The sequence below is a fragment of the Balaenoptera musculus genome, chromosome 9 (assembly GCF_009873245.2).
Source record: "Balaenoptera musculus isolate JJ_BM4_2016_0621 chromosome 9, mBalMus1.pri.v3, whole genome shotgun sequence".
Lineage (NCBI taxonomy): Eukaryota > Metazoa > Chordata > Mammalia > Artiodactyla > Balaenopteridae > Balaenoptera > Balaenoptera musculus.
The window spans coordinates 61,613,836-61,685,924 of record NC_045793.1 but is presented as its reverse complement, the minus strand read 5'-3'; the positions used below and the strand labels follow the sequence as shown (position 1 = coordinate 61,685,924).

At 38.1% G+C, this 72,089-nt stretch overlaps 1 protein-coding gene across 1 annotated transcript; it reads right to left on the bottom strand.

Moving 5' to 3' along the window:
* Positions 1-28,361: 28,361 nt before the first annotated feature.
* Positions 28,362-68,118, bottom strand: LOC118900544 (liprin-alpha-2-like). The gene is given in 5 exon segments (XM_036862946.1): positions 28,362-28,691; positions 28,693-29,356; positions 29,358-30,801; positions 30,804-31,137; positions 67,981-68,118. Coding segments are annotated over 5 exon segments (2,910 nt in total).
* Between the last annotated feature and the right edge of the window lie 3,971 nt (positions 68,119-72,089).

Genomic DNA, 72,089 nt, shown 5'->3' with positions numbered 1-72,089 from the left:
AGTTTGTCACTAAATATTAAGTACTTTTATAAAAATTATAAAATTTATAAATGATGTAAGCAGGGAGCAAAAGCGTTAATAGATTGGAGCCCAAGCACCCAGTAAATATTTGGAAAACCAAGCTGGAAATCATAGGCTCTGAAATCTATATCTTTATTCGGACATTTAGAAATCTGCTCTAATGGGTTTAGGTTTATCATTGCCATTAAAATTTATTTTAGGGACCTTACTGATACATAGATATATATTTTTGACACATAGTTGATCTACAATACTGTGTTAGTTTCAGGTGTATAACAAAGTGATTCGGTTATATATAATTTTTTTCCTGATTCTTTTCCATTATAGTTTATTACAAGATATTGAATATAGTTCCCTGTGCTATACAGTAAATCCTTTTTATTTATCTGTTTTATATATAGTAGTGTGTATCTGTTAACCCCATACTCCTAATTTATCCCTCCCCTTTGGCAACCATAAGTTTGTTTTCTATGTCTGTGAGTCTGTTTCTGTTTTGTAAATAAATTCATTTGTACTATTTTTTAGATTCCACATATAAGTGATATCATGTGATATTTGTCTTTGTCTTACTTCACTTAGTACAATAATCTCTACATCCATCCATGTTGCTGCAAATAGCATTATTTCATTCTTTTCTATGACTGAGTAGTATTCCATTGTATACATATACCACAACTTCTTTATGCATTCATCTGTCAGTAGACATTTAGGTTGCTTCCATGTCTTGGCTACTGTAAATACTGCTGCCATGAACATTGGAGTGCATACATCATTTCTAATAAGAGTTTTCATCTTTTCCAAGTACATGCCCAGGAGTGGGATTGCTGGATCATATGGTAACTCTATTTTTAGTTTCTTAAGGAACTCCCATACTCTTTTCCACAGTGGCTGCATCAATTTACAGTCCCACCAACAGTGTAAGAGGGTTCCCTTTTCTCCACACCCTCTCAAGTATTTATTATTTGTAGACTTTTTGATGATGGCCATTCTGACTAGTGTGAGGTGGTACGTCACGGTAGTCTCGATTTACATTTCCCTAATAACTAGTGATGTTGAGCACCTTTTCATGTGTCTATTGGCCATCTGTATGTTTTCTTTGGAGAAATGTCTACTTAAGTCTTCTGCCCATTTTTCGATTGGGTTGTTTGTTTTTTTGATATTGAGTTGTATGAGCTATCTTTATATTTTGAAATTAAGCCCTCGTTGGTTGCATCATTTGCAAATATTTTCTCCCAGTCTGCAGGTTGTCTTTTCATTTTGCTTATGGTTTCCTTGGCTGTGCAGAAGCTTATAAGTTTGATAAGGTCCCATTTGTTTATTTTTGTTTTTATTTCTTTTGGGAGACTGACCTAAGAAAACATTGCTACCATTTATGTCAGAGAATATTTTGTGTATGTTCTTTTCTAGGAGTTTTATGGTGTCCTGTCTTGCATTTCAGTCTTTAGCCCTTTTGAGTTTACTTTTGTGTATGGTGTGCGTAAGTGTTCTATCTTCAATGATTTACATGCGGCTGTCCAGCTTTCCCAACACCACTTGCTGAAGTGACTGTCTTTTCTCCATTGTATTTTTTTTGCCTCCTTTGTCAAAGATTGACCATAGGTGTGTGGGTTTATTCCTGGGCTCCCTACTCTGTTCCATTGATCTATATGTGTTTTTGTGCCAATACCATGCTCTTTTGAATATTGTAGCTTTATAGTATTGTCTGAAGTCTTGGAAGGGTTATGCCTCCAACTTTGTTTTTTTTCCTCAGGATTGCTTTGGCAATTCTGGGTATTTTATGGTTCCATATAAATTTTAGGATTATTTGTTCTGGTTCTGTGAAAAATATCATGGGCATTTTGACAGGGATCACATTGAAACTATAGATTGCTTTGGGTAATATGGCCATTTTAACAATATTCTTCTAATTCAAGAGCATGGGATATCTTTCCATTTCTTGAATCATCTTCAGTTTTCTTTATTAATGTTTTATAGTTCCCAGCGTACAAGTCTTTCACCTCCTTGGTCAGTTTTATTCCTAAGTATTTTATTTTTTGATGCAATTTTTAAAGGATTTTTTTTTTCCTTCCCGTTTCTGATATTTCATTGTTAGTGTGAAGAAATCAACAGATTTCTGTATGTTAATCTTGTAACCTGGTATCTTGCTGAATTCATCTGTCAGTTCTAGGAGATTTTGTGTGGAGTCTTAAGAGTTTTCCATATATAGTATAATGTCATCTGCATATAATGACAACTTTACCTCTTCCAATTCAGGTAACTTTTCTTTCTTTTTCTTGTCTGATTGCTGTGGCTAGGACTTCCATTACTATGTTGAATAGAAGTGGTGAGAGTGGGCATCCTCATCTTGTTCTGGGATTTGGTGGGAAGGCTTTTGGCTTTTCACCATTGATTGTTATGTTGGCTGTCAGTTTGTCATAAATGGTTTTATTATGTTGAGATGTGTTCCCTTTATACCCACTTTGGCAAGAGTTTTATCACGAATGGACATTGAATTTTATCAAATGCTTTTTGTTCATCTATTGAGATGTTCATGGGGCTTTTGTCCTTTCTTTTGTTAATGTGGTATATCACATTGATTGATTTGCATGTGTTGAACCATCCTTGTGACTCTGGAATTAATTCAACTTGATTACGGTGTATGATTCTTTTTATGTGTTGTTGGATTCAGTTTGCTAATATTTTCTTGAGGGTTTTTGCATTTATATTCCAGATGTCCATACATATACTGCTAACTAGAGCTTTTGTCCCAAATCCCAGTAGGGTCAAAAGATATATTCTGAGAAATATCTGCTTTGGGGGAAAACTTGGAGAAACAGTGACTATATGGTAGTTACCTAAAATCCTTTAGGAAATAAGGCATGACTAGAAGTTAGAAGAGTGGGGATGGGAGAGGAAAAGACAGCAAGAGAGAGGCAAAAACTATTTGGCCTAAATAAGAAGAAGCTAAAAAGAGATTTTATTTGTCCTTATTCCTATGAAGGAATATTACAGGACTGACCATTAGATCACTAGTGGGGTTTTCTTTCCCCCCATTTTCTACTAAAAATAGGAGAAAATGAACCTGAATCAATTCAACCACTTACTAAATTGAAGTATAACACAGACATTATAGAAGTCATGTTAACCTCTCCAGATCTGTTTCCTCATCTGTACAAGGTTAAGAGTAGACTGATCCCCAAGATTACTTCCACGTCTAATTTGTAATTTGAGATTTTAGAGTAGGTGTCAGAGAATTTATGAAGGCCCTTTTACTGGAGATTTTTAAGCAATAATGATGACTATTTGTTTGAGATGCATGCATAGAGTGTTGCCTGAAGGTTTGAGGATAGAGTCCATGGCATCTAAATGTTCTCTCTAACATGTATGGAGTGCGTAGGAATAGGTGAAAGCCTGATGGCAATCTGGGAAGTCTTCCAAGAGGAGGTAAGCTCTGAGCTAATTTAGGAGACCTGCTGGAAAGGACTAGAGAAGGGAGCATGTTACCAAGAAAAAGTATGACTCAGCCAGACAAATACAGGATATGGTAAGGGGAGAGTGGAAAAGCCCAGAGGGAGATCAAATTACTTCTACAACATTCCCCTACCTTAGGAAGGACACCGTGTGTGTAAAAATCTAATTGTGCCATAGCTTTGGTATCATACATGTTCGAATTTGAGTGTCAGCTCTGTATCCTTGAGGAATTTCCCTGACAGGGCTACAGATTTCTTACCTGTAAAATATGGATAGTAAAACTTACCTCTATTAGCTTATTGAAAAATTAAACAATATAAGATATACAGTGTGTCTAGCATCATGCCTGTAATTGCAGTAGGAGAACAACAAATGTTAGTCACCACCCTTCCCTCCCCAGGACAAACCAAACATCCTGCTGAAAACTCCACACACAAGAGCACTGGGCTGGAAGTTAGAGACCAGATTTGGGATTGTAGATGTGGGTTCTAGCCAACTGTATGACCACAAGCATGTGATTCAATATTGTTAGATTCAGTTTTCTCGTTCTAATAATTTTGAGTTTGTAATAGATGATCCCTAAGTTCCCTTATAGCTCTGACATCCTACATTCAGTTCCTGCCCTTATGTTGTTACTAACATACAAAGAGAACAAGCATGTGAAAGAATTTAGTGCCAGTCCAGCCTGAGAAAAAAGCAACATGAAACAGTGGCACAGTGGCTGTAGCTTTCCAGCTTAGGAATGTATCTTTCTAACTGGGAAGAAGCAGAAGTCCAAAAATTTGTAATGTATTGCTCTGAACATATTAAGGACGTTAGTCTGCATGATTCACTCGACTGATATTCATTGAGCGTCTGATATGTTCCAAGCACTGTACCTGGCCTGGGGATGCAGAGTAAGTAACACAGCCTCCCTCCCTAGTCTATAGGGGACCTGGCTGTCATAGGGCAGTGTGTTAAGCCGAATGATGTGTATGTAGGGCATGCTATGGGAGCAACAAAAAGAGTAGACCCATCCCAGAGTAGAGGGAAGGAAGACTTTGAAGACTTCCCAGATGAAGTGACAGATCAACGGAGGTTTAAAGAGTGACTAGAAATCAGATACCTTGTGTTTTAAAGAGCAACAGAGCTTTACACCAGAAGTCCACGCAAGGAGGCAGAATATCCACAGCTGGGGCTGATGGCCCCAAAGGCAAACAGGTCTCAGGCAGCTACTCAGTTCCTCAAAGAGACTAGCTCTAGAGCTTCCTTTGCTTCTGGCACCAACCTTCCCTTTCAACAGAACTTTTAGACAAAAGATGATAACTCCAAATACTTTGTGACCACAGTCAAGGTTTTGGTTACCAAAATAAAAATCAACTTAGGCTAACTTCGAGGAAACAAATCTGCTTTAGAATATTGGGTAGTTCATAGCATTGATGAAGAAACATGAAATCCTAAAAAAAAAAAAAAAAAATAGGAACGAAAGGAAGCAAAGATGGCCAAGATCACCCAACAAGACTAGTCTACTTAGTACCATCCTCAGAGTTCATTTGTGGCCATGCCTGGACTCTGCTGCCCCTGGACACTTGCACTTACTGTTAGACTCTTAACTTCAGCCATGCCGATATGGGTAAGCTCTATCCATGCACCTTTGTTTCATTCCCATGCCTGCACCACAGTTTCTACAGCGCTTGTGGGGAAATGTGCGTGCACACACACACACACACACACACACACATACACATACAGCCACTAAACCTTGTCTCCTGCCTGGCTCAAAACACAGATATTTTGAGTATTTGTAATAATAAGCATTAAATATATGGAAGCAAAGTGTTATGTAAGTATAAAGTGTTATTAACATCAGTGATTAACTTTAGTCAGTGAAAATTATAAATCATCTCATTTATGCTCTTTGTAACAAGGGAACAGTTGTCATTTTCTCTGAAATGATCTAAATTAGCTACATTTTGAAGTGAGGCTAAATGTCATTACAACATAATATGCTAAACCTGTCCATCAAAAGGAACATTTGCACATTTAAATTTAAATGAAGTAGGGATAGACCTATTATCTCAATGTCCTAGATGATAACAGCATTATTATTATATAGCATGTCTTCTGTTTATAGACATTATGCTATTTTGAGTAATATATTTTAAAGATCATTTCAATTTTTTATAAAATATCTGGAAATAACCTTAAGGATAGAAAGTATTGTATGTGTTGATTTGTAGCATTTATATAAATTTGGTGTTCTATTATCTCAGTGCTTTTGATGTCAAGTTACTATGAAATCTGAGAGGTCCGTTTGTATTAAAGTAAGTTAGGTCAGCTCTTATAACCAACCAGGAAAATCCCAATGGCTTAAAATGTTGAGGGAAGATTCGTTGCTCACATCACAGTCTAACCTGGGCCAATAGGAGTATCTTCTTCATGCACATGTTCAGAGACAGACTCTCCCTATCTAGTAACTCAGCTTTACCCTAAGGCCTGGGAACCCTCCACTAGACACCTGCATCCAGCCAGATGACAGGGAAGCCAGAAGACAGGGAAGAGAGAATATAAGGAAATACAGGGCTGGTTTTAAATATCTGTATTTATTTATCCTGAAAGCAAACACAGGTTTCTGGATCAGAGAACACACTTTTATTGCCTACAGCAATAACTGAGCTGGTTTCCTCATGCCCCATTTCCCCCCATACAGAGTGGTACAGTGAGGGAAGTTGGACACTGCAGATGAAAAAGTGATTTTTTTTTTTTTTTTTTTGCCAATGAGTGGAGCTCCAAAATTATGAAACTGCCAGCTTATACAGGAGCTAGACATCTAACCTTCCTCCCCTCTAAGAGAGGGAGAGAAATTTATCTTTCTAATGTAAACAGATCTACTCCAGTTTCCATAGAAGAAGTGTGTACATTCAAAAAATAAGGTTTCTTTATCTTGAAGAAAGTTTTATTTAAAGATAAGTTTTCCTCATCCTGGCTTGGGAGTGGCACACATCATTCTAATCCACATCACCTTGGTCAGAAGTCAGTCACATGGCTATACCTAACTGCTACACAGCCTAGAAAATGTAAGCTTCCTGTGTTCCCAAGAAGAAAACTAAATGTTTCAGTAAATACATACGGAAATTTTCCTGTGCTTGTGGGTAGTTCAAAGTAGGAATCATGGTGCTTGCCACAATTCAGATACCATTAAGCTCCAGGGTGGTGTGCAGTTACCAGGTGCCATACTTAGTTGACAAAGAAATTGAATAGTGTGTGCTCCTGAGGAACAAAGGTAAGAGCAGTGGTCCAGGTCAGGTCTGGATCCCCAACTCTTAAGCAGGAAACCCATTAGCTTCCCCAATCTTGAATGTTTTCATGTAGGCATTCCTCAATACCTGGAAACACCATATGTTAAGGTTCTAATAACTGAGGGATTGCTCAGAGTGTCAGAAGCCCATCTTTTTCTTTCAAATGATACTCACCTACAGAGAAGAGTGAAAAAGATGATTTCAGTAAAATGAATGTCTTGAGTCACCAGAGGTACCAGGGCCTGTCTTACACAACCTGAATGTGGGGAGAGCAGTCCTGAGACTGCAGATGGCAGCAGCAGCAGCAGGTCTTCACCACGGATGGGTTCTGGCACAGCCTCCACAGGAAGCTGTGCAGTGTGTGCCGTACGTGACAGTGCCCAGATGGTGGGCAAGTGGGAACAAGAATCCAGCCTGCGTGTAGCTCATCAAGCCCCACACTCTGGCACACGAAAGCAACTGCTTGGGGGAAGGGGAGCCTTTTGAGTTGCCAGAAAGTTGGTCCATTTGTCAAGCTGTACACTCAAAGAATGCATACCCAAAGGGGTGCCCTTTTTTGGGGGCCACCCAGAGAAAAAGGCATGTTTTCCTAATATTCACAAAGGCATCATATAGGCTAGTGGGTAGCCCTGAACCCTAAGTTCAGTAAATGAGAAAATGAGAGCAGCCTGGAAATCAACAGTGGAAGCAACACCATAAAATATAGCCCGGGGAGCATCCGGCTGCAGAAGGCATACAATGCAAAGAAGAAAAGAGTTCAGCAAAACAAGAGTGCAGGAGAAAACAATTCATATAGGCTGAGTGGCAGTAACAAAGAGACCCCCAAAATTCAGTGGCTTATAAAACAAGTTCCTTTCTTTCACATAACAGTCCAAGATGTTATTCAGAAGCTTTCAGTAGATGAACCACTGGATTTTAAGGTCACCATGGTCATGCCCAACCCAGTCAGGACGGGGGAGACATCATGGAAGACCTCACAGAGGAGTTTTTTTTTTTTTTTTTTGAAGTATAGTTGAGTTACAATGTTGTGTTAGTTCCAGGTGTACAGCAAAACAGTTCTATAGATTGTTTTCAGAGTCTTTTCCCTTACAGGTCTTTACAAAATATTGAGTATAGTTCCCGGTGCTATACAGTAGGTCCTTGTCGGTTATCTATTTTATATATAGTAGTGTGTATATGTTAATCCCAAACTCCTAATTTATTCCTCCTCCCGCCTTTCCCCTTTGGTAACCAGAAGGGATTTTGACTCAGGAACTGGCTGACTTCCACTGGCTGGAACCCAGTCACATGACCACACTTAACTTCAAAAGAGGCTGCAAAATGTAGTCTGGGGATCAAGAAAGAAGATGACAGATTTTGGTTGACAGCTTACAGTCACTGTCACATGGACTCACAGAGACTCTTAGCAACAACATAGGAGAGAGTAAATGCAGAGGGAGCTCTCTGATACATTAATTAAAATGGGGAAAGAAGAGACAAGGACAGTTGGCTGACCTCTGTACTCTTAACCTTCTCTGTGGGGCAGGGCTGGCTGATACAGCTAAATTCTCATTTCATCAGTATGATACCTGTGAGTTTTGCTCTTCAGTGTGACTAGCTGATCAAAACCACTCTTGATTTCAAACACTATTGAGGAACTCTGGTAGGCAGAATAATGGTCCCAAAAGATGTTCACATCCTAATTTCCAGAATCTGTGAATATGTTACTTTACATGGCAAAGAGGTTAAGGTTACAGATGGAATTAAGGTTGCTAATCAGCTGCATTTAATATTGGGAGAGTATCCTGGATTATCCAGGTGAGCCCAATATAATCACAAGCTCTATGACAGTGGGAGAGGGGCAGGAGGTCAGAGTGATGCCAGGTGAGGAGGACTTGACCCACCATTGCTGGCACTGAAAATAGAAGAAAGGGGGCATGATAGAAGGAATGTGGGCAACCTCTAGAAGCTGGAAGAGGCAAGGAAATGGATTCACCCCTAGAGCCTCCAGACTGATAAACAACCCTGCTGACACCTTGATTTTTAATCCATTAAGATCCATGTCAGACTTCGGACCTAAAGGTGATGAATTTGTATTGGTTTAAGCCACTAAATTTGTAATAATTTGTTACAGCAGAAACTGTAACAGGTCTTCGCCCATATAAAACAGATGAGAATGAGAGGAGCCTACAGAAACACTGGTCACTAGAAGGGCTGCCCCGCAGAGGCGGCTGAGCCCATAAGCCATGCTCATACAGGAGAGTTGCCCACGAGGTGCTACCACTGTCAGAAATGTTTCCTAAACTTGCCGAGATAATCACTCCATCCTCTTGTACCTGAGATATGATTTTGACTACCTTTTTAAACACAGAGCTTCTCTAGTAGCTAAAGAAACAAAGTCCTCCAGGGTCCTGCTGAAAACTTATATTAGGTAACATCAAAACACAGCTCGGCTTACCCTTGAATCCTTTCGACCTGTTTATGTCAAATTAGGAGTTGAGAAAAGCCATCAAGGTATGAAACAGAGATTTATTGCAACTAAATCTCTTACCTTGTACAAAACATGAACTCCAAATGAGTAAGTGCATCTATGCCTCCAACTCTAAAATCTTCCATTTTACTGCCCCCAAAGAACTCCATGAATGAGTGTTCTTCTCTTGCTTTATATTTATGTAAATAAATATTTTATATGTATTTTATATTTACATATTCTCACTGTGGGCAGTCTTAGTATTTACATCAAAGTGTTGCGTTGTTTCTAGCTGGGAGAAAGTTGTTAGCTGGTTTAACAAATCCAGGATAATACCGTCTGGATGTTTCCCAGAGCGTTAGCAATAGGGTTTTAATCAGCATTGAACTTTCGGAAGAAACGTGTTAGATAAACAAAGACAGAGAACATATAAATATATTCCAGTCTGCTGGCCCAAATAATGATAAACCAGAAATATTTCAACAGAACGAAAAGCTAAAGAACTTCATTTAAACTTGTTATGCTCTTTTGGGAAAGTTAATAAAAAAGAAGGCAGAGAAGCAAATTAAAGAGTCTTTTGTGTTGCCATTCATCTCTCAAACTGACAGAATATCCTTGTGGTTCATAAAGGACCTTGATATGGCTAGAGTTTGACTTGATTCCATCAAAAAATAATAAAATGTGCAGTGACGAGAAAAAAATATTACAGGCAAAGTTGAGCCTGGTTTTTGTGTAAACAATTTTCACATCCAAAGAGCACACAATGAGACAATACTTTGATTTTCTTTCATGATTATAAAGTATTTAGTTCTCAGGAAACTTTGTCTTGAGGCAGTGCCACCACATTGGTGAAAAGTTCCAGCCAAGTTAATTTCTTTCTGGTATAAAGCAGAGCCAGAGTTGATTTTTTTCAAGGTCATCCATTTAAATTAAGAGCTATTCATTCCAAAGGTTAAGGTAAATAAGTAGTTTTAAAGTGAAGTGTTAAGGCCACACATATGAAAACAAAGTTCACATAAATAATAATTGCTGAAAACAATTTTGAAAATAATTAACTTTTCCATTTTTATGACATTCTCCTTTTGTATGAGAATTTAAAGTTCTTCAGAACATTAGAAAAAGGTTAGGATCCTTTCGTTAGATTTGCAAAGCAGCAAGACTGATGCAGTGCCGATACTTACAATGAAGGTCAATTTGCACTATTTTTGAAGCTTTGAATAGAAAATTAGAGGCTGCTTTCTTTATGTGCTCTGGAAATCTATATCACTCTTTTACATCCTTATTCCATACATATATGTGTAGTCTCCACCTACCCCCCACCATTTCCCTAGGCCACATCTGCCTGAGAGGTAGGGAAAATAAATCATGTCACAACCATGGTCATCTCATGTCTTGTTGACCTCGTTTGGGAAATCACTAAACCCTAGTCACACCAATATTTCCTTTCTTGTTCAAAAACCATAGGTCCTCATCCAAACTATTCCAGGCCATCATAGCCTTCCTTTGCTACTTGGGAGTAGTTGGTAGACCCTAGCTAATTAACATAACACAACCCTTTTGGTTGTCTGTATTATAGAAGATGAAGAAGCTAAACTCTAGAGTTCCTGGCCTGCCTTTGCATTGGTGTGGCTGTGCAACACATTCTGATCAATGATATGTAAGAGGATGTCTCCTGGTGCCACATTTTCCCTTTGTCCTTTCTGCCTGGGACATAGACAGGATGTCTTGAGATGCAGTAACCATCTTGTGCCCATGCTAGATGCGGCAGGCAGATTATAAGGTGGCTCCCAAGATCCTCACTTCCTGATGTGCATGCCCTCCCCTTGAGTATGGGAGGGACCATGCTTCTAACCGATAGAGTACAGCAAAGGTGATGGGATGTCGCTCCTGTGATTGTGTTACATATGAGGGTAACATCTTTCTGAGAGACTCTCCTGCTAGCTTTGATGAAGAAAGTGGCCATGATGGGGGACCTACATGTGGCAAGGAATTAGAGGGAGCCTCTGACCAGTGACCAGCTAAAAATTGTAGTGGCCTCCAGCCAACAGCTAGCAAAAAACTGAGGCCCTCAGTCTAACATTCCACACGGAACTGAATGCTGCCAAAGATGCAAGCTCAGAAGCCATCCTTTCCTTAGTCGAACTTTCAGATGAGAACCCAGCCCTGGCCAACATCTTGATTGCAGTCTTGCAGAGGACCCAGCTAAGCCATTCCCAGACTCCTGACCTACAGAAACTGTAAGATAATAGAGGTGGTCATTTTAAGTTGTCTGTGGTAACACTGTTGCACAGCAATAGACAGCTAGTACACCAAAGGTGAAGGAGAGGATAGAGAGTCCTAATTCCTTGAAGGCACTTACCACTAGTACCCCAGCTCTGGACTTCCTACTCTGGATTTTTATTGAATGAGATAAATAAACACCTCTGTACTTAAGCTCTTCTGTTTCTCACGTTTTCTGAGGCTTGGACTTAAAAGCAATCCTTATTGGTACAAGATGGCTTGTAGCCCAGATTGTGTTCTCAGCTCTGAGTACAGTCTTCCTCTTGTTCATGATAACTCAGTGGTTGTAGCAGCTATTTGCATAACTGTCTCAAGACATGCTCCCAAATGTTATGGTTCTAACTCTTCTTTTGCTCCAATAATTGTTAAGGTGAGTTAAGGGAAAGGCTCTCCTTCATTCAATATTAAAGGAGAAGAGAAGGAAAGAGAAAGGGAGAAGTGGAAAGAGGAAGGAAGGGTTAATATTTTTAACACCCAAACTATGCGTCCAGACCTTCTGAGTTTATTATGAACATGTATATGTGATTATAACGTGTTACAACTTTCATCAGACTTGATGTATTTATGACATCTTTCACTTCTGCCCCAACCTCCAAACATGACACAAGCCCCCACAGAATATTCCTTTTTACCCACTGACTTCCTACTGCAAGCCCTTATCACTCCTAACATAAGTCTCTTCTAACCTTTGGGAGATGAGGGCTCCACTTTCTCCCGTGACTTGAATAGTACTGCAAATTTCCCAGCAGCCCTCCAATCCCCTGAGCCTTATCCACTGTCATGCAAACTGAAGTCAGTGAGGTCTGGGGGTGTCCTCACTGCACACTTGGAACTCTGGCCACCCAGGTGAGCACTTTTGCATGAAGACTCTTAACATATACCTAGTTAGGTAGTATAGTGTTCACTCCATTATAGAGACAAGGAAACTGAGGTGCAGAATCAGAAAGTCTTAGCTTTAGAAGACACTTAAATGACTCCAATGCTCTTCTCACTGTACAAAAGAGGTGCTGGGGAGGAAAATGAATTGAGTATGACTTCACTTCTTGTAATGGCTCCAACATTTATAGTCCTGTGACCTTGATAATATCCTTTACCCTGAGGCCTTCTCTCTGATGAGTGATACTTCTTGTCTCCTCAATAGTGTTGTGGTACAGACTAAAAGGATTCAAGAATATGAACAGTTTTTGAAAGCTTTAAGCACTACAGACCACATAAACTGCAGGAACATTGAAACCCACACACTTTTTTTTTTTTTTTTGAAGTATAGTTGATTTACCATGTTGTGTTTCTGGTGTACAGCAAGGTGATTCAGATATATAGACACTTTTTAAGATTTTTTTCCATTATAGATTATTACAAGTTATTGAATATAGTTCCCTGTGCTATATAGTAGGTCCTTGTTATCTATTTTATATATAGTACTGTGTATCTGTTAATCCCCTACTTCTAATTTATCCCTCCCTCCCTCCCTGTCCCCTTTGGTAAACATAAGTTTGTTTTAGAGTTCTGTGAGTCTGTTTCTGTTTTGAAATAAGTTCACTTGTATCATTTTTTAGATTCCACATGTGATATCATAATATTTGTCTATCTCTGTCAGACTTACTTCACTTAGTATGATAATTTCTAGGTCCATCCATATTGCTGCAAATGGCATTATTTTATTCTTTTTTATGGCTAGGAATATTCCATTGTATCTTCTTTATCCATTCATCTTTTGATGGACATTTAGGTTTCTTCCATGTCTTGGCTATTGTAAATAGTGCTACTGTGAATATTGGGGTGCATGTATCTTTTAGAATTAGTTTCCTCTGGATATATGCCCAGGAGTGGGATTGCTGGATCATATGGTAGCTCTATTTTTAGTTTTTTAAGGAACCTCCACACTGTTCTCCATAGTGGCTGCACAAATTTACATTCCCACCAACAGTGTAGGAAGGTTCCCTTTTCTCCACACCCTCTCCAGCCTTTGTTATTTGTAGACTTTTTAACGATGGTCATTCTGACTGGTGTGAGGTGATACGTCATTGTCGTTTTGATTTGCATTTCTCTAATAATTAGCGATGTTGAGCATCTTTTCATGTGCTTGTTGACCATCTGTATGTCTTCTTTGGAGAAATGTCTGTTTAGGGCTTCTTCCCATTTTTGAAACCCACACATTCTTGAATACACATTGTACATTAAAGCTGTGCACTATCCCATGTTTAATGACACTTCAAAAAAACACAAAATGCCGAAGTCTATAATCTTCACACGGAAGCTGTACTAATAATATCTGCAAATGCATTTTCACAAACAAATACTTTGAACAAAGTTTTCCATTTTTCCATTTTGGATTTTTTTTTAAATGTCTTGATTTGGTAGATGTATTTGGTCTTTCAGAGATATTTTGTCTGAAAATCGCAATTTTTACTCCTGATTGGATGTCTGCTTTTTAAAGAAAGGGACTAGTCAGTATTGGTTCACAGCTGACTTCAGATACCATACCAGTTACTTAATTCTCAGGAACTCTAGGCATAAATTTTATTTACTAAGTCTCTTATTCAAAATACCTGTCATGAATATATGACTTTTAGTAGTGGGGTAATTGCCTACATATTGAATATTTTAAAATAAAACAGACAATAGTAAAAGAAGACAGTTTGAGCCTAGAATTTATGGATAATAGACAAACCGAGGACTTTTAATGTTGACTTGTCCTCCCTTTGGGTTTTAGGCTAATCAAGGAATGTCACTCAGCAACTGATATATGAGGATATTCAACATGGGTTCTGACTGTAATGAGTTACTTATTCTTGGTGAGTTTCTAGCAGCACAGGCACACATGAGGAAGACTAGTCTAAAATATCCATCAGGATTATTCCATGCCTCTATTATTGAAAAAAGAAGTTCATAATTAATGTAAGACTTTGCTTCATATCGCTTATTATGGGGTATACCAAAAGATGAGTTTAACGTTTTGTTGGGTTTTTTTTAAGAATAGGTAAATAGAGGAATTTTTGTTTGTCTTCCCTCAGGAGTTTAGCCTTAAACAGCAAAAACAAACTTGAAGCCACCTCAACTCTATCAGATTCTAAAACCAGCTTTCACTTCCTATTTTAGTGATTGCTACAGTCCCAACTTGGAATTTTCCTTTTTTCATTGCTTTAAAGTTGGAACTGTGTGTGTGTGTGTCTGTGTGTGTGTGTGTGTAGACGGTGGAGGAGTTGGTACAAACAGTCCCTGAAAATCTGGAATTGATGTCTCCTGGCTTCCCAACCTTCTCTGAGAATCAGTAAATTAACATCCCTATGCCTTCACAACGTTAACCAATTCATCATGAGATGTCATCATGCCTCAGAAAGGAAAAATGCCCAGAAGCCAGAAAAATGTTTGCACCTGCTTCTGTGATACTATTAGCTTTTGCTCTGAGAACCTAGACATGAGAGACACATCTTCTCCCCAGGTGACCGGGTGCTGTGAGAGAGAAAAGCTACATTAGGGCAGGCTACATCCTCCCTGCCTTTTCATGCCTGTTTAACCTGTTTCCACCTGCCATGAGATGCTGCTTGATAGAACACTGCATGAAAAGTGTTGAAAATTAGAAAAAGTCATCAGAGAGAGAAACAAGATAAAACATGTAAGGCAATGAGCACAGTGCCTAACACATTATTCACCTCGTGAATTTGGGCTGTTCTGTCATTTTCAGTGATGAAAGTAGCATTTTCCTTTAACCATTCTTGCTGTTTTACCTCCAGCTAATATTTGTTCAGTGTTCAGGCCATGAAACATTTATCTAAAATCCACAGATATAGACATTTCATCTACTTGTTCACTGTGGAGCCCAGCACAAGTTCCTACCATGTTTTTACATATGTTCATTTGCCCTGCCTCTAAAAATAAGATCAATAACTATTTGAATGCCTACATTTAAAGAAATGCAAACTATTAAAAGTAACATGTAAATGGTATTCTGAGTAGCAATTCTCTCTGGCATTTAATTATTGAGATTGTGACATAATTTGAGATGGTAGCAGTGGATTTCTGTCAAGCATAAAAAAGGCATTTACACCAAAAAATAGTGCAAAGAAAATGTGATTTGCCTATAAACCTAGTGCATTCTTTAGTAATTTTGTTTGCAAAAGAACCAGCAGCTCTACGTGCTTGTGAGTTATTTTATCATGTAACTGCTCAAAGATGCCAATAACATTGGCAATGAAAAGTGGAGATGTTTATGAGAACTAACCTGAAATCAATGGTGACAGTGAACTCTGTACTTCTTTGCTGATTTTCCATTACATTCAGAAAGCAAGGGAACCAAAATATTGGTCAGTAGCAGCTGAATTTAAGAAAGTCTGTCTGTTTTTAGACTTTGCTTGACTGCAATTTTGGAAAGTAGTTGCTGTTGGTTTTCAGTTATTCTTGATCTTTTTTCTTATGTGATTTTAGTACTTGGAATTACCATTGTTTTTCTAAGACTGATTCATACTCTCCCCTTCACCCTCTCTCCTTCTATTTTTAAATGTAATTCAAATGTCAATACTCTCATTTATCAATCACCTGTTTCAAGGAATGTTCTTGTTGGATTCTTTGAAGGGAAAAATTAAGAACTTACTATGACGTGTAAGTGGAAAATGAGTCAAAATAGCTGAAAGTGGAATTTTTAAAACCATTGTAGCTTTGTATAGAGAAGTCTGTTCATATATTTATTCATGATAGAAAAAAAAAAAAAAGTTGTTGGAGGAAACATTGTTCTTGTTTCAGGGCAGAAAATGGCCCTGGAGAAAAATGAGTTCCACTTCTCGTCAAGCCTTAAGCCTTGACTTCCTGTGTCCCCGGTGGGTCAAACCCTGGAAGTATCTAATTTATATCCCTGCCAAAGCCCCTATTCTAAATGTTGTTTAAACTATAAAATAATAAGATACAAGATAATAAGGAATAAGTTGTTTCAGAAGGAAAGTGGATTGTAAAAACTGTGCCTATGAAATAAAAATCATCAAGTTAGGTACTTACTCAAGGTGGGAGACAACTGCCAGGGATGAATAGCAGGGGGTCTAGAACAAAGGTCAACATATTTTTTTCTGAAAAGGGCCACTAGGAAATATTCTCAGCTTTGTGGGTTAAATGACCTCTATAGTCTTTGTAGCATGGATACTCAAAACTATAGTGGCACTCAATACTGCCTTTGTACTTTGTGGAACAAAAGCCGCCACAGGCAATAAATAAATGAATGAATGCAGCTGGGCTCTGATTACATTTTTAAATGATTGAAACATGTTGAAAAATTTCTTAGTTCATGGGTTGTAGAAAAATAAGTGGCAGGTCAGAGTTTGCCACTTCTCTGGTCTAGGGAGTTGGAAAGGGGCCTTTGTTCCATAGTCAGGTGCCGCTAGAATTACTGTTATGAAAGGGTGATGATCCTCTCCTTGAAGAGAGGGGAATAGTGTTTTCCCCCTTATAATATTTGAAAATTTGTCACAAAACTTTTGGGGGTCTCATTTGCGGGTATTTTCTATGATAGTTTTTCTTATTCAGGCACACAAGGAGATCAGATGTGGGAGAGTCAGAGGAAATGGCAGAGGATTCCAACTGAGGAAGAATCATAAAGGGCTCTGTCTTCAATTATTCTCCATAGACAGATAGTTTCCCAGTGTTCAAGATGGAGGAAATTAGGCAGTGGTCAGAATGCTGAGGCCAAACTGTTAGCAGGATTTATTTTTAACTCCAAGCCTAAGATTCTGGAGCTTAGGACAAGTCCTTAAAGGGTCTGACTTCAAGGTAAATATTTCAAAGTGTGTTAGAAAGAGATACGCTAATCAAATCCTATAATTAACTAGGGCTAAATTAAATAATCACAGTGACAGTCAAAAATTAGGGGAAAGGGGAACAATTTACTTTTTTACCTTAGGCCTGCTTAAAGGCTTGCTGTTAATGCAAATCCTTTAAGCCTAGTTCTGAAAATGGTATTAAATATAGATATATCAAAGAAGTATTCTATTTTGACTTAAAAAAGCAAAAGCTCTTTCATTTCCTCCTCCCCCCTCCTCCTCCTGTTCTTCCCTCTCCCTCTCTCCTTTCCTTCTTCCTCCTTTTATCCCCCATTTTTCCTCCTCTCCCCATCTGTGTGGGTCACTGAAAGCATGAGAATGTCTGTCGGTTTGGGTTTTGTTTTTCTGTTTTTGTTTTGTTTTGTTACAAGCTCTGCAAGTGATTCTTGGTGATAAACGCCAAGATTTAGGAAGAACTGCGTTAGAGCAGTGGCTCTAAAACTTGAATGAACATCAGAATGATCTAGAGAGCTTATTAAAACAGATTGCTGGGCTCTACTCCTGTGGGTCTGTAATGGGACTTAAGCATATGTATTTTTAAACAAATCCTCAGGTGCTGCTGGTCTGAAGATTACATGCTTTTTGAGAATTGCTTCAGGTTGTATGACCAACACTCCTGTCTCCAATTGACCACTTATCCTTAGCCCAGGCTCAAGCTTTGAACTACTTCTTAAAAGTTTCATCTGCAATTGTAAACATATAAAGCCTTATACCAACCATCAAGCCCACCAAATAGTTCCTAAAGATAAACACCAAAAGCTGGACTTTTGTTGCTTAAACATTCAGTTAACAGAATATGCACTTAGCAAAGCGCCATGACACCATGTAAATGACTCTCATAGCCAGTCTGATCAGAACACTCTGGAGGTGAAATGCGTCCATAGGCATTTGTTCTTGTTTGGGGCATTTGAATTCTATCACCTCCTAGAGAGGGCTTTGGGGTTTCTCAGAAGCAAAGGGTGGTAGCAAATTAGACTTGATTTAATTTCTGTGTAAATAGAAGACCAAAATGACAACTCTTTCCATAAAAAAAAAAAAGCCTTAATATAGGTCATTATTTTTATATCCTTTGAGGATTCATTGGGATCATTAAGATTTTCTCTCCTTCAGTGCATGGATTAAATGTTGAAAACAATTTCCAGAATTTGAAACATCATGATGGCTACTTCTCTGTACCTGCTCTTGTTTGTGTCTCAAACGTAGATTTGTTGCCTGCAGGAACTAGAGGATGAGTTGAGTGACATCTGAGTTACCTACTGTTTATCTCATTTAACACCCACAATAACTCTATGAGGAAAATGGTAAGAAAACTAAGGCTCAGAGATGAATTCTCCCAAGGAAACACAAGCAATAAGTTGTGGGTCAGGATTTATACACAGTTCGATCAGGTTCTACCATGCCTTGCTGATACATAGATTCAGAGTTCTCTGGCAGATACAGAATCTGTTGAAAATAATAACAAGCCAAAAGAGAACTAGAAAGTGACACAAAATCTTCTTAATTTCTTATCAGAACTTTCCTTGATTTTATTTGAATTACCTTGATTTTTAAGACCTGCACATATACATCAACAAACTTATTTTTGTGGGTATTTAAAAATTCTGATGTTCAATTTGTTGTTAGAACATGTAAAACTTCCTGTGCAGGCAGTGATGAAAATCATCAAGGTCTATAGAAATGTCTTAGAATATGCTGATTCTGAGCTATATTTACCATGGAGAGACATTTCTGTGAATGTCATGATCCTCTGCTAAAATGTCAACCTTCTCCTCTGCATCCAGAAGTTCATGAAAATGGGAGAGGCTCCAAAGACTCCAGGTACAGGGACTGCTGGGCGTAGGATAGAGGGAGTTAAAGGGAGCGTGCTCTAAGAAGGCTAATGGGGGGTACATAGGGGAAGTTGCCGCTAATGCCAATCATACAGCCTCAAAGGAGCCATGGTCAGAGTCTCTGTAGACTCCAGCAAACCCATAAAAGGCAGGAGCAAAGCAAGGATGTTTTCATCACATGCCTTATGTATATGGATACCTGGGTGGTTGGCAATATTAAAATAGCTTATTTGAAATTGACAGCTTCCAGAATTTGTAGCCAAGCTCCATTTGCTAGAAAGACAACTCTGGATACCAACAGGTTTGTCTTGCTTGGAATAGGAATTACACATTTGCCTATAAATATTTATCTCTGAAGAGATCTCTTTCTTAATGTTTAGTCTCCCCATAAGCTTTTGCTTTACAAAATTATTATGAATTTTAGCAAGTACTTATTTTGTTCCAGGGATACCGTGCAGAGTGCTTTATGTGGGTGATTTCATTTAATTCTCACAACAACCACCTAGATAAGTGCCATTATTATCTTCCCTATTTGACAGATGAGGATATGGGGGCTTAGTAGTAACCTATCCAAGGTCCAACGGGAAGTGGCAAAGCTGGGATTCAAACTCAGGCAGTGGGAATCCAGGGTCTGCATCCCTAATTACACCATTCTGCCTATCAATATTTACGCAAACCTAGAGCAGTAGTTCTCAACCCTGGATGCACATGGGAATCATCCGGGACATTGCATTTTGGAGAAAAAGAAATCTGATGATTGAATCCTGCCTTAAGAGTACTGATTTAATTGATGGAAGGTGGAGTTAGTCACAAGTGTTTTCAAAAGCTCCCCAAGGTGAGTCTAATACACAGCCAATACTTGAGCTTCAAATATACTGATGCCTGGGTCCCACCCTCCCACCCCCAAGGTTGTAATGTAATTGGTCTGGAATATGACTTGGGCTTTGTGATTTCTAAAAGATCTCTGCCCCCCCAACCCATGCTGCCCCAGGTGATTCTAATACACAGACAAGTTCAGGAAACTCTGCTCTAGTGACTCTCAAACTCTGGCCAGTATCAGAATCATCTGAAGAACTTTATTAAAGTACAAATGACAGGCCCTATCCTACTTAGTTGGGCCTTGGCCTCTGTGTATCTCAGACTTTATTGCACATCAAAATCATCTGGAGAGCTTGTTAAATGCCCATTTCCTGTGTACAACCCCAGAAATTATGCTTCAGCAGGTCAGGGTGGGCTTTAAATTTGCATTTTTAGTAAGCTCGCAGATGATGTCAGTGCTGCTGGTCTGGGGATCACAGGGAAATGGAATTTTCTCCCCAGGGACGTTAGTCAATGTGTGGAGGCATTTTCTGTTGTCCCCATGGAGGTTAGGGAAGAGTGCTATTGGCTTCTAGTGTGCAGAGGCCAGAAGTTCTGCTAAACATCCTACAATGCACAGGAGAGACCCCGTAAAACAATTATCCAGTCCAAATGTTAGTAGTGCCAAAGCTGAGAAACGCTGCTCTAGACTTTAGAGGAATGTTCAGGTCATTATAAACCAGAGAATTTGAACATAGTTTTGGAGAAAAAGATCTAGAACTCTTGAATCAGTATCGTCTTTAAAATTGAAATATAGAACCAACTGCATGGCTTAGATATACTTAGAAGTTGTAAAACATTGTGATTTCTATTTCAAAACAGAAGACTAACACATGGAAAGACATTACTTCTTTGGCAAACTTTTTGCTGTAGCATGAATTATTATTATAGCATTTGGATGCCTTCCAGAGGGTTCCAAATCCTCCATGCATTTGCCTTGAAACTTTGTACAAAAAAAATCTGAATTTACCAAGGAAACTATTAGAGGATAATTATCCTTTTTATAAAAGTACTGAACAGAGGACCTCATTAAGAAGTCAGTGTTCATAGTGCATTTTAAAGGAAATCTAAATTACCTTGAAAAATGTCTATTCTCTAAAGCAAAATCCATGAATATTTATCCCACATTGATTTTGTTGTTTTATGTTTAAGAAATCTACTAGGTGATAAGGATATAGGAACTTTAAGAAGCCAAAGACCTGTCTTCAGTGGGTTTAAAGCTAAGAAGTGTGTGTAGGTCTCTGATGTGAGGCAGTAAGTAAGAAGTGCCTTGGGGTTGACAAATATGTTCTGGAAATGCTTTTGAAGGCATCACTTAGGTAGAGAATGTTTTGCGGGAAAGGTGAATTCAGGACTGGACCCAAAACAGAGCAAAATCTAGAAACTAGATAACTAGTCTGGAGGTTATGGATGGTTGAGGCAAAACACTGGGTGTCCCCAACAGGGAGCAGATTATCCTAAGGGGAAGCATCTGTCCTGCCCAGTGGCTCAGGCACTAGACCAGGAGGCTGTCCTTGGATATGGCTCCACCCACTTCTCTAGCGGAAGTGGGTGTGACGATGAGTGACTACGTGCAGAATTCTGGGAGTGTGGGAAGTTTGACACCTTACTGTGAACTTTATTCCAAGTCTCAACGAAGACTCAGTGGCAGACCACTGAGTGGTGCAACCAGGGTAAAGTTTGGATCTGACAGCTCTACTGGGCAAACCCAATCATCTGCAATTTAGAAATAAAACACAAGCTCAGGAACTGGGCCAAAATTTCAGAACAAATTAAAATTAGGTGAAATGTTGGTAGCCCTCTCCCACCATCCACTTAATGCATTTTCCTCTCTGACAAGTGTGCCATTCAAGGTTGTGCTCCATTGTTTGAGTGTCATAATTATAGATCTATTTTAGTGATAGCAGACACCAGCAAAGACTGATATTTCCCCACAGACTCTTTTTTCCTTGCCATCTCTCTATTTAGCTCTTTTCTAGTTATTTGCCGTCTTTTAGATACTATGTGGGTGGAGAAATATTAGTTCTAATAACCCCTGGTTCCCATTGAAATGAAAAGATACAATTAGGTGAAATCTGTTGGCAAAATTGTGTATTTGTCCAAAGTGAGCAGGGAGGATATTTACCTCCTGCCTTTGGAAGCTGCTTGATTGTCAGCATTTGAATAACAGCTGGGCTCTTTCCCTTTGTTAGGATGCACCTTTTACATCTATTGATTATTTCAAGATGATTGTATGAGTAAATTCCTCCATACTTCCAATACTAAGGTGAGGCAGGTTAGAGAACTATTCTTCTTTGTTTTAAAACCAACAAAGGACTTAAGCCAGTCACCTGGAAATTAATAAATACCTCTCTGTATTTCTCTGTGACACTCTCTGAGAATTGGTCTTTTTTCACCCTCTTAGGGTAGACAAGTCCTTCTGCCTTGCTCTTTGGATTCAAGATGATGCCACAAATAGAGGTTTTCACTGTGTAGATGAGTGAAGTGCAAATTGCATTTTACCCATCAGCCCTCCGGCCAAGTGCTTCCTGACCAAGACTCAGCTCCAGGCAGATAGAAAAGTGAATTAGGTACTTCAAGGACTTGAGCGTTCACTGGAGGAAGTAGACACGCCTGCTTAAGGCATTTGCCAAATCCTGGTTTGAATTTGTTTCCTTTGAAAATAGTAAGGCACAGAGTTCTAGAAACTGAGAGACAAAGAGCAAAGGGCTTTTCCGCTGCCTTTTTATTCTCTGTTCAATATAACATTGACGAACTTTTTAGGAATCCCCATTTGGATTTAGCTCTCACTGGAAGGTTTTCTTTCTTTGAAATATATGAGCAGCTCTGGACTTGGAGGTTGGGGACAGGAGGAAGGAAGGGGCACCATAATAATCCCTAGGGTGGGAATGCAGGGCCATGAGAACAGTCCACCATAATATCCCATTCAGCTAGGTTCACTGGAAGTTATGCCGCTGTACACTGACAACATAATTCTTAGATAGAAGGAACTCTCCCAGGAATTTTACCAGCATTACATGCCCACTTGTTGCATCATGCAAGCATTTTCCTCTGAGAAAGATGCCAAATATTTTTGTGTGTGACTTTCCAAACAGAGAATAGCCACAATTGCTAAACCCACAATTGTTTTTCATGAGAGGGAAAAAAGAGGCCCTAATTGTTTAGTGAATGTTAGGAGGTATGTTTATGCCCTTTATAGGGCCATAAAGCAGTTGCCTAAAATAATGCCCCATATAGCTCCTTTGTTCAAAGGGCGTTGCGCCCCATCCTCTCCTTGCATGTCACAAATCAGTAGCTAGATGTTTAATATTTAGGAGAGACACACAGCCAAAACCATGGACAGCATACCTCAAAAAAAAGTTAAATTTTAGTGATTTTTGTTTTTAGTGTGTATACAATCCCAGTTGAGTGGGTTTATCCTAAAGCTTCCTGTTGATACCAGCAAAATGTAGGCAAAGTTTTAAAAGAAAGAATCCAAGTGAAAATACTTGGAGCACGTAAATTCAATACCATGGATAGTTTTTAGATGTCTTTCACGTGAATCTAGGGATTCACAGTGAACAGAAAACATGAGATACAAAGGTTTAAGTATGCGGAGCCATAAACAAAACCATTTTTATTTTTCAAAACTAAGGATTAATGCTATATATACATAGGTAGTTAAAATATCTAACTATTCAAATATTTTTTATGATAAACCTTGGCAAAATAACTCAGAAAAATCAGAGTTTAAAGTGACTAGAATTTCTATTAGTTTAGTACAAGGTGTTACTAAGCCATTGTTAGTTGAAGTGTCTGGAAATGTGCATTTTAGAAATTCAATGTTATTTTTTTGTTTGTTTTTAGGAAAAACATCTTTTAATGTAGTAAAAACATCTTTTAGGAAAAACATCTTTTAATATAGTAAAAACATCTTTTAGGAAAAACATCTTTTAATGTAGTAAAAACGTGCACTGGTGTCTTACAATATAATCATGGTAGGAAGGTTTATGCCTGGAGATTGTGAGTTGACATAAATCTGTCCTGCTTTCCCACAGACAGCTGTGTCCTTCCCCCTTCTGGTTATGCTGCATATGTCCTTGAAGCTTTATTTTTCTGTAGGTATAAAGTAAGATTTTCTTCCTTGTCCTCATACATCCTACTTATAAAATAAACTCCTTCATAATTAATTGGCTGCCTGGGTCAAGTATGAACTATGTGTCCAAAGGATGGAGGAGTTATTTCTCCTACTTCCTATTAGCCAAACAAAACATATTTGCAGATTTTGATATCCATGATGAAGCTACAAGCAGGGCTGTGATAGTGTGTGTGTGTTTGTGTGTGTGTGTCTAGGTATGTATCCCATTTTGAATTTTTAGAATCAGCTAAGTGTACTAGAATGATCACAAGACAAATACCATTGCTTTACGTTGTTTTCATATGACGGTCACCAAAAAGCATCATGTATGGCTAGAGTATTGGGAAAGTCAGGGTTTGTTATGTACCTTATCAGCTACCCAAGCTTCACTCACTTGCATGGAGTGTTTGTCATTAGGTAGGAAATGTTGAAGTTTTATCCTAGACTTGAAAAGTGAAGGAAATCCATGGTTATAAGGGGATGTGCATGAAGAAGTAAATCCCTAAGGAGTTGTGAAGAAAGCTTGTTCAGTCTCTTGTTGAGAGTGTGTCTACATTGGGGAGAAATGGGCACACATTCTGATTTTCAATTTTTTCCCTCAGACATAACCCTCGTCACAGCCCTCTCCCTAAGTGTATTAGTCAAATTCATTTTGTTTTGAAAAATTACGGGTGTATATAAAGCCTCTCTATCTTTAAAATAACTTTTCTTGACAAGTTCAAAAATGTAAGACATATGACAGAACAGAAATTTTCTTCACTTATATAGTTTTATTTTCCACAGTGCTGCAGCTGAAGTTTGCCCTGTTGTCAGTTCATACATGAGTCCTGTTGACACTTCTTTTCTCTTAAGTGCCAGGGGTTTAGCTTTGAAGCTTTTCCTAACTCAGTCTTTAGGAACCACTCTAATTACATTATTAAACAAGATGAAAATAATTCAGATAACAAAACCTTCTTTAGAGATACCCATCCAACGAATTAAGTATAAAAAACTTATTCAGTAGAGTATATTGCAAAACAAAAGGTTAAATGAGACTTAAAAATGGCAAATTATCTTAATATCCTTTATTAGGACATGTAAGAACTAATGCAAATGTGATGAGAAATAGCTGTCAGGTTTGTAAAAGCAATTTTTGACTCACTGTTATTCTCTCTCTTTCTGGATTTTCTTTAGAGAAATATTTGAACTTTCATGCTATAATATGAATTTATTCAAGCCTAAAATGTTATTTTGTTACATTAAACATTTATATTTATCAAACATAAAACACTGACCAGAATATTTTAACATTTCAAATGGTTCATATCATTTAAATGTTTTATGTCACAAATTCACACAGAAATCATACACTAATACTGTGTGTGTCTGTGTGTGAGAGAGAGAATTTTATAAACAACTAAAACATGCTTTCTAAACTAGAGGAAAAAAATTGATGAGGGAAAAGAAGTCATCCAGCATACACGGAGGCAAGGGAAAAAGAGAAACACAGAAGTGGAAAAAATACTGCAAAATAAGAAAATACAAATGAATACAAATATATCAGTCATCACAATCTATATAATTTGACTAGGGTTCCAGTTAAAAGCTGAGATCTTTAGATTATTTTCAAATTAACTATATATTATTTACCAGTATACATTAAAAAATTCATAATAAGGACACCGAAAGGTAGTGAGTGAAAAGATGGGAAAATATGCACTAGGCAAATACTAACCAAAGCAAAGTTGATAGAGCTAAAGTGATACCAAATAAAACAGGCTTTAAGACAAAAACAATGTTCAAAATAAAGAGGGTCACAGGTATATACAATTCCCAGTTCACCAAGAAGAGAGTATATATAATTCTGAAGTTATATATACCTAAAATGTAGCTTTTTAAATATAGAGAGTAAAATTAGGAAAAATTACAAGGATAGAAAAATCCAACAGCACAGTTAGATTATATCACACCAATTTCAGTAATTGATTTTAAAAGTAGGCAAAAAAAAAAAAAAAAAAAATCACTAAGGATGAGGAGGATTTGAACACAATTAAAAAGCTTGATCTGGGGTTTCCCTGGTGGCGCAGTGGTTGAGAATCTGCCTGCTAATGCAGGGGACACGGGTTCGAGCCCTGGTCTGGGAGGATCCCACATGCCGCGGAGCAACTGGGCCCGTGAGCCACAACTACTGAGCCTGCGCGTCTGGAGCCTGTGCTCCGCAACAAGAGAGGCCACGATGGTGAGAGGCCCGCGCACCGCGATGAAGAGTGGCCCCCGCTTGCCGCAACTAGAGAAAGCCCTAGCACAGAAACGAAGACCCAGCATAGCAATCAATCAATCAATCAATAAAAAAAAAAAAAACCTAAAAAAAAAAAAGCTTGATCTAATGTGCATATATAGAATTCTGAGCTCACTATTAGAATACATTTTCAAGTACATATGGAACATTTTTTTGAAATGCATTATGAACTGGACATAAAGCAACTCCTTAATTTCAAAAATCTATATCATACATATCCTAATCTCTGAACTCAAGGAAATTAAGGTAGATGTAATTACCAAAAGGGGAATTTTTAAAATTCATGCATTTGAAATTTAAACACATGCTTTAATTACCCATGGGTAAAAGAAACCACACAGAAATTTAAAACACTTAGAACCAAATGTGAATGAAAAACTATATATAAAAATTTCCAAGATGCAACTAGAGCATCTTCATATTAAAAGAATACTTTATAGCTTATTTTTTAGAAGTCTGAAAGTGAAAAGGATACTATATATAGGCTGCAGAAAACAAGCAGAAGTTATTTTGAAGCAGATGTAATGGTTCAAAATCTAAAATGATAGAACACACTAAAACTGACTCATGAAGAATTAGTTAATCCATATAGTCTATGACTATATCAGTCAGGGTTCATTCAGGGAAACAGAAAAAACTAATATAGGAACTGTGTAAAGAGGTTTTAGGACAACTGAGGCAACAGGGATAGTAACAGCAGGCAGTATCTCTTACTTCTAGAGCTGTGGGAAAAAAGGAAGAGGTTACTAATTTTGGAATCTAACAGCTTGGAAAAGAGACTCCTCAGAGCTGGGACCCAGATCTCTGATTAGAGGGTGCTGCCCAGCAGATGCTGATGTTCAGGAGTTCAGAGGAAGCCCCCCCATCCCTACAGATCTTCGAGTCAAACCACTGAGGAAGGAAGCACTGGCCATCTGGTGCTGGTGTCTCTAAGGACAGACAGTGATGCTGGTTATGGGACTATAGAAAAAACTGGAACAAAAAATGTCACTGCTAAAGTAAAGAAACATTGCTGGGGTGCCATTAACAGGAAGCAAACACAGAAGGAACAGGTTCCTTCTCCTTCCTCCAGCCTCCTAGTCTCCCTTTAGCAGCTGTTGGAAGAAACTAACAGGGAACCCAAAGGAAAGGAAAAATGTGGTTTGAAGAGTGTCAATTCCAGTATTGCAAAACAAAATAGAAAACAGGTTTTTTTTTTAAGTTTTATTGGAGTATAGTTGATTTACAAGGTTGTGTTAGTTTCAGGTATGTAGCATAGTGATTCAGTTATTCATATACATATATTCATTCTTTTTCAGATTCTTTTCCCATATAGGTTATTACAGAACATTGAGTAGAGTTCCCTGTGCTATACAGTAGGTCCTTGTTGGTTCTCTATTTTATATATAGTAGTGTGTGTATGTTAATCCCAAGCTCCTAATTTATCCCTCCTCCCCTCCCTATCCCCTTTGGTAACCGTAAGTTTGCTTTCGAGTTCTGTGAGTCTGTTTCTGTTTTGTAAATAAGTTCACTTGTATCATTTTTTAGATTCCACATATAGTGATATCATATGATACTTACCTTTCTCTGTCTGATTTACTTAGTATGATAATCTCTAGTTTCATCCATGTTGCTGCAAATGGAATTATTTCATTCTTTTTTTTTTTTTTGAAGGAAGGTAATCCACTTGGTATTTATAAAACATTAAATACTGAGGTACTTTCATAATTATGAAAACTGCTTAAGAAGTAGTGAGTTTAGCATTACAACGACAAAAAGTACTAATGCCTATAGCTCACCTCCTGAGATGTTAGATTAAATTAAAAAGAAAAATTCTGAAAAAGAGTAAACTCTTGGTCTTGTTGCTTGGGAGAAAAATCTAAACTTTAGAGGCTAGCTCAAAAGTCTATCTTGGTTGCAGGCTTCAAGTCTGGTAGGAATCACGGCTCCTCAGTTGAAAACCTAGTAAGAGTAGCAGCAAGGTTAATGAAGAGCAAGCTAAATCTCCTCAGAATAATTCATGCTGCCACAAATTTGCTCTGTGGACTTGGAGATGCTGCTATTGACCCAGCACTGGGAGAGGGAAGGAGCACAGATGGACTCACGGTTTTGGATGTCAGAGGAGCTGAAGGACTGGTTAGGGAAACCATCTCCTGGATTGCTAATTGGAGCTTTAAGCGATGCAGAGGATTGCTGATTCCAATTTCTCTTTGGATCTCAGTGTCTGATAAAGCAGACGTAATGGCACCGCTCTTCATATTGGCTCCGCAGGCTGCCATGTACCAAGCAGGCATTCCCAACCAGAGCTCTAACCACGCGACTACAGTGGGCCCATCCCACTGGGCAAAAAGGTAATCCCTTTCTCCAAGCTTCTTCTAGAAGTTCATGCTTTTTCTTCAGTCTTCTATCCTCAGTTTGAATTCCAAGTTTGCCTAACCCCGGGGACTCCTGAGCTGCAGCTTCAGTCTCTATAAAGCCTCGGAGCTGCCCAAGTCGAGGTTTTTCTTTTTTACCAAACAAACGTCTTATTGAAGACTTGATTCCTTTCTTCTTGGGGGCTTTGCGAAGAGAGTCTTGGCTGCTGTTGGCACTGCCAAGCCCAAGGCTTTCAGGCTTGAGGGAGACAGTTAAACTACTTCGGGCATCATTGCGGTAGGAAGAAGGGAGGATGTGAGTCATCCTGTTGGCTCTAGGGGGAGGGGGAGGAGAAGTTTCACATTTAATTGTTGATTTAGCCTCCCGACCATCTTCTTCTACCACTGCAATCTTTCTCTGATGTTTCCTTAGATCACTTGACAGTGTCATGACTCCCATCCGATCCATTTCCCTGGCAGGACTTCGAGGGGTGAGCTTTGGTGTTGAGTGTCCACTCGGGGGAGATGAACTGTTCAGTGAAGAAGCTGTAACCGAGGCAGTGATGGAGGTACCTGGAAGGACCCTCACTAAATTCAGGCCTTCCAGACTCACACTAGCCACTCTATTCTCAATTTCTTCAGCATGTAACTCTATATTGTTTTTCTTCCTGAATTAGTCTGATTTCTTTGTTGATAGCATCCAGTTGTTCCTGAAGCATCATGGCTAGAGTCTGGGCATCAGAATGACCACTTGGAGAGTGAAGATCCATTGAGCTAAAAATCGTTTCTCTTTCATCATCATCAATGTCAGACATTTCTATGTCACTTTCAAAAGGGTGACTGCTTAGCACTCCAATTTGTTGTGTTCTATTCCATTCATGATCCCCAAGAGATTTCACCTTTGGCTCATCTCTCCGCACACCCATGTGACCCCTCCTTGGTCTTCTTATTACTTTAGTTGTTCTGTAATAAGACTGGCTGTCCACTAGGGATCCAACAGAGTACGGCAGCTCAGCTGAGGTGTCTAGATGAGTTCTTGATATTGTGGGTTCAAATAAAGAGTCAGTTCTCATTTTCATCTGGTCAAGTTCAGATCTCAGCTTTTCAATTTCTTCTGCTAATCTTTCCTTATCATGTAAAGATTCTTGCAGATTCTTTCTGAAAGTTTCTGATTCTTGAATTAAAACATTCCTCTCTTCTAGAGCAGCCATTCGTTCCTTTAAGTGTAGCTGTAAGCGTTTGTTGGATTCAGTCAGAAGTCTATCCACAGTTTCGGATAATCTTTTGTTGTACTCCTCGTTCATTTTCTCTCTTTGCCTAGCTCTTTGAAGTTCTTGATTTTTCTCTTCAATTTGACCTTCTAGATGCCTCATACATTCTTCAATGTTTCCATGTCTTTCTTCAGCCTTTGTCAGGGCTGCAATTCTCTGAGCCAGTTCAGCCTCTACTTCAGGTAAGCTCTCAGCTTTTCCCATAGTTTGCTGTAACTTTTGCTCAGCCAGCTCAAGACGCTCTTGTAACTGTCTGTTCTTCTCTTCCATCTGCCATAGGATGGCCTCTTTATTTGCTAACTCATTTTCTAGTTTGTCATTCATGTCATGTATGGAGGTAGATTCTCTCTGAGCACTGGGGTAACGCTTCTCAAGGGTCGTGATTCTTTCTTCCATATCTTCCTTCTGTGCCATGGCCTCCCTAATGTCCCTTTGATACTTAGTGTTCATTTCTTCTGTTTTAATGAGATCCTTTCTTGCTGTCTCTGCTTCCTGTTCCACCTCTCCCCCTTGAGAAGAAAGGGCTGCTAAACGTTCTTTCATTTGGGCCATTTCATAGTTTTGTTTTTCAAGCAATTCTTGTAGTTCAACTATTGGACTTGTTTCATCAGTTGAGTCTATAGAGCCATTGGACAAACGCTTTTCATGGACTTTCTGGCCAGGTTCCATCCCTTCAAGATGTTCTGACTCTGTGGATCCCTCACTTGATGGCATTTTTCTTTGTATATGAACATTTTGTTCATGCAAGGCAACAGTCTCCTGATTAGGAGTAGCTAGTTCTTCCAGTGCAGAGACTCTTTCTAAAGAAACCCTCAGTCGCTCCCTTACCTTTCATCCAAGGCCTTGAGGTGCTCAAATAAAGATTGCAGCACCCTGAGAACCTCAACTTCGCTGGACACTCCAGAGGGGGACAGGGCTTCTTGCTTCACCACCGTCATTCTTAGTGACCTTTCATATCGTGACACAAGGCACTCCAAATGCTTCAGTAACAGTCTTGTATTGTTTCTTTCAGCTTTAAGTTCAGAAATTTCTTCTTCCTTTTCTAGAAGTTGTTCCCTGCAGGCATTTAATTCTTTTGTCAGTGCAGCAAATTCCGGTGGATCAACCCCCTTAGAACCAGTCAGCCCTCCTGTTAGGGATTCAATATCCTGCTGGTGTTGGAGGGTCTCCTGCAGAGGTGAGGAGTGGCTGTGGCTCACTGTGGGGACAAGGACACTGGCAGCAGAAGTTCTGGGAAGTACTCCTTGGCGTGAGCCTTTCCGGAGTCTGCCATTAGCCCCACCAAAGAGCCTCTAGGCTCCAGTCTATTCCATTCTTTTTTACGGCTGAGTAATATTCCATTGTATATATGTACCACATCTTCTTTATCCATTCATCTGTCGATGGATATTTAGGTTGCTTCCGTGTCTTGGCTATTATGCAAATAATAGCTATTTGCTATTATTGCAAATAATGTTGCAATGAACATTCTGTATCTTTTTTAATTATGGTTTTCTCCAGATATATGCCTGGAGTGGGGTTGCTGGATCATATGCTAGTTCTATTTTTAGCTTTTTAGGGAACCTCCATACTGTTTTCCATAGTGATTGTACCAATTTACATTCCCACCAACAGTGTAAGAGGATTCCCTTTTCTCCACACCCTCTCCAGCATTTATTGTTTGTAGACTTTTTGATAATGGCCATTCTGACTTGTGTGAGGTGATACCTCATTGTAGTTCTGATTTGCATTTCTCTAATATTATAATTAGTGATGTTGAGCATCTTTTCATGTGCGAGAACTGTTACTTTTGAGCACAGAGAAGATAGTTCCATAGTCCTGGGTACTTGTGGTAGAGAAGAAGAAATTCTGAAAATAAATGAGCTAAATATACAACTTTAAGAAGTTAGAATAACAGAATAACTCTAAAGAAATTAGACAGGTCTAATTAATAAAGATAAAAATAAGTGAAATAGAAAATAAAGATTCAATAGACAGAATGAGCAAAGCCAAAATATATTTCTTCAAAAAGAATAAGAAAATTGACAAAACAAAACTGAAAAAGAAAAAGACATAGGTAAATAATTTGGGAAAAGGAAAAGGAAGACATACATATATTGCAGAAATCAAGCAGAGGGTATTATGAACAACTGTATGCCAAAAACTTTTGAAATATGTGAAATGGTCAAATTATTAAAACAGTCTCAATAAGTAGAAACTCTAGTCTATGGCCATTGAAGAAATTAGACTTGTAGTCATTTTTCCCCCACAAATCAAACACCAGGCTCAGATGGTTTTATAGGACAATTCTACTTCTGTCAAGGAAAAGAAGAAGAATTTTTCACAAACTCTTTAGGGACTATAAAAAAAAACAGAGTGGAATATTTCTTCTAAGAGTTATAACTTAATACCAAAACCACAATTAGTAAAAGAAAAGGTATAGGCCAGTTCAAAGAACAAATTTGTCAGTGTATATAAAAAGATAAGATGTATTCAGTAGTGAAATGCTAAAAGTGTTCTCCTTAAGTAACAGTATAAACGTACTCACTATCATCATGGGTATTCAACATTGTACTGGAGGTCTTAAGATAATGTGACAAGAAGAAAATGGTAGAAAAGTAATGGAAGGGGGAAAATGTCATCTATAGATGATATGATCACCTATATAGACAACACAAAGGGGGATATACAAATTACTGAAATTATTATGGAAACCTGTCAAGGTGGCAATACATAAGATTAATACACAAAAAACAACTGCATTTCTATATACCAGCAGCAAACAGAAAATTCAGGATTTTTTGAAGTTACTATTTACACAGCAACTGAAAATAGATGGTACTTAGGAATACATATATCAAACAATAAACAAGCCTTCTATAGGGAAAATAATAAAACTGAATCAAAAGACATTTAAAAAGTTCTAAATAAAGAGAGATACATGTTGTGTTCATCTATTGAAGAGTTAATATTGTAAAGATATAAGTGCTTCCTCAAGTTATTCATATTTACTGGAATTACAGATTTTTTTAAAAGATTTAAAAATTTAGATGGAAGAGCAAAGAGCCAAGACAGTCCTAAAGAATCAAGTAGAGAGAATTTTCCTGCCAGAAAAATTCATAATAATTAAAACTGTAACTGGTGCAGAGATAGAGCAATGGAATAGAATGGAAAAATAAGAAAATGTTCTCTGCACATAGAAAACTTGACATAAGGCACAACTAAATTCAGGATTGGTGGGAAAGGGCAGATTATTCAATGAATGGTTCTAGAATAATTGCTCATCTATAAGGACAAAATTGTAAACTGATCCTTAACTCATACCTTACGCAAAAAAATCAGTTTCTAACGTATTAAGCTGTAAGTACAAAAGGCAAAACATTAGAAATTCTAGAAGAAAATAAAAGAGAAAAACCTCTATATCCTTAGGGATTTTTAAACAAAAATTATGTAAACTGTAACAAGTATTAAGAAATTCAGCTTCATCACAATTCAGAACCATGCATTAAAAGACCCTTGTAAAGACTTGTGGTTGCCAAGGGGGAGGGGATTGGGGGAGGAATGGATTGGGAGTTTGGGATTAGCAGATGCAAACTATTATATGTAGAATAGATAAACAACAAGGTTCTACTGTACAGCACAGGGAACTATATTCAATATCCTGTGATAACCCACAATGGAAAAGAATACAAAAAAGAATGTGTATATATGTATAACTGAATCACTTTGCTGTGCAGCAAATACTGACACAACATTGTAAATCAACCATACTTCAATTAAAAAAAAAGACCCTGTAAAGAGTGTAAAAGACAAACCACAAACTGAGAAAATATATTTGTGATACACATAACAAAAAATATAAAAAGGACTAGTGTCTACAATATATAAAAGCCTCATGTGTCAATAGAAAAATAGAAACAATCTATTTATTTATTTATTTATTGGGTGACACGAGTAGCCAATAAATATCAAAAGATTCTCTACCTTATTACAATCAGTGAACATTTAAATAATGATATACCATTTCACAGCTGCCAGACTAGAAAAAAATTAAAGTCTGACAAAACCAAGTGACGAGAGGAACATAGAACAGTAGGATTTCTCGGAGCAGGTAAGAACACAAATTGGGACAATAATCTTGGGGAATAATTTACCTACCATTCAACTTCCATGTGCATAAACCCCTTGTCCCAGGAATTCTAATCCAAATCTTCGCACATGTGCACCAAGAAAGATGATGAAAAATGTTCATAGTAGCATTGTTCATAATAGCAACAAACACTAGAAACAGCTCAATTGTCCATTGAAATTAGAATGGATAAATTGTAGTACAATCACATAATGAAATACTGTGCTGTAGTAAAACTGAGCTACAGCTATAGGCACCAACATAAATGAATTTCAGAAAAAAATTTGAGCTCCAAAAGCGAATTGCAGAATACAGAAGTACAGTTCCATTCATACGAAGTTCAAAAATAGGCATAGCTAAACAATATATTGTTCAGGGACACATACATGTGATTAAAATATGAAGAAAAGGTACAGGGAGATTATCACAAAATTTAGGATACTGATTGCATCTGGGAAGGAAAGAGTGGTGTTGCTATCATGGAGCGGTACACAGTAGCCTTCAAAAATATTAGTAATGTTCTGTTTTTTAAGCTGGCTGATAAGCAAAGTTTGTTCTTTTTATTTTTTTATTTTATACAGTTATACACTTTTACTCTGTATGATACACTCATAATGAAATATTTTATAAAATTTAAAAAATTTTACTTTCATATTAGATACTTGGTTTGGCTTTAAAAAGGAGCCAATGGATTTGTTTAATATTTTTCTTTATCCTAGTCTGATAAATTTCACTGCCTCCTTGGGTTACAACATTAAACATTTTAAACCACCGTCCTCAAAAAAAAAGTCTAAATAATTTTGAACTATTTAACTTTTGGTTTTTACAAACATGTATGTATACACATATATGAATTTTAAGATGACACCTATGAAAGAGTTTAAAGACATACATACCTATACAAATGCAAGCTAATATAGACATGGTGCATGTATTTTTTTTTGAATTTTTGAGTTTTCTTTTATATTTTTTTTATACAGCAGGTTCTTATTAGTTAACCATTTCATACATATTAGTGTATATATCTCAATCCCAATCTCCCAATTCATCACACCACCACCACCCCACCCAGCTTTCCCCCCTTGGTGTCCATACAATTGTTCTCTACATCTGTGTCTCAATTTCTGCCCTGCAAACTGGTTCATCTGTACCATTTTTCTAGGTTCCACATATATGCATTAATATACGATTTTTGTTTTTCTCTTTCTGACTTACTTCACTCTGTATGACAGTGTCTAGATCCGTCCACGACTCTACAGATGACCCAGTTTTGTTCCTTTTTATGGCTGAGTAATATTCCATTGTATATATGTACCACATCTTCTTTATCCATTTGTCTGTCAATGGGCATTTAGGTTGCTTCCATGTCCTGGATATTGTAAATAGTGCTGCAATGAACATTGGGGTGCATGTGTCTTTTTGAATTATGGTTTTCTCTGGGTATATGCCAGTAGTGAGATTGCTGGATCATATGGTAATTCTATTTTTAGTTTTTTAAGGAACCTCCACACCGTTCTCCATAGTGGCTGTATCAATTTACATTCCCACCAACAGTGCAAGAGGGTTCCCTTTTCCCCACACCCTCTCCAGTGTTTGTTGTTTGTAGGTTTTCTGATGATGCCCATTCTAAGTGGTGTGAGGTGATACCTCATTGTAATTTTGATTTGCATTTCTCTAATAATTAGTGATGTTGAGCAGCTTTTCATGTGCTTCTTGGGCATCTGTATGTTTTCTTTGAAAGAATGTCTATTTAGGTCTTCCGCCCATTTTTGGATTGGGTTGTTTGTATTTTTAATATTGAGCTGAATGAGCTGTTTATATATTTTGGAGATTAATCCTTCGTCCATTGATTCGTTTGCAAATATTTTCTCCCATTCTGAGGGTTGTCTTTTCATCTTGTTTGTAGTTTCCTTTGCTGTGCAAAAGCTTTTAAGTTTCATTAGGTCCCATTTGTTTATTTTTGTTTTCATTTCCATTACTCTAGGAGGTGGATCAAAAAAGATCTTGCTGTGATTTATGTCAAAGAGGGTTCTTCCTAAGTTTTCCTCTAAGAGTTTTATAGTGTCCAGTCTTATATTTAGGTCTTTAATCCATTTTGAGCTTATCTTTGTGTACGGTGCTGGGGAGTGTTCTAATTTCATTCTTTTACGTGTAGCTGTCCAGTTTTCCCAGCACTACTTATTGAAGAGACTGTCTTTTCTCCATTGTATATCCTTGCCTCCTTTGTCATATATTAGTTAACCATATGTGTGTGGGTTTATCTCTGGGCTTTCTATCCTATTCCATTGATCTATATTTCTGTTTTTGTGCCAGGACCATATTGTCTTGCTTACTGTCACTTTGTAGTATAGTCTGAAGTCAGGGAATCTGATTTCCTCCAGCTCCGTTTTTTTTGCTTAAGACTGCTTTGGCTATTCGGGGTCTTTTGTGTCTCCATACAAATTTTAAGATTTTTTGTTCTAGTTCTGTAAAAAATGCCATTGGTAATTGGTAGGTTTATTCCTAGGTATTTTATTCTTGTTATTGCAATGTTAAATGGGAGTGTTTGCTTAATTTCTCTTTCAGATTTTTCATCATCAGTGTATAGGAATGCAAGAGATTTCTGTGCATTACAGAAAGTTGTATCCTGCAACTTTACCAAATTCATTGATTAGCTCTAGCAGTTCTCTGGTGGCATCTTTAGGATTCTCTATGTATACTATCATGTCATCTGCAAACAGTGACAGTTTTACTTCTTGTATTCCAATTTGTATTCTTTTTATTTCTTTTTCTTCTCTGATTGCCATGGCTAGGACTTCCAAAACTATGTTGAATAATAGTGGTGAGAGTGGACATCCTTGTCTTGTTCCTGATCTTAGAGTAAACGCTTTCAGTTTTTCACCATTGAGAATGATGTTGGCTGTGGGTTTGTCATATATGGCCTTTATTATGTTGAGGTAGTTTCCCTCTATGCCCACTTTCTGGAGAGTTTTTATCATAAATGGATGTTGAATTTTGTCAAAAACTTTTTCTGCATCTATTGAGATGATCATATGGTTTTTCTTCTTCAGTTTGTTAATATGGTGTATCACATTGATTGACTTGCATATACTGAAGAATCCTGGCATCCCTGGGATAAATCCCACCTGATCATGGTGTATGATCCTTTTAATGTGTTGTTGGATTCTGTTTGCTAGTATTTTGTTGAGGATTTTTGCATCTATATTCATCAGTGATATTGGTCTGTAATTTTCTTTTTTTGTAGTATCTTTGTCTGGTTTTGGTATCAGGGTGATGGTGACCTCATAGAATGAGTTTGGGAGTGTTCCTTCCTCTGCAAGTTTTTGGAAGAGTTTGAGAAGGATGGGTGTTATCTCTTCTCTGAATGTTTGATAGAATTCACCTGTGAAGCCATCTGGTCCTGGACTTTTGTTTGTTGGAAGATTTTTAATCACAGTTTCAATTTCATTACTTGTGATTGGTCTGTTCATATTTTCTATTTCTTCCTGGTTCAGTCTTGGAAGGTTATAGCTTTCTAAGAATTTGTCCATTTCTTCCAGGTTGTCCATTTTATTGGCATAGAGTTGCTTGTAGTAGTCTCTTAAGATGCTTTGTATTTCTGCAGTGTCTGTTGTAACTTCTCCTTTTTCATTTCTAATTTTATTGATTTGAGTCCTCTCCCTCTTTTTCTTGATCAGTCTGGCTAATGGTTTATCAATTTTGTTTATCTTCTCAAAGAACCACCTTTTAGTTTTATTGATCTTCCCTATTGTTTTCTTTGTTTCTATTTCATTTATTTCTGCTCTGATCTTTATGATTTCTTTCCTTCTGCTAACTTTGGGTTTTGATTGTTCTTCTTTCTCTAGTTCCTTTAGGTGTAACATTAGATTGTTTATTTGAGATTTTTCTTGTTTCTTGAGGTAGGCTTGTATAGCTATAAACTTCCCTCTTAGAACTGCTTTTGCTGCATCCCATAGGTTTTGGATCGTCGTGTTTTCATTGTCATTTGTCTCTAGGTATTTTTTGATTTCCTCTTTGATTTCTTCAGTGATCTCTTGGTTATTTAGTAACGTATTGTTCAGCCTCCATGTGTTTGTGTTTTTTTGTGTGTTATTCCCTGTAATTGATTTCTAATCTCATAGCGTTGTGGTCAGAAAAGATGCTTGATATGATTTCAATTTTCTTCAATTTACTGAGGCTTGATTTGTGACCCAAGATGTGATCTATACCTGGAGAATGTCTGTGTGCACTGAGAAGAAAGTGTAATCTGCTGTTTTTGGATGGAATGTCCTATAAATATCAATTAAATCCATCTGGTCTGTTGTGTCATTTAAAGCTTCTGTTTCCTTATTTATTTTCATTTTGTATGATCTGTCCATTGGTGTAAGTGAGGTGTTAAAGTCCCCCACTATTATTGTGTTACTGTCGATTTCCTTTTTTATAGCTGTTAGCAGTTGCCTTATGTATTGAGGTGCTCCTATGTTGGGTGCATATATATTTATAACTGTTATATCTTCTTCTTGGATTGATCCCTTGATCATTATGTAGTGTCCTTCCTTTTCTCTTGTAACCTTCTTTATTTTAAAGTCTATTTTATCTGATATGAGTATTACTACTCCAGGTTTCTTTTGATTTCCATTTGCATGGAATATCTTTTTCCATCCCCTCACTTTCAGTCTGTATGTGTCCCTAGATCTGAAGTGGCTCTCTTCTAGACAACATATATATGGGTCTTGTTTTTTGTATCCATTCAGCGAACCTGTGTCTTTTGGTTGGAGCATTAATCCATTCACATTTAAGGTAATTATCGATATGTATGTTCCTATTACCATTTTCTTAATTGTTTTAGGTTTGTTTTTTAGGTCCTTTTGTTCTCTTGTGTTTCCCACTTACAGAAGTTCCTTTAGCATTTGTTGTAGAGCTGGTTTGGTGGTGCTGAATTCTTTTAACTTTTGCTTGTCTGTAAAGCTTTTGATTTCTCCGTCGAATCTGAATGAGATCCTTGCTTGGTAGAGTAATCTTGGTTGTAGGTTCTTCCCTTTCATCATTTTAAATATATCATGCCACTCCCTTCTGGCTTGTAGAGTTTCTGCTGAGAAATCAGCTGTTAACCTTATGGGAGTTCCCTTGTATGTTATTTGTCGTTTTTCCCTTGCTGCTTTCAGTAATTTTTCTTTGTCTTTATTTTTTTCCAATTTGATTAACATGTGTCTCAGTGTATTTCTCCTTCTGTTTATCCTGTATGGGACTCTCTGTGCTTCCTGGACTTGGGTGGCTATTTCCTTTCCCATGTTAGGGATGTTTTCAACTATAATCTCTTAAAATATTTTCTCGGGTCCTTTCTCTCTCTCCTCTCCTTCTGGGACCCCTATAATGCGAATGTTGTTGATTTTAATGTTGTCCCATAAGTCTCTTAAGCTGTCTTCAGCTCTTTTCATTCTTTTTTCTTTAGTCTGTTCTGCAGCAGTGAATTCCACCATTCTGTCTTCCAGGTCACTTATCCTTTCTTCTGCCTCAGTTATTCTGCTATTGATTCCTTCTAGTGTAGTTTTCATTTCTGTTATTGTGTTGTTCATTTCTGTTTGTTTGTCCTTTAATTCTTCTAGGTCTTTGTTAAACATTTCTTGCATCTTCTCGATCTTTGCTTCCATTCTTTTTCCGAGGTCCTGGATCATCTTCACTATCATTATTCTGAATTCTTTTTCGGGAAGGTTGCCTATTTCCACTTCATTTAGTTGTTTTTCTGGGGTTTTATCTTGTTCCTTCAGCTGGTACATAGCCCTCTGCCTTTCCATCTTGTCTGTCTTTCTGTGAATGTGGTTTTCATTCCACAGACTGCAGGATTGTAGTTCTTCTTGCTTCTGCTATCTGCCCTCTGGTGGATGAGGCTATCTAAGAGGCTTGTGCAAGTTTCCTGATGGGAGGGACTGGTGGTGGGTAGAACTGGCTGTTGTTCTGGTGGACAGAGCTCAGTCAAACTTTAATCCACTGTCTGCTGAAGGGTGTGGCTGGGTTCCCTCCCTGTTGGTTGTTTGGCCTGAGGCAACCCAACACTGGAACCTACCCAGCTCTTTGGTGGGGTTAATGGCAGACTCTGGGAGGGCCCATACCAAGGAGTACTTCCCAGAACTTCTGCTGCCAGTGTTCTTGTCCTCGCAGTGAAACACAGCCACCCACTGCCTCTGCAGGAGACCCTCCAACACTAGCAGGTAGGTCTGGTTCAGTCTCCTATGGTGTCACTGCTCCTGTCCTTGGGTCCCTATACACACACTACTTTTTGTGTGCCCTCCAAGAGTGGAGTCTCTGTTTCCCCCAGTCCTGTTGACGTCCTGCCATCAAATCCCGCTAGCCTTCAAAGTCTGATTTTCTAGGAATTCCTCCTCCCGTCGCCAGACCCCCAGGTTGGGAAGCCTGACGTGGGGCTCAGAACCTTCACTCCAGTGGGTGGACTTCTGTGGTATAAGTGTTCTCCAGTCCTTTAGTCACCCACCCAGCAGTTATGGGATTTGATTTTATTGTGATTGTGCCCCTCCTACTGTCTCATTGCAGTTTCTCCTTTGTCTGTGGATGTGGGATATCTTTTTTGGTGAGTTCCAGTGTCTTCCTGTTGATGATTGTTTGGCAGTTAGTTGTGGTTACGGTGCTCTCGCAAGAGGGAGTGAGAGCACGTCCTTCTACGCCGCCATCTTGAACCTATTTTTTCGACATGGTGCATGTCTTAAAGGATAGATAGAATCACTGTTGTTTTTGGACTAAGCAGAATGTGGCTAAAGATCAAATTAGATGGTTATACACTGAAATCTCGGGTAAACCTCTTTCTTGTTTTTGTTTTAACACTATGAAGACAAGATGGTTTTGTCAACTGAAAAAAAATGCACAACCTTAAAAGTTGAGAATTATGTTTTATTAGGTGGCTTTACTGAGGACTGTAACATGGGAAGCAGCCTCTCAGATAGCTCTGAGGAATGGTTCCCAAGAGGTATGAGAGAAGCCAGGGTATATAGGAGTTTTAGCTGGGGTGGGGGTGGAGAAACATGTAGTAGAACATCAAAAGATTACTGCTAATCACAAAAAGCAGACATCTCAATTTAATGATTTTAATGATTTTCTGTATATGGGAAGATGCAAGAGCCTGGGCTTATTGATATCATTCCTTTCATATGCGCCTTAACTTTATAGGGCCAGTATCATGTTTTTCTCCATCCTGAATTCCCCTCAGGGTGCACGGGGTGGGGGGCTGATGCAGTGGCTGATGGCTTTATGGCCACAACATCCTTTGTTTACTGAAATAGCAGGTGACATTCTTTGTCCACATTTGAGAAGAGCAGAGATGGGAATAGAACCTCATGTATCTTTGCAGAATAAACTAGGGGTTCTTGATATGTGACATAAATGTGGAAGGAGGAGAAGAGAAACCATTTTCACGAAAAGGAATGAAGTAGTTAAAGTACATCTCACTAAAAAGTCAGAAGTTCTCCCACCTTAGTCTCTATACCTCCCCATTCCCACCAAAAATAGGATTTATCAGGCTGGGTGTATAAGAGTTCAGGAGATCATTCCAAGAAAAAGCACCAAACTTTGGTGAAAACTGATACATCCAAGATGGTATGCAAGGTATTTAACAATCAGTTCAGTGCATGACCAGTCAGAAATTATGCTAGCAAGCCCTTAAGCTGTATCAGTGCATCCTAATATCAAGACTGGTATTTCTCGACCTTTTAATTTGTTTTATAGAGGCGGTGTCTGTTTTTTATCCTAGAATAGTGCCTTGCACACAGTAGTTGCTGAATAAATATTTGTTGAATGAATGACATGTTTAAAATTTTAAAAGCAGAGAGTAAAATCTATAAAAGCTGTTAGAACAGAGTAAATATTTATAAAGGCATTTCATGTAGCCTGAGAGTAATAGCAGGAGATGAAAAACAGCAATTAGGAATGCTAGGGAGCAGAACACAGAAACTGCAAGGTACATGGGATTTGGAGTCTGAAAGATGTGAGTTCAAAACTCTTTGCTGGCTACTGGATTTGTAATCTCATATAAAGCTTCTCTGTTGTTTTACTGGCTGTTTTTGGGGTTTGGTTTGGTTTTCCTGCGTGTGTTTTTTTTTAATTTTTATTGGAATATAGTTGATTTAAAATGTTGTGCTAGTTTCTGCTGTACAGCAAAGTGTATCATTCATACATATACATATGTTCACTCTTTTTAGATTCTTTTCCCATATAGGTCATTACAGAATATTGAGAAGAGTTCCCTGTGCTATACAGTAGGTCCTTATTAGTTATCTATTTTATATATAGTAGTGTGTATTTGTCAATCCCAATCAAATACAGGCTGTTTTTAAGGTCTTTGTCTTTCATCTTCAGCATTTTCACTAAGTTGAAATGTAGGGTTCTATTCTGCTTGGGACTCACATTTTCTGAGCATGAAGATTCCTGTCTTTCATCAATTCTGGAGATTCTCAGCTAATATTTCTTTAAATACTGACTCTTCTTTTGATCTAAAATTGATTTTAGACACATAGTGAGCCTTCTCTTTCTCTCCTCCATGTCTTAAACTCTTTTACATTTTCCCTGTTTTTATCTTTTCTCTGCTACATCTTTGATTTCAATGATTTTCTGTGTTTTGTCTGAACTGCTGTTTGACTTTCCCACTGAGACTTTAACTTCAGTGATCATATATTTCAAGTCTAGAAGTTCTATTTGTTGTCTTAAATCTTAAATCTCTTTTCCCCCTTGTGTCTTGTTATTCTGTTTCTATTTATTTCATGATAAGTGGGACTTTGCCTGTGGGAATCTTTTCTGGTCTGAGCTGAAGAGGTTTCTCTCTAAAATAGTTGTACGGTTGTTTCTGACAGATCTGTCAGGCATATTCCTAGCCCAAACCCCTTTCATGCTACTTCCTTAGCTGGAATTTCATACTCTACATGGTAGCATCGATTAGAATTGCAAACTCTAGGGAAAAAATGCCCCCAAGTGTAATGAATTCTTAGGGAAGCCCTTTTTGTTTCCTCTACCCGGAGCCAAAGCAAAGGAAGACAAGTTCTTTCCTTGCCTATCTGTGCTGAAGGGCAGATTTTTTTTTCCTAAATTTCCCTTTAACTGAGGATGTAGTTAGTCAAAGGTCCCTGCTTTTTGTAAGAGTTTCAATTCCATGTCCTGTGAACCCTCCATTTTCTCTATGAGCTCAAAGGCTTTATCTCATGGTCTTTCCTGGATGTTATGCCTCTAACCTCCCGGGGTTTCTTGCTGTTTTCATTTCCGAATTTGTACTTGCCTTCTGGGGATTTCCTCTTATTGAAAACTCAGCTACGCGCAGTTCGTTTTGTTAAGGGGAAGTTCTCAGGGTATCTTCCTTGCTGCAAAAAATGGAAATCTCCCACTTCCTAATATTAGGTCCAATTATATGACTTGTTGATATTTGACCATTTTGACCTATACAATTTTATGTTTCATAATATCATAATTCTTAAATATTTAACTTAAGTATTTTCTACCCCTCAGGGTTGATACAAGGATTAAATGAGATAATATATGTAAAGATCTTATCAGTTTGGACATGTAGTTAACAATAAATGGTAGTTTCACATTATAAACATATATGTCCATAAATGCATAAAATACTATGTGAAGGACACATATCACAAAAATATGTACTCTTAGCAGGATTTGCTTCAAGGGAGGGGAATTTAATTGCTGGAAACAGGGAAGGAAAGAGACAATTTTTCCTGTAAACTCCTTGGTAACTTCTGAATTTTGAACTATTTGCATATATTCCCTATTCAAAAATTATTGTAGAAATGAAAAATTATAAACCCATCAAACTGCCTGACATGCTATATATAAGGTAGAGCATGAGATTTGGGGATGGATTTTCACTTTTCCGCTATATATTTGGTGATGTTTGAATTTTTCTAATAAATGTGTTTATATGCTATGTTTATAATTTAAATATTAAAGCTAAAAAAATCACTTGGGCATATGTCCATATGGGTATGACACATTATTTTAACTTATTTGTATGTCAGGACCAAGGTTACCATTAGCTTAAAGACAATCAGTGGGCAACTCATTCTAATTTGGTGTGAAGAGCAACAGCAACAAAAACTTTTAAACAAACTGGCTTCAAAAGCTAAACTTTAGAGACAGCAGAGATATTTTGTAGTCAAAAATTACATTCTGTGCTTTGAATATTTTAGAGAAGATATTCGGTCTCAGAGTAGAAGCAATCATTGCCAAGACATGGTAGAAAAAAATGAGACATTGTTTTCTTGTGTTGGCAATTTTTCTTAAAACAAAGCAACCACTGCTTTTTAAAACAGGCTCTCACCATGACTCCTCCGTATGGCGTGATAATGAAGACATTTACTACAAAGATGCTAATGGATTTTTTAAGCTGTATCTTCATTTGGGGATGTTTCCCTAAAAAATATGAGGTCATTAAAAGAAGTTATCACAGCATTTTAAGTGCCCAACATCCTTCTAATTACTCACCCAGTATGGCAGGAGGAGAGCCTTCCGTGTCTCTGGACAAGTAGAATTTACGTTAAATTATTTTTCCTTAGGCATGTGAGGTAATGTGGTATTGTATTGACATTTTTCCCCCGCATTCGGTCTACATCAAGCTTGCTTCACCTCTGCACTACTGACATTTCAGGCCTGCTAACTCTTCGTGGTGGGAGCTGTCCTGCGCCCTGTAAGATGCGTAGCAGCACCCCCAGTTTCTAACCCTAGATGTCAGTAGCACTCCCCCTTCAGTTTTTTCTACAGACATTGCTAAATATTCTCTGGTGGACAAAATTGCTCCTGACTGAGAGAGATTTGAGCAATCTACCTCTTGCTAAATTCTTTGGTCTGAGCCTATATGGGTGACTTAAGTGTCAAGATCGAGAAGAAACACCTTGAAAGTCTTTCTGTGGCTTAATGAGGAGGAAACTCATAGCTTAGCCTGGTTCTCTCACTAGATAAACCGAAGAGGCACAGTGACAACATCCCAGTGCTACTCAAAAGAAATGCCAGTGTCCTTCCATTGACACTTATGAAATGTCAGTTTGGAAGGCACTCCTTCTGCTAGTCATATTCCATTTGTAAATAGTACCTGGGCATTCTTTTGGGTACAAGCTCATATGTAAAGGAGCACAGGAAAGACTGGCAGGAAGGTCTTAGGCCATATTCCCCTCCTTGGCTCGTTAAGAAGAATCACATTATGTCTATCTTCTCAGTCAAATATACCCATCTGCACACAACACAGATTAGAAAAGTTTGCTTGCTCTTAATTCAGCTAGTATATATTGGACAAGTTAAAAATTCTAGGTTGAGGATTTCTATTTAAAACATTGCCATCCACTCATATCATGTTCATTTCCAAATTACTTAAAACTTTGCACTTAAGAATATTAACTTTGTAAAAGTCTAACTTGGCATGGAAAGAGAGAGCAAATTTTGGAAAATTTCTCTTTAAAAAGTGAATCAGAGACCCATATTAATCTAGGAGTTTTTCTCACTTGTCCTACCTTCTTTAAAGAATAGTAAACATTTTCATGTAAAATGGAATTACTTGTAGGGATCCCTGCTCTGAGCATAGTAAATAAACTATAATTTGCAAAGTCCATTGTCAAGGATCAACATTAAGAAGTGAATAATCATAGTCAATTGGGTGCAAGTTTTTATCATTTAAATATCACCGAATATGCTTGAATAGGCATATTTAATTTTTAAAAATTAAAACACTAAAATTATTCAGGGATTTTTTTAATTAAAAAAAAAATTTTAACATCCTGATTGGAGTATAATTGCTTTACATTGTTGTGTTAGTTTCTGCTGTATAACAAAGTGAATCAGCTATACTATACATATATCCCCATATCTCCTCCCTCATGCGTCTACCTCCCCACCCTCCCTATCCCACCCCTCTAGGTGGTCACAAAGCGCAGAACTGGTCTCCTTGTGCTATGCGGTTGCTTCCGACTAGCTATCTATTTTACATTTGGTAGTGTATATATGTCCATGCCACTCTCTCACTTTGTCCCAGCTTACCCTTCCTCCTCCCCGTGTCCTCAAGTCCATTCTCTACGTCTGCGTCTTTATTCCTGTCCTGGCCCTAGATTCATCAGAACCTTTTTTTTTTCTCTTAGATTCCATATATATGTGTTAGCATATGCTATTTGTGTCTCTCTTTCTGACTTACTTCACTCTGTATGACAGACTCTGGGTCCATCCACTTCACTACAAATAACTCAATTTTGTTTCTTTTTATAGCTGAGTAATATTCCATTGTATATATGTGCCACATATTCTTTATCCATTCATCTGTCGATGGACACTTAGGTTGCTTCCATGTCCTGGCTATTGTAAATAGAGCTGAAAAGATCATTGTGTTACATGACTCTTTTTGAATTATGGTTTTCTCAGAGTATATGCCCAGTATTGGGATTGCTGGATCATATGGTAGTTCTATTTTTAGTTTTGTAAGGAAACTCCATACTGTTCTCCATAGTGGCTGTATCAATTTACATTCCCACCAACAGTGCAAGAGGGTTCTCTTTTCTCCACACTCTCTCCAGCATTTATTGTTTCTAGATTTTTTGATGATGCCATTCTGACTGGTGTGGTCATTGTAGTTTTGATTTGCATTTCTCTAATGATTAGTGATGTTGAACATCCTTTCATGTGTTTGTTGGCAATCTGTATATCTTCTTTGGAGAAATGTCTATTTAGGTTTTCTGCCCATTTTTGGATTGGGTTGTTTGTTTTTTTTGATATTGAGCTGCATGAGCTGCTTGCACATTTTGGAGATTAATCCTTTGTCAGTTGCTTCATTTGCAAATATTGTCTCCCATTCTGAGGGCTGTCTTTTCATCTTGTTTATGGTTTCCTTTGCTGTGCAAAAGCTTTTAAGTTTCATGAGGTCCTATTTGTTTATTTTTGTTTTTATTTCCATTTCTCTAGGAGGTGGGTGAAAAAGGATCTTGCGGTGATTTATGTCATAGAGTGTTCTGCCTAATGTTTCCTCGAAGAGTTTTATAGTGTCTGGCCTTACATTTAGGTCTTGAATCCATTTTGAGTTTACTTTTGTGTATGGTGTTAGGGAGTGTTCTAATTTCATTCTTTTACATGTAGCTGTCCAGTTCTCCCAGCACCACTTATTGAAGAGGACATCTTTTCTCCATTGTATACTCTTGCTTCCTTTATCACAGATGAGGTGACCATATGTGCATGGGTTTATCTCTGGGCTTTCTATCCTGTTCCATTGATCTATATTTCTGTTTTTGTGCCAGTACCATACTGTCTTGATTACTGTAGCTTTGTAATGTAGTCTGAAATCAGGGAGTCTGATTCCTCAAGCTCCGTTTTTCTTTCTCAGGACTGATTTGCTATTCAGGGTCTTTTGTGTTTCCATACAAATTGTGAAATTTTTTGTTCTAGTTCTGTGAAAAATGACATTGGTAATTTGATAGGGATTGCATTGAATCTGTAGATTGCTTTGGGTAGTATAGTCAATTTCACATGTTGATTCTTCCAATCCAGGAGCATGATATATCTCTCCATCTGTTTGTATCGTCTTTAATTTCTTTCATCAGTGTCTTATAGTTTTCTGCATACAGGTCTTTTGTCTCCTTAGGTAGGTTTATTCCTAGGTATTTTATTCTATTTGTTGTAATGGTAAATGGGAGTGTTTCCTTAATTTCTCTTTCAGATTTTTCATCATTAGTGTATGGGAATGCAAGAGACTTCTGTGCATTAATTTTGTATCCTGCAACTTTACCAAATTCATTGATTAGCTCTTGTAATTTTCTGGTGGCATCTATAGGATTCTCTATGTTTAGTATCATGGCATCTGCAAACAGTGAGTTTTACTTCTTCTTTTCCAATTTGGATTCCTTTTGTTTCTTTTTCTTCTCTGATTGCTGTGGCTAAAAATTCCAAAACTATGTTGAATAATAGTGGTGAAAGTGGGTAACGTAGTCTTGTTCCTGATCTTAGTGGAAATTGTTTCCATTTTTCACCATTGAGAATGATGTTGGCTGTGGGTTTGTCATATATGGCTTTTATTATGTTGAGGCAAGTTCCCTCAACATAATAAAAAAAAAAAACACCAAACGCTTTTTCTGCATCTATTGAGATTATCATATGGTTTTTCTCCTTCAATTTGTTAATATGGTGTATCACATTGATTGATTTGCGTATATTGAGGAATCCTTGCATTCCTGGGATAAACCCCACTTGATCATGGTGTATGATCCTTTTCATGTGCTGTTGGATTCTGTTTGCTAGTATTTTGTTGAGGATTTTTGCACCTATATTCATCAGTGATATTGGCCTGTAGTTTTCTTTCTTTGTGACATCTTTGTCTGGTTTTGGTATCAGGGTGATGGTGGCCTCATAGAATGAGTTTGGGAGTGTTCCTCTCTCTGCTATATTTTGGAAGAGGTTGAGAAGGATAGGTGTTGGCTCTTCTCTAAATGTTTGGTAGAATTCGCTTGTGATGCCATCTGGTCCTGGGCTTTTGTTTGTTGGAAGATTTTTAATCACAGTTTCAATTTCAGTGGTTGTGATTGGTCTGCTTATGCTTTTTATTTCTTCCTGGTTCAGTCTCAGAAGGCTGTGCTTTTCTAAGAATTTGTCCATTTCTTCCAGGTTGTGCATTTTATTGGCATATAGTTGCCTGTAGTAATCTCTCATGATGCTTTTTATTTCTGCAGTGTCAGTTGTTATTATCCTTTTCATTTCTAATTCTATTGATTTGAGTTTTCTCCCTTTTTTTCTGATAAGTCTGGCTAATGGTTTATCAATTTTGTTTATCTTCTCAAAGAACCAGCTTTTAGTTTTATTGATCTTGCTATTTTTTCCTTCATTTCTTTTTCATTTATTTCTGACCTGATCTTTATGATTTCTTTCCTTCTGCTAACTTTGGGGGTTTTTTTGTTCTTCTTTCTCTAATTGTTTTAGGTGTATGGTTAGCTTGTTTATTTGAGATTTTTCTTGTTTCTTGAGGTAGGATTGTATTGCTATAAACTTCCCTCTTAGAACTGCTTTTGCTGCATCCCATAGGTTTTGGGTCATCGTGTTTTCATTGTCATTTGTTTCTAGGTATTTTTTGTTGTTGTTGTTGTTGTTTCTAGGTATTTTTTAATTTCCTCTTTGATTTCTTCAGTGATCTCTTGGTTATTTAGTAGTGTATTGTTTAGCCTCCGTGTGTTTGTATTTTTTACAGATTTTTCCTGTAATTGATATCCAGTCTCACAGCATTGTGGTCTGAAAAGATACTTGATACGATCTCAATTTTCTTAAATTTACCAGGGCTTGATTTGTGACCCAAGATATGATCTATCCTGGAGAATGTTCCATGAGCACTTGAGAAGGAAAGTGTATTCTCTTGTTTGGGGATGGAATGTCCTGTAAATATCAATTAAGTCCGTCTTGTCTAATGTGTCATTTTAAGCTTGTGTTTCCTTATTTATTTTCATTTTGGATGATCTGTCCATTGGTGAAAGTGGGGTATTAAAGTCCCCTATTCTTATTATGTTACTGTCGATTTCCCCTTTTATGACTGTTAGCATTTGCCTTATGTATTGAGGTGCTCCTATGTTGGGTGCATAAATATTTACAATTGTGATGTCTTCTTCTTGGATTGATCCCTTGATCATTATGTAGTGTCCTTCTTTTTCTCTTGTAATAATCTTTTTTTTAAAGTCTATTTTGTCTGATGTGAGTATTACTACTCCAGCTTTCTTTTGATTTCCATTTTCATGGAATAACTTTTTCCATCCCCTCATTTTCAGTCTGTATGTGTCGCTAGGTCTGAAGTGGGTCTCTTGTATACAGCATATAGATGGGTCTTGTTTTTGTATCCATTCAGCCAGTCTATGTCTTTTGGTTGGAGCATTTAATCCATTTACATTTAAAGTAATTATAGATATGTATGTTCCTATTACCATTTTCTTAATTGTTTGGGTTTGTTTTTGTAGGTCTTTTCCTTCTCTTGTATTTCCTGCCTAGAGAAATTCGTTTAGCATTTGTTGTAAAGCTGGTTTGGTGGTGCTGAATTCTCTTAGCTTTTGCTTGTCTGTAAAGGTTTTAATTTCTTCGTTGAATCTGTATGAGATCCTTGCTGGATAGAGTAATCTTCGTTGTAGTTTTTTCCCTTTCATCACTTTAAATATGTCCTGCCACTCCCTTCTGGCTTGCAAATTTTCCCCTGAAAGATCAGCTGTTATCCTTATGGGGATTCCCTTGTATGTTATTTGTTGCTTTTCCCTTGCTGCTTTTAATATTTTTTCTTTGTACTTAATTTTTGATAGCTTGATTAATATGTGTCTTGGTGTATTTCTCTTTGTATTTACCCTATATGGGACTCTCTGCACTTCCTGGACATGATTGACTATATCCTTCCACATATTAGGGAAATCTTCAACTATAATCTCTTCAAATATTTTCTCAGTCCCTTTTTTTTTTCTCTTCTTCTCCAGAACCCCTGTAATTCAAGTGTTGGTGCGTTTAATGTTGTCCCAGAGGTCTGTGAGAGTGTCCTCAATTCTTTTCAGTATTTTTTCTTTATTCTGCCTTGTGGTAGTTATTTCCACTCTTTTATCTTCCAGGTTACGTATCCATTCTTCTGCCTCAGTTATTCTGCTACTGATTCCTTCTGGAGAATTTTTACTTTCATTTATAGTGTTGTTCATCATCATTGTTTGTTTACTCTTTAGTTCTTCTGGGTCCTCAAGGTTATTTTTAAAGCACAAATATTGATAAAAAATTTTAAAAGCTAGTTTACGTTAGGATGAAGTTATATAAAAGAACTTCAAGTTATTTTAAAATCTTCATAACATCTTATAACTTAATATCTTAAAATCCATCACTTCATTAATATGGAAAATGTCTTTAAGACCTAGACCTTTAAGGATAAGATGGTTTTATTTTTCCTGTTAGTCCAGAATTGTTTAGCCTTTCCCCTATGTATGCATCAATCAGTTTGCTTTTGCCTCTCAAGTTCAATATGATTCTGCAAAATAGTCTTGGAATACTGTGTGATTTGCAGTTTATAGGGGGGAAATCACTTGTCTTCTGCTTTATTTGTAAAATACTGACCTCAAAATTCTATTTCAGTGTCAGCAATTGTGATATTAGACTGAATATACATGAACTGAACACATTTATAAGTTAAAAAATCTTGTTTTTCTGAAAAGAATATGCCACTGTTCTTGTTTCTTTCTTGGATCTTTGTCCTGCTGTTTTCTGTCCAGCTATAAAAAGGGTGCTCCCTTCTTTCTCCTCACTATACTTATTCTAAGAGTTAACTACCCACACTTTAGCTTATGAGAGGCAAAATAGATAATGCAAATAAACTGATTTACAGAAAACTAAGAATAGCTGCATAAAAGGACTTTGCTCTCCTTTGGTCTTCTCCATCACTACAAAGAGTAGGCTCTGGTAATTCGGTAAAATTTTCTAGAATGTGAGGTGGTAGCAAGAATGGAGATAACCTTTAATATCCTTGGTCTAGAAGAGGCATAGAAGGGATTGCCTCTTAACTGATAACAAGCAAGTTATATATGATGATGACTTGCATACACCTGGAAGGGCCACTGCCTACATCCCAATGGTGAGGCCATGAGGCTCTGATGTCATCTTCCTTGGTAGGAGACCTCAGGGAAGTTGGTGTATCTGCCATTCAAGCTGCCTAAAGCATGCTCCATGACCAAACAGCAGTGTGACCTTGGACAAGGTTCTTAACCTCTCTGAGTCTGTTTTACTTCCTAGGATGTTGTACAGATCAAATGACAGAATGTAAAACACATAGTAATTAAATCATAGTGAACATTCGACAAATGGCAGGGAGGTGGGGAGCCCTACCTGTTGGTGACACCTCTTTGTTCCATTTCCCCTCCCCGTCATCCTGTCATTCCTGCCAGCTCACCCTGTAGGGAGGAAAAAAAAAAGAGGAGAGGAAGGGGAAGTATGAACACATGCTGAACTGAAAAAAAAAAATCAAAATTAATTTTGGGTTATTGCACTGCTCATGGAATGTAGTTGCCACTCTTTTGACTGCTCTCCTTATCTCCCCTCGATTTATTACAGTCATAGGTTGTTTAGTGCAACTCACATGGGAGTTAGGTCCTTTAAGAAACTGACCCCCTGATGATGTATTTCCAAAAGGAATCCTGCTCACTTCCAATATGGAGGCTAGACTTAGAGGGTAAGCAATTAGAATACAACAGCTCCTTGATATGGAGATTTCCAGGGACAGTGCCTCTCTTTCTGCTCCTTCTTCCTCTTAGCTCCTGATGGGGAATTAGCTTGCTGGTGCCAGTAACACTCCCCTCTGCTAGTTGTCCCATTCGATCAGGACAGCCCTGGAGGAGTTACAGGAGTGGCCACTGTCTCCTGTGAACCATCCTTGGGACTGCAGTTGGACAGTTTCGGCCACTTCCCTGACTCTTCATGAAACTGTCAATTTCCTCATTTATTGTCATGTCTCAGTGTTAATTTCTCTTTCCTCACTGGTTTCTAGTTTACAGCTGTCTCTTCTCCATTGATCTAAAACTGTTAACTTCAGTGCAACTAACTGGAAAATTTTCATGTTTGTATATTTCATCATATATTAACTCCAACGAAGGAAAATTTTGATCCATTTCCTCAAGAAATTTCAGTCTTTAGTCTTCAGAGAGAATCACATTCATAGCAATTTTTCTATCCTCTTGTCACATCAAGAAGTTATAAACATTGACTGATTATAGTATAGAGTTTCCAGCAATGTGGAAATTTTTATTTTCAAAGAAAGTATGGGCACAGTGAGTGACTAACAAGTTCAGAGGTCAAAATGAAATTTTGGAGATTAAGTAATTCTTAAGGAATGATTATTTTCCTTAATTTTTATATTCCTTAATTCCTGTAATTTTTAAAGTTTGAGTGCCAAGATTTTCCTATTAAGATTTGTTTTTAGCATGAGTCAGGTTTCCTGAATATGTAATGAATTTCAGTTTACTATTAGTTCCACCATCAACTATATCAGAAGGAAACTTCTCTTACCACTCCCAGAAATGTCTGTTAAACGAAGACTGTAAAGCTCAGGCAGGTTTTATTTCTAGTCATGTTGGTGCCTTTATCACAGAGGGGATTGGGAAGGGGAGTGAGGAGTTGGGGGTAAGCATTCACCCTGTATCCTTTATAACATGTAAATCATCGAAGTGGAGGAAAAGGAAGTAAAAAAACTGCCAGTTTCTGGTGCTATTGAACAGTAAAGAACTATACTGAGGGAGCAGAAGACATTTTGGTTAGGAGAAAATTAAAATCTATTCTCATTTCTTTTAAGAGTGGAGAATGATAACTTGAAGACATATAAGAAATGACTTGGAAAAAAAATATTATACTCATAATAAGGTATCCAAAGTTGGCCAGAGCAGTGTCAGTTTCTAACAGGTATACAGGAATCCTGTAGTCATATCTACCCTGAATATACTTGTAGACAAACAGTAAATCTAAATAATCTGATAGTAAATCTGAACAGTAAATCTAAATAATCTCCCAGCTCTCAGCCTTGCCAGAAAACTTTTATTTATTTATTTATTTATTTATTTATTTTTGGCTGTGTTGGGTCTTCATTTCTGTGCGAGGGCTTTCTCTAGTTGTGGCGAGCGGGGGCCACTCTTCATCGCGGTGTGCGGGCCTCTCACTATTGTGGTCTCTCTTGTTGTGGAGCACAGGCTCCAGACGTGCAGGCTCAGTAGTTGTGTCTCACGGGCCTAGTTGCTCCGCGGCATGTGGGATCTTCCCAGACCAGGGCTCGAACCCGTGTCCCCTGCATTAGCAGGCAGATTCTCAACCACTGCGCCACCAGGGAAGCCCCAGAAAACTTTTAAAGGCTCTCTGCCAACTTATTATGTGAAAAGGTGTATGAGTTAGCCACAGACTCCAGGGCAAATTTCTCTGGGGAGGAAGAAGTCACTTGGAACCCAGAACTTTGGAAAAGATGCTCATTTTGTAGTGGGAAAACATGAACATCTTAGTGGACCGCTGAGCACCCCCTCCTCCCATCCCTCTCAGATAAAGGATGGGAGGGGGAGGAGAAGGGGAGGAAAAGGAAGTAGCCTCAGCTCTTGGTTTCTTCTACCCTGAAAGACCATGGCCTCCATCATTCCATACTGGTCAGAAATAAGGCCATGAATCACACAGCAGCTTTGCTTCAAAGATCTCAAAACAAACAACTTACCGCAGTTTTCAAGTAGGAATAATTTTATCATTTGTATAGCTAAGAAATGTCCTTACCAGTGATCATTACACTTTGAGCTGCCAAATGTTGAAACCTTTACCTTACTTAGGGGATGTTTGGACCAGGCAAAATGATCAAGAGAATCCATTTACTCCAAAGGAAATGAAACTTCCAAGTTCAACAGAGTAAACACAGATACATCTTTCTCATCTGTCTGTGTCCCCATTGTCTTTGTCAGGATGCCCAAAATATATTCTTTTGCCAAGAACTTAATACAGGCATCTGGAAGATCAAGATTTGTACAGTTCCAATAAGCACCTGGGACAGATCCATATGAAGAACCAAGGGGAGATCTTTTCCGCTTGTTCTATTTCCAACATGGGTTCTTTCTCCTTCCTCTGATGGATCCCACCATTTTAACCTCGGTGCTCCAAGCCTATTTTATTGTTAGAAATGTTAAGGAAAGTAGAAAAATAGACTATTGTGTGTTTAACATGGGTTCTTTCCCTTTTCACATAGGGAATTTCACGTTTGCTTTGAAGTAAATTAAAAGTTTTCAATCTAGGGAAGGAAAATGGCCAAATGATTCCCAAGCCAATGGGAGATGAAGTGCAGAGCATCACTTGGACAGCACAAAGATGTGGCTTTGGGTAAACCATGACATAGCTCACTTATGCATCTCTTCCATGGGAGTTAGAGTTTTGCTTCTAGAACAGGCATTTGGTTCTAGAGAAATAGTTAATTTTTTTTCCATTGCAGCAGTGCTTAATTAGATGTGCCCTGAGGATACTATCAGTTGTCTCTGTAAGGTCATTGTATATTATGTGGGTGTTGTAATAGGTGTGGTTCTACACATGGGAAAGCCACATAGCCTAGATGTAGCAGTTAATCTGTCAAAGTTGGACTTCAGGTTCTTGCTGCAGGCTGTCTTAGCATAGCCAGAATCGCACTGTCTTCAGAAGAGCAACTGAACCCAGAACTGCAGGGTGGCTTAGTACATTGTTTAGTTTATTTAATTTTAAAGATATTTTCATTTATCCTCACCAGTATTAGTGTAGGTAAATTTCTTAGGTAACTAGATGAATAATTTTTAACAGTTCTTCATAATATCATTGTTGTGAATATATACAAACCTTAAAGATGGAAAAGGAGAAAACAATAAACACAACATTTTATCTAGCTTCCGAGAAAGTGTTTATACCACAGTGTTACACCACAGAGGCTTTTTTTTTTTTCCTTAAACATAATGTAGACCATAAAATTATTCACAAAATAAGCCAAGGTCTCATTTATCAATTCTATCAGACATTAAAAATATTTATCTCATTTGCAGAATGTTGGGAGGAAAAATTACACATTCACTGCTACATTCAACATCATTTTTTTTCCCTGCTGTCATAAATGCAAACAGTTTACTTTTCACTGGAGCAAATGCATTATAATCTTACTCTATTAAAGCCCAAACTTGAGGATTATACATCTGAGAGAAGAAATTTCCTTCAATTTGTTTAAAATATACATTTAGTATGTGGGAGTGAGCTGACTGGGTAGTGCTAAAACTTCCACTGGTGTGTAGACTATGATTTCTTAAAAAAAAGTGTAAATCTAAAGAAGACGCACACACTGAGTGTGCTACTGGGGAGATGCCAAAGCAAAAGAAGTAACTGTTAAGGGGAGGGGGGTTTAAGATGAGTGAAAAGAAACCAGTCAACTGGAAAAAAAACACACAACCTAAAAGTTGAGAATTATGTTTTATTCGGGGTCCTTACTGAGGACTGTAAGCAGGGAAGCAGTCTCCCGATAGCGCTGAGGGACTGCTCCCAAGCGGTAAGGGAGGAGCCAGAATATATAGGAGTTTTTGCTCAAAACAAACAGACAAACAAACAAACCCAATACCAAAAAAATGTAGTCAAACATCTAAAGATGACTGCTAATCACGAAAAACCAGACATCTCAAGTTAATGATTTTCGTGCTTTTCTATATATGGGAAGATGCAAGAGTCTGGACTCACTGAAATTATCCCTTTGATATGCACCTTAGCTATCTAGGACCAGTATCCTCTTTTTCTCCATCCTGAATTCCCCAGTTTGGTTGGGCTGAAGTCTTTTCTTGATGAAAAGAAGGTCATGAATAAAAACTTCTTGCTCAGCATAGGTGGCTGAATCTGCTGCTATTAATCACACACTTGCTATCTCGTCGCACCCTAACTCAGCTGGTGGTGCAGGTTCTGTTCCTACTGTCTCTGGCCATGTTAGGAGAGCAGAGATGGGAAAGATACAGAAAGGAACAGAAAGATGAATCTCAGGGGAAATAGTAAAATGTCTGAGAGGTAGGCCTTTTGAAATGGGACGTCCCATTTTTGTTCATCAGCTACTTCACATGTGTCACAAATATCCCCCAGTCAGCGGTCAGAATAACCCCCTCCATCCTTTATGTCCCATAGGATTTGTTTATACCTCAAGGGGAGCACATGTGCCACAGTATTATTGTTTGTTCATGTGTCTCCTCCTCCCAGCAACACTTACATTTCCTAGTGGACCATCTCTGTGAAGTCTAGTTGTCTGTCCAGCACCTGGAAAAGGGTCTACACACAGTATTTGCTGAATGCATACTGCATGAATGAACAATCAAGTACAAAAATAAATTGACTCTACCCAGAGGTTGGATTCATCGCCTATTCCCCCTGTATTCTCAGTACCCAACACAATTCCTGACTAGCAGGGTCTTGGTATAAACAAGTAGGTAAAAAAGATCTGTGGCAAATAGAGCCACGTTTGAACACCAGCTTGAAGCAGGAACAAATTACTTTACATCTCTGTGCTTCAGTTTTCTCACCTTTAAACTGGAGTTAATGATTGATTAACTCCGTAATACGTGCATTAAAGGTCTGCCACAGTACCAGACAAGAAAAAGACCTCATTAAAATATCAGCAAATCTTACAGTAAAGGCTATAAAATTGACTTAATTCTTCACTCTCTATTTAGCATGAATGTTTATTTAATTTTTAAGTTCCAAAATTCTATGAGAAAAAGGCTAATGTGATAGTAAAAAGCTTTGTATATCTGGCATGTTATTCACGAAAAAGTTGAATGAAATGGAATTACCCCAAAATCAAGGGGCTATAATTGTCGCAAGTAAACACATTGATTCCAGTTAAATCTAGATGTTTGTTTAGCTGACCCCACTGTTCACATGGTCACTGTATGTTGCCGTCACCCCCAACTCATCAAATCCTTTCCATTGTATCACAAGTTAAATTTATTTATCACTGTATATCCCAGAAGCATTCTCAGAGCCTCATACACTGAAGCTTTAGTTTCACAACATTCTTATGCCTGACAGAGAAAATATGGTTTTCGTTTACAGAATGGAGATAACTGAAGTTGGGCTTAAGTAATCTGTCCTAAGACAGTAGATACTTTTGTAAGGAAATACCCAACTAGCAGTTGGACAATAATTAGCAATTGGATAATCTGGCCCAGGGTCTAGGTCTACCTTAACTAGCTAAGTACACTTGGACTCATCTTTTAAATTCTCTGAGTTTTGGTGTCTCTATTTATAAAATGTGAGTAAAAGTCTCTGCTGCTTTTAAATGGCATAACTTTTGTAACGATCAAATGATGTCATATACCTGAAAATTTTTTTGAAAATATAAGACAAATATTAAATCCTACACCTAAGTATCTCATATTTGTTGCTTCTCTCTTTAAAAGAGTCTCATTTGAAACACTGCCAGGACATAAACAAATATTGCCACAGTTTGCCTTGGAGAGCTCTTTTGTTAACTGGGTCAAAGATCAGTTCTCCAAGTATAATCTAGCATGATTATATTGACTTAACAAATGAGGAAACTGGAACACAGAGGTGTTCTGACTTGCTCTGATTTTACACATCATGCTAGTGTAGTGGCTCCTATATCAAGAAACCCAGCCTAATTCCTTCTGTTCACTGCACCAACCACAGAATGAGGAGACCTTTGTATTTTATGTGTAAAGAAATAAACCCAGAAGTAATGGGCTGACATATATAGGCCACCTGCTTTCCCAGAACTGAATCTCTTGAATACTCAAACTGAAGATACATGATTTAGTAAACGGAAAAATATAGAGAATTTACGTTTATTAGGGGCAGCATCAAGAATTGGAGCTTTTATAAATGTTTCCTTGAAGGAAGAATCTCTAGAAATTTGTGCTGAAATGCATACAGATCTGGTGGAACCTTGTTTGCACCTGCTTTTTTTTTTTTTTTTTTTTTTTTGTACTGCATAGGATATTTGTGCTGTAATTGAGGCTTTTGCTGTAGTAGGTCCTAGAAGGTCCTTTACTTCTGTCACAGACAAATAAAAGCAGCAGCAGCTAAGAGAACCTGGGAGAAAATACCAGTAGGTATCCTGGATCAGTGGTCATTAACTAGTGTCTCATGGCCTAGACAGAATGTTTTTGTATGTCACCCTCTGGTAGGCCTGTAAGCATTTCTAGCTTAAATAAAGATTTGATTTTTCTCTTTGAATACCAGCAGGGACAAACAATTAATTTACTGATTGGTTAATGGTGTGTGTTCAGCTCTGTTGTCAAGATAATCAGTTATGTTTAATGAGACTCTGCCTTCATTAAAGTCATCAGAGTCATATTTAATAAGTAAATATGTGCCTAGATTTCATAGAATTTGTACCTCATAATAAAGACTAAGCTAAGTCTACATTTCCCTGAAACAAGCACTTAGAAAGAAATTGAGAAAAATGAAGTTAATTCAACGATAATAATTTTTCCCTGGAGTCAGAAATCACCAGTCTCCAAGAAGGACATATAAAATGAGCCTTGGGACATGATACTATGCACAGAAGATCCTAAGGATGGCATCAAAAAACTATAATGTTAGAGTTCATCAATGAGTTCAGTAAAGTTGCAGGATACAAAAATAGCATATGGAAATCTGTTGTGTTTCTATACACTAACAACAAACTATAAGAAAGAGAAATTGAGGAAACAATCCCATTTACCATCACATCAAAAAGAATAAAATACCTAGGGATAAATCTATCTAAGGAGGCAAAATATCTGTACTCTGAAAACTCTAAGATATTGATGAAAGAGCTTGAAGACAACACAAACAGAAGGAAAGATATACTGTGTTCTTGGATTGGAAGAATCAGTATTGTTAAAATGACCATACTACCCAAGACAATGTACAGATTCAATGCAATCTCAAATTACCAATGGCATTTTTCACAGAACTAGAACAAAAAAATTTTTAATGTGTGTGGAAACACAAAAGACCCCGAATAGCCAAAGCAATCTTGAGAAGGAAGAACTGAGTTGAAGGAATCAGGCTCCCTGGCTTCAGACTCTACTGCAAAGCTACAGTAATCACAGCAGTATGGTACTGGAACAAAAACAGACATATAGATCAATGGAACAGGATAGAAAGCCCAGAAATAAACCCACCCACTTACTGTCAATTAATCTACGACAAAGGCAAGAATATACAATGGAGAAAACACAGTCTCTTCAATAAGTGGTGCTGGGAAAACTGGACAGATTGATTGATTGATTGATTGATTGCTGTGCCACAAGGCATGGGGGATCTTAGATCCCCGACCAGGGATTGAACCCATGCCCCCTGCAATGGAAGCATGGAGTCTTAACCACTGGACTGCCAGGGAAGTCCCTGGATAGCTACATGTAAAATAAAGAAATTAGAACATACTCTAACACTGTATACAGAAAGAAACTCAAAATGGATTAAAGACCTAAATGTAAGACTGGATACTATAAAACTACTAGAGGAAAACATAGGCAAAACACTCTTTGACATAAATTACAGCAATATTTTTTGGATCCATCTCCTAGAGTAATGGAAACAACAACAACAAAATGAGACATAATTAAACTTAAAAGCTTTTGCACAGCAAAGGAAACCATAAACAAAACAAAAAGACAACCTACAGAGCGGAAGAAAATATTTGTAAATGATGTGACTGACAAAGGATTAATCTCTAAAATATACAAACAGCTCATACAGCTCAATATCATAAAAACAAACAGTCCAATCCAAAAATGGGCAGAAGATCTAAATAGACGTTTCTCCAAAGAAGACATACAGATGGCCAACAGGCAAAGAAAAGATGCTCAACATCACTACTTATTAGAGAAATGCAAATCAAGACTACAATGAGGTACCACCTTGCAACAGTCAGAATGGCCATCATCAAAAAGTCTACAAACTATAAATGATGAAGAGCATGTGGAGAAAAGGGAACCCTCCTATGCTGTTGGTGGGAATGTATATTGGTAACAGCCACCGTGGCTGCACCTTGTGCATTGGCTGGTGGGGATATAAAATGCTACAGCCACTGTGGAAGACAGTATGTATGGTGGCTCCTCAAAAAATTAAACATATAATTACTAGGTGATCTAGCAATTTCACTTCTAGACATATACCCAAAAGAGTTGAAAGCAGCAAATGGAGGAGATATTTGTACACCCATGTTCATAGAAGCAGTATTCACAATAGCCAAAAGGTGGAAATAACCCAAATGTCCATTGCTGGATGAATAGATAAACAAAATGTGGTATAGACATGTAATGGAATATTATCCAACCTTTAAGGAGAATGAAATTCTGATCTATGCTACAGCATAGATGAACCTTGAAAGCATTATGCTAATTAAAATAAACTAGACAGGAAAGGACAATATTGTATAATTCCACTTATATGAGGTGTCTGGAATAGGCAAATTTGTACAGAAAGGAAGTGTGGTGAGGACTTCCCTGGTGGTGCAGAGGTTCAGAATCTGCCTGCCAATTTAGGGGACACGGGTTTGATCCCTGGTCCAGGAAGATCCCACATCCCGTGGAGCAACTAAGCCCGTGTGCTACAACTACTGAGCCTGAGCTCTAGAGCCAATGAGCCACAACTACTGAGCCCCTGCATCACAACTACTGAAGCCTGCGTGCTCTAGGGTCCGCATGCCACAACTACTGAGCCCGTGTGCTGCAACTACTGAAGCCCCTGTGCCTAGAGCCAGTGTTCCACCACAAGAGAAGCTATCGCAATGAGAAGGCTGCACACTGCAACGAAGAGTAGGCTGTGCTCACCGCAACTAGGGAAAGCCTGCACACAGCAAGGAAGGCCCAACCCAGACCCCTGCCCTCAAAAAAAAAAGAAAAATGTGGTGTAAGAGTGGTTACCAGGGGCTGGAGGAGAGGGGAATGTGGAGTTGTTGTTTGATGGGTACAGAGTTTCTCTTTGGGAAGATGGAAGTGTCAAAAAACCATTCAAATGGTAAATTTTATGTTACGTACATTTTATCAGAATTTTTAAATGTTGAATCTGTAGTCTTTATTTCCACAATCTCTTAGCCCATTCTCCACAGAGCAGACTTTTTAAAAACACAAAGTAGGTCATGTTTCTTTTCCACTGGAAACTTTCCATGGACTTTCCATTGTACTTTGTGTGAAATCCAAACTGCTTTTCAGGGCTCCTAGTCCTATAGGTCCTGGCCCTGTCCCTACCACTTCCTCTTGTCTCTGCTCCAGCTGTACTAGCCTTGCTGGACCCTAAAATGTGCAAAGCCCAGCCCTGCTTGAGGTCTTTATACAATACTTCCTTTCCTCTGCCTGAAATATTCTTTTATCCCCAGAGTTTCATGTCACTTGCCCCTGACTACTAATCAAGTCTTACTGAATTGTCACCTCCTCGGAGAAGGCTGTCCTGAAAACCATCCTAAGTTAGCACCTACCTCATTGGATACCCAGTCATTCTGTCTTCTCACCCTGCTTTGTCTGTCTTCAAATTGCTTCTTATTATCAAAATTGTGTTATTAATTTATTGGATTGCCTTTTTAATCTAAATCCCTCCCTAGAATGAGGGTAGCGACTTTTCACCACCATATCGTTAGTACCCAAAACAGTGCCTGGCACATTAATAAATACTATGTGAATGAATTAGTTCTGATAGTAGATATCCTGCCTTTCTGAAATGGGCTCCATTTAAAGCCCATCAAGCTTGCATCAAGTAAAGTTTATTTGAAGTGGATGGGGTCGTGTGACAGACATGGAGGTACACCACCCAGAAACACTTTCAGAAAGGGCATGTGACATCAGCTGCTGGGAATGATGTCAGTAGGTGGTCAGTTACTTCAGGAATTGCTGCAACTGCAGGGGGTCACCTGCTCCAAAATCAATCCTTCCTGGGGTAGATCACATACACTGGCATATAAAGACACAGCCATTTCATCCCAATGCAGACCAACTCCAAAGGACCATCTTAGCTCCGGAGCAAGGGTGGGGTCCGCAGAGACTGTCCTCAGGGCTGACTCATATTGCCACTTATCCTTGTGCCCCATCTGCTTCCTTCCCTCCTTTTCACAGGTGTTGACCCCAAAACACTCCCAGATGGACAACCTGCACTCTACCCTCCATTTCAGCATCCCAATGCACTTCCCTGGGAACTCAACCTGTATCACCTTGTATGCATACAAGAAGCAAAAAGCACCACCTTCTGAATTTATCCCCTTGAGTTATAGATGACCAAATATAGTTCGTGTCAACTTTGTTGAAAGCCTGAAACCAATCAGACACTTCACAGCAATGCTGGTATGGCTGGAGAAAGCTGCAGTAGTGACAGAATTTTCCCCGCTTAGGAAGGATTGTCCATGACTTGTGGGATCTAAGGTTGTGTTTATTTCATGAAATGTATTACATTTGTGTGACTCCTATATTGCATGTCCTGTAATTTGTAAGCAGGGATGAAATAAGTGGCAGAAGTGGCAGATGCTTTCTGATACCTTGAGGGAGAGATGGACAAGGAAAAATGCGTACTTGGTGTGATGCAGAGCCCAGGGGAGATGACTTGGGCAGTATGCTAAGAGGGAAGGCTGAAGGCATTCACCAATTCACAGATGAGCTTTAGGGGATGCAGGGGTTCCCTAAAAGTACAGGCAAGATATTGTACACATGCGTGTTTTCCAGGAATCTAGATTATCAAAAGGGCCAATGCAGTAAAAAAGGTTAAGGGGACCTTGAACTTTGAGAAGTTTTGTCTCCAATCATGTCCTGTAAGATTTCCCTGTCTTTTCGTTGGTATTTGCACCAAAGATTTATGACTACTTTCAGCCACTTGGATTCAGATAACGGGTCTCATCTGCCCCTTGAGTTTGTGTGTTCATTTTTGTTCTGGGTTGTTGGCTTAATGGATTTGACTCTAGCAGTTTACTTTTACTGTTTCATCTGTTTTCCTGGTAGAGTTTTACCTTCATTTTTTTCCTTTTTGTCTCACATATCTTACTATCTTTTACTTTTAAAATGAAGACAAGCTAGCACAAGGGGGATAGTCTCAAGCACAGCCCTGCTATGAATGAGGAATGAATTTTTATTCCCCAGTTTACTCCTTAGGGGCTCTCCCAGTGTAGCAAACACAACTGCCAGGTTAGTGGCAGGCATTTGGGGTAAAATCAGATTTCCAGGAAAGCCTCATTTTAAACTGAATTTTGGCCCCAATGCACATACTAACATAAAAACACACATGTATACACATAAGCAAGGAAGAATTTGTACCTTCCTGCCATACCACCACCCCAAGAACAAATTATAAATGCAAACATATAAATTAAACCTACTCTTCCCACCTCTAAAACTGGATTTGCATATGAACTCTCTATTTCTTCTTAGAGACAGCTAACATTTGTTACCTAATTTGGGCAATTAGCCATATTAGACTGACCCTGAGTAAATCATGAAACAGTTTTTTGGGCATCTCGACATCTTGTTTCTTGCATATCGAACATTTGGCATTTACTATGTACAGACATGAATGAAGCATCATCCTTGCCCTCAAGATGCTCACGATTTATTGTGGCACCAATCTGTGCCTAGCACATGGCTGGCACTGATTAAATAAGAGAGCAAATTGTGTCTAATTGTATTGCAAGGACATGTGTATATGTAACTTTACCCCGGGTCCAACAACTTCTTGGTTGCCTCTTCACTGGTTCTTACTGACACTCATTACTCATGAATGGTCCTATCACCGATGTCTCCATTTTAAGGTCCCACCTCAGACAAGTTCCATAAGGTGGTCCTGATATTAATTTTTATATTTCAAAGAGCCATTCCTTAGGTATTTAAACTCTGAAACTTTCTGTGTCCTAACATTTAGTTCTGTTTTTGTATTTGGAAAGATATTCCCTAGAATGCTACTAACCGTTTTTTGGCGATATCATTTACATCTGTATTTGTAGTTATGTTTAATTGGCTTGATAGTTGATCTTATAACTTTACAATAATTTCCATGTCATATGCATATAATATTTACTTAAAATGGCAATTTTTACTTGTGAATTGTATGCCTTGTAGCTTTTGGTACCCACGCCAGTTGGGCTTTGTAAATATGCACTAGATATGGTGGGTGAGTGGATATATGCTTGCCTTACTCCCTTATTCTGAATTATTTCATTTATATGTTGAAGAGCAGATTGCAGACTCTCCCCAGACAAAATGCCGTTTATGTTTTAATACTTTATTTGATATAGGTATACTTAAAGGAAGCAAAAACCATGGAATGGAAATTTAGAACAGATAAATTAGGGTTTAATTCTTCATTTTACATGGGAATTGATACAGCATTCTATTAAGCAGCAGTTTCTCCTATTGTGTTTACAGTATGTATGACTTTAAAATATATGTTAAATCTTAGGTCATGAAAATAACCCTTCCCATGTTTTCTGAGGTGGAAGAATCCTTTATGTTCCTCTCTTGGCCATGGAGCTTTTGCGGTAGTGGATAGGTTCACGAGTAGATATAAAAGTGGGAAGTTGGGAAAGGACTGTAGACATAAAGGAAAGATCAGAGGGGAGCAGTGTGAGGCAGCGTTAAGGAGAAAGGTTTCCAAGAGGGAAAGAAAGAACAGAGGATACAGTGAGAGACAGAAGACAGAACAGATAGAGTTGCACAACTGCTGAAAAAATTTTGTTAAGTTATAGAAGAAAGAATTGGGAGCAACTTTTTTTAAATTGAGATGTGTTCTTAACCCTGTTCCCTACTTCCTCAGTGCATTTTTAGTGAATATCTTATTATGTGATTATGTGTAGATTAGATCTACAGGGTAGAATGATCATATGTGTTTAACAATCTTCACATTACAAATCCCTTAAAATATCATAAAACACAGGTTTAAAAATAAAACTTCATAATAATACTGGGAGAGTCTGGATACTTAATATTCAAGAACTTAAAATAATATGAGTATATACTTATCCCCAAACTCATTGAGTTGTATATATTAAATACATACAACTTTTTACATGTCAATAATACTTCAATGAAGTGGTTTAAAACAAAAAGAATTAAAAGAGATAAATGATGTCAACATGGGGAACTGGGTGAGGAGAGACATTAGTAAATGGTTAGGTTTTTGACCTGTTCAGTGAAAGGGTAAAGACAAAAAACTAATTCTTAACAAGAAGATAAAAAACATAGCTTCAACATGTTCTTCAAAATATTAATAGTAAGCACTTAAGGATAGACATAGGGTGTGTAACTTCAAAATGATTAGAGAGAAAAGAGAACACTCCACAGTCAACACCAAACTTCAGTCTGCCAAAACACAAGAAAGGAAAAGAAGCAAAAAAGGAGACAGTGTGTGGTGTATGAAGATTAAGTTTGACTTCATGTACAGAAAACCTGAAATAGCAGTGAGTTAACATTTAAGAAATGCATTAACTAATGACAAAATAATAGGGGTAGGCAGTCCAAAACACATAGGGGTGCTCCAAAATTCTCATGAAACAAGGTTCCTCCTACCTCTCAGTAGGATGCTCTCACCCACCATGGGACTTCTTTCTTTAAGGCCACTTAATAATATAAGACAGCTTCTGGAACTCAAACTCAAACTTGTATCTATGTTGCAAACCAAGTGAAGAAGAAAAGAACCAAAGAATTGTACACTTTCCAATGAATCAAACACCCTATAAACGGTTTTCCCAAAGAAAACAATGGAAGCAAATAAGGGGAGTCATCACATACTCCCCAAAAGTGCTCTGAACTGTTACCTGGGCCACCAGGAGAATGAACAACTGCTTCTTCCCCAATCCTGGTTTCCTAACATCTAAGTTTTTATGAAACAAAGAGGTCAGGTAAGCTAGTCCTTGAGCAACGATCTGGTGTTTGACTTCATGCCAGCTCTGACCCACGTCGGGGAGCAGGGGGGACAACACGACAAGCCAGAAACTCACTAGAGCAGGCAGACCTGTGACCTGTGTCAGCCCTGTTGGAATCATTGTGTCCTTTTCTCTCCTGACATTATTTTTTGTGTATGGTACAAACCACTTCCAAACTCCTCCTGAGACCGCCCATCAAAGTAAACCTACCTGGGGTCTGTAGCCGCCTCTCTCTTCTAATTACTATTCATGCGTTTGTATGTGGTTTATCTCATTAGAATGCCGTTACCATAAACAGCCAGAGCGTGGAGAATTCATTATGCACAGTGCCGCTTTTACCAAGAGTCTTCCTTCTCTTTGGTCAAATCCCTTCCTTGCTTTTGCCTGTGTTAACATTTGTAGTTTAAAAAATGCAAGTCAGTCCTTGGTTGTCTTCTCCCCTTGTAGTAACTCTGTCTCTTTAAAGGTCTCGTTAACTTTATCAATACTCACTAAACTTGAGTAAAGAATACTCCTATGATTACCCCCTCACTTCTTCCACTGCTAAACAATTCCCACCTAACATTTATCTACTTAAATGTAAAGAGAAATATCTGGAAAGATGTATATTCAACTCTTAATAGTTGTTACCTCTACAGAAAAGGGTAAGATGGGGAAACAGAGCACTGTAGTGAAGAACTTTCACTTTTGAGTCAATATACTTCTGAATTGCCTTAATTTATGACAGAGAAAATGTCTTTTGTGTTATGTTTTTAAAAGAAAGAAAAGATATTTAAAATTCTGCATTATCCCTTCACGCTTTTGAATTAGATTTTTGGTGAAAGGTTTATGGGGGTTTTCTTTTTTTTTTTTTTTTTTGGTTGGTTGCTTTATTTTCCTTTTTTATTTCTTTGTTAAGGTAACTGGACAATTGCCTTCAAGTCAGACAGAGAAAGAGAGAGGGACTAAGAAGCCCAGTCTTATTTCAGTTACATATTTAGAGCTCATATCTGGGGTTTGGGAACTGAGGTGTGTAGAATAAGTGAAAAACAACCAACCAACCTTCACCATGCCTGACAATGAAATTGATTTATGGAGCAAGAAAAACAAATTCAAGCTGACACAAGCTATAATGGTCCTTGGAATACCACCTCAAATCCAGAAAGAAATTGGGGAAATTACTCTGAGATGAGAATTCAACCTGGAGGAAAAACACGCTCTCTCTGTGGTTAGATGTTTCAGGCAGACAGCTCGGTATACCCAAGGTGATGTGAATTCGAAAAGAAAAAAGGCGAATAAACTTCCACTCAGAGATGTAGACTAAAAATTAATTTTCAAGCCAGCATTGCATTGCATCGGCATGCATTTCTTTGCGGAATCCTTCCTGAATGGGGAGGTTAGCTGGTGTTCCTGAGCTCTGAATGGTTCTAGGTCTTTGCTCTACTTTAGGTTTGAGAAAGGACCCCCAGGTAATGCTGTCAGTGGGTGAGGAGGCCCTTTGATAACATCACCCTGTACTCGTCCCTCTGCCTCTTCTTCCTTGGCTGCAGGCACTTCTCTTCCAGATCTCTCCTCCCCTACCTCATTCACTCTGAAGCTGGTGTGCTTCTCCCGTTGCACACTCACTGCTTTCCAGAGCTGGTCAGGAGTCAGGAGGGAGGTGATGTGATGGCTGCCTGTGTAGAAGAAAGAGGGTAGGCGGGAACCATAGTCCTTCATCGGTCAGCTTTTCCAAGGTGCTGGGGGTTAGAGAGACTTCTCATGATTCTTTTGTTGTGTCCTTAATGGGTAACTGGAGAGACTAGAAGGGAGAAAGTGGGAGAACAATGAACATTCTCAGGGAATAGATAACTGTTGGCTTTAGAGGCAACCAGAAGCAACATTGAGGTCAGGAGATGCCTTCTTCCCCGGTTTCTGTTTTTGTGCTTTGGTTCTATCAATTAGGATACCTTTATCTGTAAGGAAAAGACTGACTCAACTGGCTGAAACAACAAGGAAATTTACTTTTGATCTTAAGAAATCCAGAGAAGATAATTCTTCCACTGTTGCCTAATTCAGTGGTTCCACACTCTCATCAGGAATAGTCTCCTACCTCTCTGCTCCTGACATCCTTAGAAGTAACTCCCCTCAGGGTCACAAGATGCTCCCACAGTTCCAAACTTTACATCTGGACACAGCATCCAATGTATGAAAGGTCATTTTGTCCCAAGTATCCCTTTTAAAAAACAATGAAACCTTTCCCAGAAACCCCCCTTGACAGACTTCCGTCATGTTTCATTGTCCAGATCATGTCTCCTTGCCTTTGTCTGACACAATCACTGGCGGGGGGGGGGTGAGATCACTGGAATTGTCTTGGGTTTGTCAGGAGTTAGCCTGAGCTGGAGAGAGGGTCACGCTCCCTGAGGAATAAACACCTATACAAAATTGGGGTTCGTTTAAAGAGAAGAATAGGATAATGGATATTGGAGAGACAATATGAATTTCTGCTACAATGGTTGATCATACGGAAATAACAACAGCAACAATAATGTTTATTAAGTATGTTGTACCGTGTGCTTGGCTCAGAGCTACCTACGCACTTTGAATGAAATATCTTAAGAACAAACTTATGAGATAGGTGTTAGTATCCCCTCCAATTTATAGATAAATTTAGAGATATGTAAATAAGCTTAGAGAATGTAAATAACATGTCCAAAAAAATAAGAAGAGGTGGAAATGGACAGAATCCGTGCTCTTAACTACTTCAAATAATACACTCCTTCACCTGTTCTAAAATGGTCTCTCATGTACATTTTTTCCTTTCTTTGTATATTTGCTTTAAGAATGCTTGCTTTTTAAAAATTTATTGTGATAAAGGCAGGGGATGTTATTCTCTATTGCAAACCATAACTGCTGTAAGAGCCTGGATATGTTTTTATTGAAGCTCACCTAGTAGGGGATGTGATCATAAGGGTCCTTTTCTGTTGTCTTCTCTTTCAAGTTCCCAATGCTATTTCCTCTACAACTTTTTGTTCCACTCTCATTTCCCCTTCTTCTTATAATTTCAATGAAAAGAGCTGGAAATAGCAATCTCTATATTTTAATTATCATTCCCTATGCTCTCCCTTTTCATCACCAGTTCCATATTATGAGCTGTGTCACTAAAGTGTCACAACAACAAAACATATTGTTTCACAACACCGTATTGGTCAGGCAAAACCTGAGGTCACAAGTGGGGACACCGCCAGGGACTTCATTGGCATCCGTCTCCTGGCAGAAGCTCCTCCTGGGCCCCTGCACAAGACGGAGCTGTGGAGGTCAGAAGGGGCTACTCTAGGAAAGGGGGAATGAGGAGGTGTACATTCCATTATGTTTGACGTTTTGTGCCTGAATCTTGCTACAGGCTATTAATACCAAGCACTGGATTGCAAAGATAGGATTTTACAAGCACACAATTTATTTCTTATTTAAAGCTGTAATTTTTTTTTTTAAGTCTTTAAGTCTGTGTTTGTTCACTCTTCGGACACATTTCAGTTTCGGAGAGGGGAGGGTTCAAATTTGCAGGCGATTCATCAAAAGTTCGGGTCTTAAATCTGATAAATGGGGGGAGGTTATGTGCCGTATTGAATTTGGATGGCTCTGAGTGAGCTTCAGAATCAAAGATGAATTATCTAAATGTGAGTAATTTAGCATTTCTTTAGAATTGAAAACATTACAATCATGTGTGTGTGTGTGTGTTTAACACGAAGGGTCATACTAAACACTGAGATTTTTTTTAAGTGTGTCATTTGATGGTGAGACTAGAAACGGCCATTTTAAAGTTATGTCATTTTTTCTGCCTCCTTATAAGCAAGAGCCTAAATTATTTCTGAGAAAGTGACTTGTTGGACAATGGGAAAAGTTGGTCTGGTCCAAAATGCTTGGTTTGTCAATAAGAAAGCAGTTGAAGAGGCTTCCGCAAGGTCACAGTGGTAATTAGGATCAGAATTGAACCAGGACCCTAAGTTTCTGCTTCACAGACCAAGGCATTTTCTCTTCATCCACACCGTTACCCATAACTCCCCGGCTTAGAAGGGTCCTGCACTTGGGGTTTAAAACTCTTCAGCATTTTTATCTCTGAATTTGCAACTGAGGTCCAATGGAATAATGCCTAAAGAGGTTCAAGTTGGTTTTCTGATTCTTGCAACTAAAAGAGATTTGACATATTTTATAGACCTTTATAGGGCTATGAAATATTCACTTAGGCTGACTAGGTACACTAATTATCAAGTACTCCTGTCACACGTCAGAATTTGATTTGAAGACAGTGTATCCTATGAGGTTCATTTGCATCAAATTTTAAACCTTAGGATGGTTCCCTACACTTCTAGCACGTTGGCATGTAAGCTGCTTCATCATTAATTGTACGAGAATTTATGGATTGCAACCTTTTGGAGAAAGAAAACACCAGAAACCAAAACCTCATAATTTATTCAGAACAAAAACAATGGAACTATTTGTCTAAAAGAGATGGATGTTTGTCTTAAATACTGACAATTAGGAGTGATGCAATTAAAAGGAAAGTAGCTTCCATTTGGAACAGATGATGACATACACCTTCCTGTTAATCCAGAGGAGAGAGATAGACTTTATTTTCTTCATCACAAGGTACTAAAGTATAAAAATGTTGACTGTTTTTCTGCAAAGAAAGAACACACATTTTTTTCAAAGTTAAGATGAGGCAAAATAATGAAATTTCCTTCAGTGAAAGAAAGCCTTTCTGGCAGGCTAGCATATTCGTCAGGTTATCATATCCATGCTGTTATCTGTGCTGGCATTTGGCACGCAGGCCCTGAGGCCTTTCCTTGGCTCGGATGAGAGCCTTGCTTGGCTACATATAGACCTTGCTCAGCGGTGTTTGAGGAAATCCCACCCTGGGACTCCACAAGGTTTCCACTAAGTAAGCCTAATAAAGCTGCGTTTAGCATTCCTGAGAAAGCAACGGCCGGCAGCTCTCCAGAGCACAGCACAAGACTGTGCTGCCTGCACCTGTACTAACATTCAGTTCTTTTCTCTTAAATGTGGGTGGATTTTTCCCATTAGCCCCAAATTGAAAAGATTTCTTCCCATTTGAGAAAGAAGAAAAATCAATTCTATCTCATCTACCGTAGTTCAGTGCTATTCTGCAAGCACTGATAAAATTTTCTCCAGAACAAATGGAACTATTAACTCTTTACATGTTATGAAGGTACAAGGAAACACCAGGTTTCCTTCCTGGAATTTTCCAAAGACTCTATTGCACGTGATTGTAAGTCGACACATCATTTGTTCAGTCCATCAATCCCAGGTGAGTTAAGTGTTAGGAGAACTCCAGTCAGTGGTGTTTGTTTAAAAAGCAAAGTAAAGCTCTAGATATAGTATCCAATCTCATATAACTGTTTAGTCACTAACACTAACACTGCCTAACAAGCCCTTATTGACCAACTAAAGAAAATTCCTATCATTTGTGGATAGTGTAGAATTTTTATAATATTCCTGCCCAAGAGCAAGGTGGTCCAAAGTCATTCAGCGTATAGATAGAGTGCATGTGCAAATGTGGTGGGCGAGAGGTCATGCTCATTTTTTATGTATGTTAGACATTAGGCAATGTTTCATGCTCAAAGAGAAGCAAATCACAAGAACACTTTCTTCTGTGTTCCTCACTACTCACACTTTATATCAATTGTCGAGGA